The 60,948-nt window shown below is 44.6% G+C and overlaps 1 protein-coding gene across 3 annotated transcripts; it reads left to right on the top strand.

Annotated features, from left to right (window-relative positions):
* The first annotated feature begins 1,223 nt into the window (after positions 1-1,223).
* Positions 1,224-56,831, top strand: FBLN1 (fibulin 1). Of its 3 annotated transcripts, XR_014564191.1 has the most exons (18): positions 1,256-1,938; positions 8,865-8,964; positions 11,927-12,059; positions 14,026-14,194; positions 16,537-16,596; positions 17,779-17,880; positions 19,865-19,996; positions 20,531-20,668; positions 20,895-21,038; positions 22,493-22,621; positions 23,519-23,644; positions 24,483-24,602; positions 25,295-25,426; positions 26,327-26,450; positions 39,112-39,254; positions 40,299-40,430; positions 54,831-55,868; positions 56,205-56,831. XR_014564191.1 is itself a non-coding variant. In XM_083738749.1 (17 exons), the coding sequence occupies exons 1-17, from the start codon at positions 1,872-1,874 to the stop codon at positions 54,968-54,970; spliced, it is 2,091 nt and encodes a 696-aa protein (XP_083594875.1). In that variant the 5' UTR covers positions 1,224-1,871; the 3' UTR covers positions 54,971-56,831. The 3 variants fall into 3 exon arrangements, 2 of the variants coding, with proteins under 2 accessions (XP_083594875.1, XP_083594876.1); XM_083738749.1 differs by having other exon boundaries at positions 1,224-1,938; positions 54,831-56,831; XM_083738750.1 differs by lacking the exons at positions 39,112-39,254; positions 40,299-40,430; positions 54,831-55,868; positions 56,205-56,831 and adding an exon at positions 31,902-32,366 and having other exon boundaries at positions 1,242-1,938.
* The last annotated feature ends 4,117 nt before the right edge of the window (positions 56,832-60,948 follow it).

Genomic DNA, 60,948 nt, shown 5'->3' with positions numbered 1-60,948 from the left:
GAAGGAGGGCAGACAAGTGAAACAGCTAGCTCAGCACCTCCTTCTTGGTCCTCACTACTGCTACCAAGCGGGTATCTCTGTATTTCCTTTCTGCCTCCACTAAACAACCCTTTAACCAGGGGTAGGCAACCTAAGGCCTGTGGGCCAGATGCGGCCCAATTGCCTTCTAAATCTGGCCCACCGACGGTCTGGGAATCAGCATGTTTTTACATGAGTAGAATGTGTTCTTTTATTTAAAATACATCTCTGGGTTATTTGTGGGGCCTGCCTGGTGTTTTTACATGAGTAGAATGTGTGCTTTTATTTAAAATGCATCTCTGGGTTATTTGTGGGGCATAGGAATTTGTTCATCCCCCCCCCCCCAAATATAGTCTGGCCCACCACATGGTCTGAGGGACGGTGGACCGGCCCTTGGCTGAAAAAGGTTGCTGACCCCTGCTTTAACCTTTGGAACTAGATTTCCTGTACCAGGCAACTCTCTGCGCTGTGCAATGTGGTAAAGCAGTGCCAGATTTAGAAGGCACCAAGCTGAGGCGGCGCAATATTGAGAAGATCCATACTTGTGAAGATCTATTTGGGGGCACCTTGCGCAAGGTGTCATTTTACAAAAAATGTAATGAAATAACAATAGGGGGGAAACAATAGAAGGCAATTATCAGTTGTTAACAGCACCCATATTAATTGCATTGTCCATGGACCAGCAGAGGCAGATGGTCCCCTCCAGGCATTGCTTGGAATCAGCCCACAGCTGGACGAGAGGGGCATTGGTCTGATCAGATGGCAGTTCATAGAGCCTTCACAAACCATCCAGATATAAGTAATGATGATAATAATAATAACATCTTAGAGTTCCAAGTAAACCATTAAACGAGTTAACTACAATATTTTGGGGCTCACTGGTTGAAGATTAAATGTGGATGTAGAACAGTCCAGTTTTGTAAGTCATTGACTGCTGGTCACCTGGGATGATTACTAGAGTTCTGTGTAAATGGGAAGCCCAGAGCGCTCTTAGAGGAATGGGGTGGGGGTAACCTGCATGCCTGGGAAGCAGCTCCTCTCTTCAAATAGGACTCAGCACCATCTGCTCTTATTGAAATAACATTTGACCCTCAGTTAATCTAATCCCCACACAAACAGCGCAGCCGGAGGGAGGCTGACAGGCTCCGGCCAGATCCTCCTTTTGACCAAAGATCACTCTGCATCTTGTTTGGATAAGATAAAAATGAGATACCCTTTAAGCGAGTGTCCTTTAATTGGAGAATTTTTGCATCGCTTCCTTTGCCTCCTTTTTTCAGCTCCAGATTTTCTCTCAGCCATTAAGACATGTACATTCAGGACAATCTGTAGGAAGAACGGAGACTTTTAAACTTTCCACTGAGCGGCTGGGAAGCGGCCTTGACTTTTTCCGGCATCCCACTTTTTTGTTTATGTGGGATTTTGCTTGAGAGAGAGAGAGAGAGAGAGAGAGAGAGAGAGAGAGAGAGAGAGACTGAGACTCTGTAATAAGAAGAAAACCGGGGGGGGGGGGGAGAGAAGGACCACCCCGGGATCCAGCAGAGGACTTTTAAAAGGCCCCGCCTCCAGGCTATGTTTCGCCTTAAACGTCTGCAAGCGGGATAATTGAAAGGAAGGCAGGAAGGCGGCAAATTAACTCTTCACACAGTTACTTTGTAGCGGGTAATCCTCGCCGGCTCCTTCCTTCTCGACCCGCCCTGAGTGGCCAGGAGGACTTTAGCCGAGGTAGGAGCAAGAAAGTCAACTCACACTCAAACAGAGGGCCAGGGAGGGAGCGAGCCAGAGTGAAGCCCCTGCCTGCGGCTGCTGCGCTCTCCTTCCCGGGACCCTTCCTGCCGCTTCCGCGCCGCTCACTGATGGAGAATCTGCGCAGGATCCGGCTTCTCCTTTTTCTGGCTTCGGCGCCTTTGTGCGGCGCGCAAGGTAAGCAAACAGCTGCAATGCTGCAAAATGTTTGAATTGCGGGGCGAGGACGAGGAGAAGACCGGCTGCCTCCCCCCTCACCCGCCACGGGCTGGGAAAGCCAAGATTTGACCCGGGGCAAGAGAGTCTGCTCTCGTGGAAAGTGTGTGTGTGTGTGTGTTTTGGGGGGGGGGGGTGTCTTCTAATCATTGAGCCTGGCTGGGGACTGAAGCCCCTCGAGTTGGCGTGCAGGTTACTAGTTTCTTGCAACTAAACCAAAGCGCCCTAGTCTGCCCTATTCTGAGTGTAGTTGATTTCGACGAGACTGAAGTTATTTTTCCTTGAGGTTACTTTACGAGACCCAATACGTGGAAATTTCAGAAACATTTTCAGAAAGGAGAAAGGAGGAGACAAATTCATTTCAGAAGCCAGCTCTTGCTCACTTATGTGGTGCCGCTTACTTCCGAGTAAATATGCTAATTGATAAATCTGTAAGGTGTAACATTATTTATAACTTAAGCATAAGAGATGCTTTTGCCTTTCTGGTCATCCATGCTCCGAGTGTGGATGTGAGCAGGGCTTTTTTCAAGCTGCAACTCTCTGGAACTCAGGTCCTGCCCCCTCAGGTGGGCGCCATTGCCATTCTAAGAGAACCAGGGGAGCATTCAGGTTGAGTTCTGGCACCTCTTTTTCTTGCAAAATAGCACTGGGTGTGACCCTAGTGTAAACCAGGCATTCCTCCTAAATGCCCTGTTAAACAGATGCCCAGTTTACGCCATCAGGGCATGGTGCACATTCAGTGTTCTCTGTGTGGTGGAAGAAGGAAGAGTATGGCCCTGTTAAATGTACGAAGGTTTAGGTGCTGATCTGTATGTTCTGCCTTGGGGAAACCTGTGGCCCTCCAGATGCTCCTGTCACCCCAGTCATTTGCCCTGCTGGCTGACGAGAGTTGGAGTCCAGCAACGTCTGAGGAACCACAGGTTCTCAAGCCCTTCTGATGTGTAAGGGGGGAAGCATTTTTCTGGAGGAAACTGTGATTCTGTTAAGATTAAAAACACAAGTAGATTCTCAAGGGGGCTTGCAGCAGATTATAATAACTCAGAAAAAACCCTCCACATGTACATGTGTCACATATGTGGCTGATGTTTGTGGCTGGAGAATGTCTCCCTATGGATTCCCTCTGCATTCCCGGAGCTATGGGCAGGTGGAGCTGTGTGCTCTGTCTGACAGGGCTGGGGAGGCAAAGTTCCTCACAGCTGCTCTCCCCTGGTTGATGGTTGGGAACAGGCTGGTCTTCCCTTTGCCAGAATGTTCTTCCTGGGAGGCCTGGGCTGCCAGCCTCCCAGGGGCTCTTGAGCCACTGTTGGATCATTAGAATATTTTAATTTAATGAGATTAAAATGACCCTTTATTAGGACTAAAATTCTGGTGTGGGGTATAAGCTTCCAAGTTCACCAGGTCGATTTTAAAGTTAGATGTTGCCTTAGTGTCTGCACATAGGAGAGGAAATGTGAGTTGGCCACTTTGGCCAGGCGTACTACTGGTGTGCAATCCTCAGTGTGGACCCAAATGCCACCCCTGAGCCAGACTAGGATAATAGAACTGTAGAGTCGGAAGGGACCCTGAGGGTCATCTAGTCCAACCCCCTGCACTACACTGCAGTGTGTAGTGTAGTTGGGTATTAGAGTTGGCCTCTGGGAGGTCTACATTCACATTTGAAGCTAACTGGCTGGTCTTGGGCAATCAGTCTAATCCACAGAGGGGTTGTGAAGATAACCTAGGAAGGACCCAGGTAAGATTAATGCTACTTACTGTTTATGTTGTCATGCACCTGAAAGGTTCAAATAAGTTTCTTTCTCAGTAATCCTTACTCTTGTGAGGTGGGCCAGCGCTATTTCCCCCGTGTTTCCAGTGCAGTGGTTGAGAGACAGCAAAGTCACCTTGCAAGTTCATGACCGAGATGACATTTCAACTTAAGACTTTGAGGTCACAGAGCCACATTGCTAACTAATGACTACATATCTAGCAGTTCGAAAGCAGACCAGCGTGAGCAGAAAAATAAGTAGCACTGTGGCAGGAAGATAGATGGCATTTCCATGCGCTCTGGCTTCTGTCACGGTGTCCCATTGCACCAGAAGCAGTTTAGTCATGCTGGCCACATGACCCAGAAAGCTGTCTGCAGACAAATGCCTGCTCCCTCGACCTGAAAGCGGAGATGAGGGCCACACCCCATATTCAAAGCATTTACAAAGCACCTTTGTTGTTTGAGGAATTCCAAAGTTATCATCATCTTGTTCTGACAACCCTGGCAGATAGGTTAATAATTCCAACTTTACAAGCGGACCCCTGAGACTGATCATGAGGGTTTCAGTCAAGAGTGAATCATCCAGTGCACAATCCTGTAAACTGGTTCATCTGGGTACGTAAAACAGCCAGCTTAGTAATATAGCCAAGTAACCATCTGGAAATGTGTGCGATGGGGTTAATGGGTGAGCTTATGGTTTGTAACAGGAAAAAGATCACAGCAACCTTGTGCAGTTGTGTTTTTGGAGGCTATGATTTGTTCCTGCTTTGGGTTGGAGCTCATAAAGGCCTTTCCCATCCTGCCACTCTAAACATTCTTAGACCTTGTCTCTCTTCCAGCTCTACAAGTCTGTGATTCTCTAGATATAGATCTCCATGCATATAGTACTCTGCAGGAGAAAAGGAACGGTCTCAACAGGAATGTGCCCACTCACCCCTAACTTCTGTGCACTCAACACAACATTTGAAGGGGCAGCTGATGGGTAGACTCTCCATGCGATCGGGAACCCTGAGGGTTATAGGCGTACATTTGTACGAATGTAGGCTTTCATTTCAGGCATTGCGCTGAGTGCATAGCTGTTGAGGCTGGTCCAGTGGGTGATGTCCTGCTTCCCCTTCCATGCACCTGCTCCCTCTGTGTGCTGGTGAGGGAGGTGTGGGGACAGGATGAGTAAATGGCGCTACTGTAATCCCAGGTTTTCTTCTCCGCTGGTACTGTCAAATGGCAGAGTCCATTAGGGCGTATCATTTTAGGGGGGGGGGGAATTTATTTTTTGCAAATTTATTCAGTGAGGGGGTATTTAAAATATGTTTTGGGTGTGAGGAATTCAAATCCAATATTGTTTTTGTGATTGGACAGCATTTAGCTTGGTAAGTCTGAATTTGATGAAGAAACATATAAACTGCTTTTGGAAAACCAACTAATATTAATTTTACCTTCTGAAAATGTTAAAAGGTAAAGGGACCCCTGACTATTAGGTCCAGTCGTGGCCGACTTTGGGGTTGCGGCGCTCATCTCTCTTTATTGGCTGAGGGAGCCGGCATACAGCTTCCGGGTCATGTGGCCAGCCTGACTAAGCCGCTTCTGGAGAACCAGAGCAGCACACGGAAACACCGTTTACCTTCCCACCAGAGTGGTACCTATTTATCTACTTGCACTTTGACGTGCTTTCAAACTGCTAGGTTGGCAGGAGCAGGGACCGAGCAGTGGGAGTTCACCCCGTCACGGGGATTCAAACTTCTAACCTTCTGATTGGCAAGTCCTAGGCTCTGTGGTTTAACCCACAGCGCCACCTGCATCCCTCTGAAAATGTTAGGTGATGCTTAATAATAATAATAATAATAATAATAATAATATACAAATACTTGGCAATCATTTTAAATGATTTCTGTGCAATTTTATGTATATTTTACTTACAAAACAAAGTTATATTAATTTAACCAAAATATCTTTTGCATTCCCAAGTTGTGTTACAACTTTTTAGCATCCCTCAATTTTCAGAATATGAAAGTTGAAGAGTTCAACACACCATGTGACAGTTTGATTTGCAATTTTTAAATTGAAGGGACTAGTATTGAGGGATGTCATAGTAACTACCACATATAGGCCAATAACTTCATGGATCTAATAAAGGCATTACTTTCTCACTTGAAGATGGTTTAATAATGTGTGGGGTGTGTGGTAGGTCGGCAAACCACAGATTTGCTCATCTGATGGAGCATCACCTTCCTCATTTGCTACATTTACATTGTGCTTCTCAGGTGCTCAGGAAATGTCAACAGAGAAGCACAAGACTAGGGGTGAATTGCCCACCACTAAGCAGATTATGTTCTGAATGTTTTGGAAGTTCACTGTCGTGGACTGGCTGGATGCTGAGGAACCTCCAGGAGAATTCCCATGAGATGAAGGCTCAAGGACTGGGGATTGGTAGTAGTAGGATGATGAATGGTGAGAGGGAAAAGACTGGGAGGAGAAGGTATCAGAAGGTGAAATGTAACAGGGTTTAGTGAGCAGGAAGAGTCTGTGGCAGAGAGCAGTCCAGAATCAGAGGCAGAATCAGAGGCTCAAGAGGAGAGGGGCCAAGAGGCAGAGATGAGTCTGGCTGGTGAAGAAGCCAGGGGGTCTCCCCCTCCTGCTGTGACCTGATCTCCTCCCACCTGGTGTCTCAGAACCAGAAGGGGTATGAAGAGGGTGAAGCAAAAACAAACAAGGTGACAAAGTCTCAGGTTGCCTGGGAAGGACCCAGGGGAGGAGAAGACTTAAGGAACTGTGGGAAGGTGGCGACCTTCAGTCCCCACAATGGCTCATAGGGGCACAATCTACCGGGATGAGTTGCTGTGCTCACTAGGCCTGGCCTCCTGAGTTGACCATGTTTCTTTGAATAAAGAGTTAACTTGTGATTTATTGCCAACCTGCTCCTGACATTCAGCATGAAATAGATGTGTTATCTGCATGCTTGCTCTCTGTTCGGTGCACTCAATATGGCAGTAGATGCTTGGGTTGCTGTATTTTGAAGACACATTTGCCGACTTCTTTTAACTATGGATCACTATGATGACTCTCATTTTACATATCCATGAAAAAGAGGATGTGTCCTAGAAAAAGAGGACATATGGCAACCCTACTAGATGCAAGATTGTACCATCCACTATTGGGGGTCATTGCAACCACAAATTTTATCTGGCTACCCAGGCTGGCTCAAGTATGTGAACCTCGGTAGCATGAGAAAGGCCCCCAGTTTGTTTGATATATATTTATAATATATGTGGCTTTGTTGGATATGCATACCGTGGTACCTCGGTTTAAGAACAGTCCTGTTTACAAACGATTCAGTTTACGAACTCCTCAAAACTGGAAGTAGTGTCCTGGTTTGTGAACTTTACCTTGGTCTAAGAACGGAAGCTGAACGGTGGAAGGGCACCGGTGGCGGGAGGCCTCATTAGGGAAAGTGTGCCTTGGTTTAAGAACGGTTTCGGTTTAAGAACGGACTTCCGGGATGGATTAAGTTTGTAAACCGAGGTACCACTGTATATGATAAGGGGCTAATTCTTCTGCAGTATTAGTGTCTGCTTTTTTCTTAAGGCTAGACTTTTCTCTCAGCCAAGATTGTAAATTCAGGTCATCTGATCAGTTTCAACATTTTAGACACAACAAAAACTGTCAAGGGCAGTTTGACATAAGATTTGCACCAGAATATTCATAATTTTCGAATGGTATGAAAGAAGGAAGACTGCTGTTGTAATGCCTACTGACTGACACCTTGGTATTGCATATTGGAGTTAGTTGACGTTCTAATCTAGGCGTTGACGTTCTAATCCAGGCATTATTTGACGTTCTACTCCAGGCATGGACGTTCTAATCCAGGCATGGACGTTCTAATCCAGGCATGTCCAAAGTCTGTTTTGGGGGCCTAATCTGGCCCGCCAGTCCGTTTAATCTGGTAAAATCCTAAAAACAACTGTCAACAACTTTGGTTGGCCCTCATGGCCCTTCACTTCATCAAATCTGGCCCTCTTGTTTGGACGCCACTGTGTCTAATCCAGTGTCACTGAAATTCTTTCAGCTGGAGTTTTGGCCAGCCTAGACAGTGATTTGAACCAGTTGTAAGACTGCAATAATTTTTTAAAAATAACAATTAGAGTGACTCGTTTATTAGTTCTAATGTTCCTGCTGTGTAGTGAACTTTTGTGCATGAAATATTAAGTATGTCCTGTTGCTCATTAACTGTGTTTATTTTGCTAGACCTGGCCATTGTCCACAAATAATCTGAAGTCCAAATAACTAAGGTTGCAATGTGCGCACAGTTAGGCTGCTTAAATGTCAGTGTTCAGGATTGCAGTCTGTCCAGTTTAGTTCTTTTTGGTATTCTTTCCCCTTTTGATGTATTTGTCAGCTGTATAGTTAAATTCTTTTTCTTTGTAATTTTAAATTCCTTAATTTCTCACATGTGTTCTGTCTTTTCACTTCTGCATTTTTCATTTAAAAATAGTTTTTAATTCATCTTGAATTCATAAGATTTTACTGTTGTGTTAGGGTGCTTTTTCCACATTCTTACTCCAACTGGATTATTTCAATCTAAGAGCAGTAACAGCATTTTTATGATTATATCTCAGATATACAGTTGAAAGCAGTTTAAAAGAGGACCACTGAGACATTTTTCTTCATTCATTAGGTCACTCAAGAAAGCTGGTTGGCAATAGGTTCAGGTTTGGCTCCCTGGTATACTCCAGAGTTTAGGGCAAGGAAACAAGCTGGGAGACAACCTAAATGCAAGTGGGAGAAAGGTCCGGCTGAATGCAACTGAACACTGGCGAGGGCTCATCGTCGAACCTTCGTAGTGTCAGTGAAGGCAGCAAAGGTGGCATACTTTGCTGCCTCCATTGCACCCTCATTATGTCATCCGGCGGAGGAAGGGGGTGCGGTGGCTGTGGCCCGCCCTGGGCATCATCCCTGGGAGGGGGGGTGACATCGCAGCTCCGCCCCCCTGGGACGCTCGCCACTCGCCCCGCCCCTGGGTGCACAGCATGTTTGCCACTCTGGGTGCCAGAGCAGCTAGCTCCGCCTCTGCAGGGAGGGTGGACAGATGTTTCCTCAATGTCATTTTCTGAGTGCTTCTAAAACACACTTATTTTTCTTTCTGTAGAAACTTCAGTGGAGAGCTGCTGCTCACAGGGATATGAATGGGCAAGTCAGAAGAGAGACTGTAGTTCTCTGCCATCACATCCTGATTCCAAAGAATGCAGGTATTCTTCAAAGCAGCTTGCTTGCTTGTTGTTATAGCAACAGATAGACTACTCCTCTGGGATAAAGCATTGGCCTTGAAAGCCCAGTGTCCTAAGTTTTCTCTTCACTGCTACTGTAGGGTCCCATTTCGGACACTGACCTGGGACTTCTTCCCATGATAGTAGTCTTTAGTGGAAAGATAGGGGCCTCCTGCCCAATCTATAAACAGCACTCTGAAAAGAACCTTTTTGGGGAAAATATTTGTTGTCTTGCTTTTCACATTTGTAATTGTAGATGTCCTGGCTTGATTTCTTTTTAAGAATGGAAAGAATGTGTTTTGCAATCCTGTCTGCTAGTACTTGGTGAATTTTTGCATTTATATTGGCATTGAATACAGCCTCCTACACAACATGGTTGACAGATAAAACTTAACTTGATTTGAAGTTGCTTGAATAACAATAAAAATTTAAAAAGATGAAACATACACAGGGGTCAGGAAAAGGGGAAATCCTGTTGAGAAATCAAATTGAGGAACGCAGCCGAGCTCCTCTTGCTGCCTCAAGTCACATGGCCCTGGCACCATATGGATGGCATTGCAGTATTTTGTCCCCCGGTGGGTAGTCATACTTCATTAAATATTATTATTACTTGAACTGTGTTTTACATTTTAAAGATTTTTTTACTTTTTTAGGTCACTTTGTACATAGTCAACATGGTGTATAACTGTTTTAACTAAGAATGTGTGATCTTGGGGCTGCATGGACCCTCATTTGCAGGATCTTTTAGCCTAGAAATCACGCAAACCCAGTTGCTGTGCCTTCGGGCTCTGCATTCAGGGCTCCATGTCACTCATGTATTTTGATGTAATGTGGGGGGAGTTCACTCCTCCACTCCACATATGAGATTGCCACCAGCACACGGGTTTCGCCTGGGCCTAGGTTATTACAACTGCTACTCCGTTAACGTCACATAATGGGCACGTTTGTTGCTAGAGCAGTAGCTGAGTGATCTTGCGCCCCTGGCAGAACTGTCCCGATTGCGCCCCATAGCCATGGACAAATTAGCTCTTCTTTCCGCCTCTCCTCCAACCCCCCCATTCAATTCACCCTCTATTTAAAACCATTTCTTATGAGGCAATAATCAATATTTATGGACATATTTTTAAGCCAATTTTGCCCCCTCATTGCCTGTGCCCCTGGCAGGGGCCCACCTCACCACCCCCTAGCCGAGGTGGTATATTTGTGACTTGACTGTACCACTTGTACAAATTGAAGCTGAGGTCCACTAAGAATGAGTGTTCCTCTGTGTAACCCCCCCCCCCCCATTAAAATCCCTCTGGGGATGAAAAATTGGCACATCAGAGAGAAACCTGAGCTAGAATAGGTTTACTGCCTTACACAGAATTAGGCTGATATTGCTTACACGTACCCTGTAAACACCCTGTTCAAATTGATTTCCATAAATGAGTTTGTTGAAAAGAGCAGCAGGTCCCTCCTTTTGTATTTAATGTTGAAATGCTAAATACCAACTTAGCAAGTTCCTTATTTAACCACAATGTTCTCTGGAAAATGATGGAAATGAGAAGGTGAGGGACTCCCCTCCCAACCACTTGAAACTAGATTGGTGCTAGAGGAACTTCCCCGCTTAAGTTACAGCCTGCACTTTGAATGGTTTTTATGGAAATGAATGAAAGGGAAATAAGAGCAGTCCTGATGCAGTTAGGAAATTCATGCTGTTTTTAAGCATTCACCCTCTGGAGGGGATAGCAGAAAACATGAAAGGGTTCTGGAGCTACAGTTCATTTAATGAACAGGAATGCAGGCTTTCTCTGCTAATTGTAAATCTGATGAAGAGGTGAAGTAAAAGCCCACAATTCTGTTTCTTTAAAGATCTCTTGGTTGGCTTTAAAAAAAGACTTACTTTTTTAAAAAAGTATGCTGTTAGTATTGAGAGGGTTGGGAAAGAGAGGTATGCCCTGTCCAAGAATTGTACCCAACTAAGCTATACTCTGAGTAGACCAATGCACTTAGTTTGTCAAGTCATTGCTTTCAGTAGGTCTGCTCTACATGTGACTTAGCTGGATATAAAACATAACATTTAACTACAGATTATGTTGCTTGGTGTTATGTATGTATCTAAACCAGGAAGAGCCAGTGTGAAGTTCTTCAGGTGTTGTTGGACTACAATTCCCATCATCCATAGCTAACATAGCCAATGGTCATGGATGATGGAAGCTGTAGTCCAAGAACATTTGGAGGGTGTTACACCAGCTAACCTTAATTAAACTAAAACCAAACTTTATCGACAAATCAGGTTGTGTAGCTGGTTTGGTGCAGATGTATGGTTTCCTGAGCTCTTAACCAAGATTAAGAAATCAGGACACGACTCAGGCTCATGTATCCTTCTGCCCTGCTCTCTTGTGAACCCCCACTCCCCACTTCTCTTGCCCACACTAAGCTGCCCTAAGTGGAATACTAACCATACTTGGCTGAAAGCAGATGTCAAATTCTAATTTAGAACTATGGTTTTTTCTAACTCAGGGCAGGTGCGACACTAATCATCATCATCAACATCTTCAGGGCAGTTTCCCTACCTCTCCATACTTTGCTTTTAAACTCTCAGTAAAGCCTAACTAAATATAGATTTCACTGGCCCAGGTCACATGTAACACCAAGCCAAACCACAATTTAGCGACCTCTTCAAGCGGAAATCATGACCACTTTGCTCTTCCTCTGGTCTTGCTATTGTTGTGCTGCTGCAAGCTAAACTATGGTTTGGGCTTAGTGCCTTGTCTGAACTTCGACTCGTGGTTTGTCTCCTCCAGACAAACCACAAGCCATTAGAAAGAAGCCTTGGCTACAGCTTGTGGACTGTCTGAAGATGCTGAGATTTTGGCTTGAGGCAAATATTACCATACAAGCCTTTATGTGCTTGGCCTCAGACACACCCGCCTCCGCTCCCATTCTTTTTACTTATTTGTAGCATAGCTCAGGAACAATGCTGCCTCAATCAACTGGAAGAGCTGCGTTGCACAGCAGGAATAGCGATTGCCAGCAAGCATGAAGACTGTGATTCCAATGAAGGCAATACTACCTGTGAAGACAAAGTCATTAAGGTGAGATTTCAGAGTTGCCATTATTTGATATCAACCGTTTGCCTTGAATTAAGGCTCAGAATTTAACCTCTTTGTATTCAGCATTGTATTCAAACCTCCTGGAGTCTAGCTTTCCACAGTGTTTCTGGAACATGGCATTCTGGGAATCATATCAGCTCCTCAGTAAGAAGACTTGCCCTTTATTATATTATACCTATATTATATTATAAGGGACGCGGGTGGCGCTGTGGGTAAAACCTCAGTGCCTAGGACTTGCTGATCGTAAGGTCGGCGGTTCGAATCCCCACGGCAGGGTGAGCTCCCGTCGTTCGGTCCCAGCTCCTGCCCACCTAGCAGTTCAAAAGCACCCCTAAGTGCAAGTAGATCAATAGGTACCGCTTTATAGTGGGAAGGTAAACGGCGTTTCCGTGTGCGGCGCTGGTGCTGGCTCGCCAGCTGCAGCTTCGTCATGCTGGCCACGTGACCCGGAAGTGTCTTCGGACGGCGCTGGCTCATGGCCTCTTAAGCGAGATGAGCGCGCAACCCTAGAGTCAGACACGACTGGCCCGTACGGGCAGGAGTACCTTTACCTTTTGATATATGATGATATGATATGATATGATATGATATGATATGATATGATATGATATGATATGATATTTATTCCCCTATAGTGTGTAGCATCTAGGTTGGGTGTGCCCTAAGGTACCCGGCCAGTACCCTACATTAGATGAATGGTGTGTTCTAAAACATTGTAATTCGTAAGTTTTCCTATATACTTCCGCCTACAACATTGTTTAAGTCAACAAGCAAGAGCCCTCTTGTGGCAACTCCTTAATGTACCGTTAGCACAATGTTTGCTTCTCGATGAGCTGGTGTTTGCTAATTGGCAATATCACCCATTGTTGAGATTACAAAGCTTTATGCTGCTCTTTCTTATACTGGAACTAACTATTATGGCTAATGTGTGGCAGCTACCCAAAATAACCTTCCCTGTGTCCCAGAATTGGTTCTAGGGCGTGAAATAGATTAATGCACCAACCTGAGTGAAACTAAGCAGGTCTGAATCTGGTCAGGAGCCAGATGGGAGACTACTTTGGTGCCCATCACAGAACAAAGGCAAGATTTAAATGTAATAAATGAAAATAATTGGGATCCTCAGCACATCGAGAGTTTCCCCTGTAGTGACACGCAGCAGTTGGTGGTGAAGGTGGGGAAAATCTCGTTGCATTGACATCTCAGCATGAGTTGAGTATCCATGGATGTTGAGGAGGTTAGAGGAGTGGCAAAGGGCTGCTGTTATTTCAGTGCTTCGTCCGAGCCTAACCTACAACTTGTCCACCAGCCACAGCCATCTTTGGGGGTGGGGATAGCACAGTTGGATACAGCCGACATGCATACTAGTCATTTATATTATTTATCTCTACTGTCCATCAAAATGGGATTAGCCATTTCTCCCCTATTGTGTTTATATGAAGATTTATTTTTTTAAGTCATAGTTAAGATCTGTTCTTGTATATGTATTAAGTGGGCATCAAAGAAGCAAAAATAATGTATGGAGTATGAGAGAAAAAATATTCTGTAGGGAAGCACTGGACTGAGAGCAACATATGGGCCTTTGGTAATGTATGAAATATGCCACAGGCTGACTTTTGGTTGTTTGTGAAATATATGTTGGGAAATGTAATACAAATTATTCTTATTACATTACATTACATTACATTACATAACAGCTCCTTTCAATTTCCCCAGAGACCCCCCCAAAAATACATTATGAGAACTTATATCCATATAGAAATATTTTTAAAATAAATACATGATGTGATGAACACCAGGGGAGGGGAGGAGACTGAGGGAAAGAGGAGAGGACATGGTTTAGAGTAGCATCCAACCTGAGGGGCCACTGTTCTGCAAAAAGGAACCTGAATGTGGCTGCTACTACAATACTATAAAGCTCATTGATAATGTCTGTATTGCGTTTTGGCAGAAATGTTGTTATTGCTGCTTTATGGGGAAGGTGGCCCAAAAGCAAGGGAACAGCTGTGAGCAGAGCCTCCTGATGGGATACCAGTGTGGTTTGGTCTTCCGAGCTTGCTGTGTTGAGGGGCAAGAAAACTCTGACACGTTAATTGTTGATGATCCTAACAAAGAACTAGGTAAGTTACACCCCCCTGCAGAACTTTATGTTTGAAATACGTAGAGGGGAATTATTTCAGATGTAGTTCAGTTCAGAACTAATGAGATTTAATGAGATAGTGCTAGGAATTCACCATGTGCAGAAATGGTTGATGTCTCAGAGCTGGGGTTTTGAAGTTGTCTACCTTCAGGGAACACCTTCCAAATCAGCTTGTCTTGCTTGGGCATTTCCACATTGCATCTCTGTGCATTGCAAGGGTTTTAGGGGCAGATCCTGGCCTAGTTTACACACCTGAGTACATACTTAGCTCACCTGAAGGAGTGGCCAGGTATGAGGCTTCATCATTGCTTCACTTTCTGCTGATGCACACACCAAAGACAAGACGGTGTTGGGGGCTCCAGCATCACCCCTGAACAGTGCATTGAAAGCTACTGCCCTAGAGGAGCCATTCTTGTAAAACTCAGAGCAATGCGCAATGGACCTTGTGAGGGAGGTATGTATCCATGGCTGCCCAATGACATTGTGGATGGGTATATACCAAGACCACAGTCACCACTTCCTTCTTCATGGATAACCTCACCAAGGGAAGGGCTTTCACATGCATGCCAAGTAAGCACATCACCCTTGTGAACACATCTAGAATCAATTAGCTTGAAAGGAGAATGCTGAAAATGAGCATGAATGATTCTGGGTTAAGAAAAAAAACATTTTCTGCAAGCAGGTTCATGTCGACACAGCCTTAGTGGGCAGCAAACTGCCACTTCTGTGGTTGCTCTATGAGATATCTGTGTGTTCCTAAATAACACCTTCAAAAGTTGCTTGATCAGGTTGCTGCTGTTGGTGTGGTTCACAACTGCACAAGCCATCGGTCAGTGTTTTGTTTCTCTCTCTGCCAATAGCTGGAGTTTCAATGTGCTACAGCAATGCTGAAAGAAGTAAAAAAGCTTCTCTTTTATCTAAATAATAATAATAATAATAATAAATTTTATTTATATCCTGCCCTCCCCAGGTGAAGCTGAGCTCAGGGCGGCTAACAACAATCAAAATAGTCCAACATTCTAAAAACATTCATTATAAAATTAATTAAAATCAAATTAAGATCAAATTAATGGCAACCATCAAGCAAAATTCTGTGCAGATTGCCAGAGGAGGGGGTCAGGTTGCGCCCTGACCAAAGGCCTGGTGGAACAGCTCTGTCTTGCAGGCCCTGCGGAAAGATGTCAGGTCCCGCAGGGCCCTAGTCTCTTGTGACAGAGCGTTCCACCAGATTGGAGCCATGGCCGAGAAAGCCCTGGCTCTAGTTGAGGCCAGCCTAACTTCTCTGTGGCCTGGGATCTTTAGGATGTTTTTATTTGCAGACCGTAAATTTCTCTGTGGCGCATACTAGGAGAGGCGGTCCCGTAGGTACGAGGGTCCTAGGCCGTATAGGGCTTTAAAGGTTAAAACCAGCACCTTAAACCTGATCCTGTACTCCACCGGGAACTCCATGTTCTAGGTAATCCTTAACCATTATGAGGCTTGCATTGCCATGTGGCGTCCCAATCTCCCGCCCTTAAATCTCATGAGATGCCAGAGAAACAAAAAGAACATGGAAGTGCTAGTGGTCAAAGTGACCTCACAAAATGTTGTTTTTGTTACTGTTTTGTTGCTCTCCTTGCCTAGCCTACAGACACTTAATTCAGAACCATTCAGTCCATTTGTGAGAAAGGAGCATACAGAGTGGAAAAAACAAAACAAAACAAATCTATTTTTAAAACATTATAACTCAAATAACTCTGTTACTAAATAACTCTGTTGATGTTCAACAATACTTACTGAGTCTGCTTTTGGAGTCATTTTAACTTCAGTTGCATCTGCAAATATTTAGAAGCAACCCGTGTGGCTGAGGTTCATGGCAATTCTCAGTCAAGGACCTGTTTGATGACCCCTTGTCCTTGTTTAATTCTCAGTCAAAGACATTTAGACAATGCCTTTCCTGAGACAGCATGTAATGAGTTAGCCTCAGCAACTAAAAATCTAGGCCAGACAGCAGTTGAGGAACTAACAACCACATTTACAAAACTCTGGATGGAATAGGACTACAGATAACATTTTCACTCTGAGGCAGATTTGACCTAAATCCAACTATCTTGGGAGGTACCCTTAAAAAGCATCTCTACGAGAAAATGTCTGGCAGGAGTCACTGTGTGGTAATTGACCTGTTACAAATGGTCATATAAACCTCAGATTTAAAACAGAGTCATAAACAAGACTTCGTACATCAAGATCCATTCCAAATAACAGGACAAAGGGCCATTTTATTTTAGCAGGCTTGACCTTTCTGACTCACTCTCCTGATGTTTGGCTTTTTTCTCCCTTGAGATGCAGCATCACCAGTGGAAGTTGATAATGAGGATCATTACCTTAATGACCGCTGCAGAGGTAATTTACTAATTTGGGGGGAGGGCTGAGAGAGAGAAGCTGTTTGTCAGACCAGCTTGTGAGTTTGTGACTGAATCTGTTCAGAGGCCTCCTAGCTCAATGAGAAACCACTACAATCATAGAATTGTAGAGTTGAAGGGACCACAAGGGTCATCTAGTCTAACCCCTGCAATGCAGAAATATTTTGCCCAACATGGGGCCCGAACCCATGAGCCTGAGATTAGGGGTGTCTTGCTTTATTGACTGAGCCACCCCAGCTCTACTGCATTTGTCCATATTGCATAAGGTAAAGGTAAAGGTACCCCTGCCCATACGGGCCAGTCTTGCCAGACTCTGGGGTTGGTGCGCCCATCTCACTCAAGAGGCCGGGGGCCAGCGCTGTCCGGAGACACTTCCGGGTCACATGGCCAGCGTGACATTGCTGCTCTGGCGAGCCAGAGCCGCACACGGAAACGCCGTTTACCTTCCCGCTGGTAAGCGGTCCCTGTTTATCTACTTGCACCCGGAGGTGCTTTCGAACTGCTAGGTTGGCAGGCGCTGGGACCGAGCAGCGGGAGCGCACCCCGCCGCAGGGATTCGAACCGCCAACCTTTCGATCGGCAAGTCCTAGGCGCTGAGGCTTTAACCCACAGCGCCACCTGCGTCCCATAGTTTGCTCCTAATACTAATGTCACTCTCAAGCCTTTAGTCAGGCACCCTGTAAAATTAATATTGTCTACCATTTTTTGGTTGAGTGGGCTGTGTAGAAGGCACAAGGCACAAGTCCTCCACAGCAGCTTAGCTCTATTTTGTTGGCAATGCATGCAGACTGCTAGCTATAGTCAGTGTTGCCATTTCATGTGCACTGCATTGCAGGGGGTTGGACTAGATGATCCTTGGTGTCCCAACTCTACAATTCGATGAATTCATGAATGATGGCAACCATCCCATTCACAGATCCCTCTTTCCATTTTGGGCTTACCTTGACTGAACAATGCAAGTTCAGGATACACATAATAGTGGAAACACAGAGTATTCTGTTCTGGTTTTGAACCACTAATTTGTAGTTAATTGTTTGCTTTCTCCAAAAGAAATTAAGGAAGATACAATACTGTTAAAGGGCAAATGCTTGATGCTGGTCTTTGGGTTTCTCAATGATGAACTTTAAAAGAACTAGCTATCTTCTGCTGTTGTCCTTCTCAGGAGGCGGCCCTTGCACCCAGCAATGCAGGGACTCCGGCTCAAGTGTTCTCTGCTCTTGCTTCATGGGCTACCAGCTTCAGCCTGATGGCTTCACTTGCGAAGGTAAAGAAAGGTTGCCGTTTGCTTTTCTTTTATAGTTTTGTCCTTTATTTAGAGAAATAACTCTGGCTATGTGTGTCCAGCTGTTCAAGTACTCAAAGTAAGCTTGCGGAGTAAATCAAGAGAGGAACAGAACATAAGAGTGAGTTTGTGCACACATCGTATCGCTGTGTTTAGGGCAGCACTAAAGTCTTGTTCTTGGTGAAGCAGAAAGCCTGTATATCTCAGCAATACCACTTCAGTATGCAGGTGTGAACTTGCTGCACTGAGTGCTCCTTCATAAAAGAGCAATCGTGCACAGAGAAAACTCACTTGGAAAGTGATGCTGCAACACTTCTTGCTGCCATTTAGTTTTCTATATGCAGCAGTGTGTGTGTGTGTGTGTGTGTGTGTGTGTCTGATGAAAAATACTCTCCTACTGCCTGGGGTGGTTCATCCTAGCTACAGGTTATTAGATCAGTAAGAGTACGGCCCATGAGGGGCTTTAGATGTTGCAGGGAAGAACAGACAGTGCAGGTGCCTTATACTTCCTCTCTCTCCCTAAAGCCATTAGGTTTGAAGTCATGGCTTTAGAGAGAGACTGTGGAGCTGTGCAGGGGCAACCTATTACCTCAAGGGGGATTCTTTCCATGCTTCATTTCTTGCAGCCCACCTTCCTTCAAGGAACTTGGTTTTTTGAAAATAGGGAACCAGTGACTGGTCCAAGGTAGCTCAGTAATAGTTGTAGCTGAGTAAGGATTTGAACCCAGGTCTCCTAAATTTCCACCTATTACACTAAGAAATGGAGAATACTGCCCAGGATAGAAATGACGTGCACACACACACAACACATACAGTGAAGGATCAGCTACTGGCCCCTTTTCTTCATCCCTTATTTGTCTCACCTTATATCTCTGTGTAGAAGCTAATTTTCCCTGCTCCTTCCGGTGTTGTGTAGCTTTCTCTGGCTGCTACAGGAGCTTTCAGAATTTCTCATGGCTTGCCTGCTCTCACGTGGCAAATGTAACATGTGACCAAGATAGGCAGACCCAAATCCCTGAAAGCTAACTTGGCATAGGATTTGGCTGAATAGGAGGCTAATATATGCACTGGGGGTGCAGGGTGTCAGGACTGCAGCAAACATGAATTGAAATTGATCAGAAAAATCTTTGGCACTAGGGACAGAAGGAATATTACATCATCATCATCATCACCCCATCTTTTCCCTAGAACCGGGACTCAAGGCATCTTACAAAAACTGAATCAACATGGATAAAACACCGAAAGCTAAAAACATATATAAGATAATTGTTTAAAAGCTAATTAAACTATTATTACATACTGGGTGTAACTGAGTTCCGTTATATGCACTGGGTCTTTTGCAGTTGAATAATGAGATGCAGATTTTCAACTGAATAGGAGGAAATAGGCAACTTGCACATTTATGAAAGGACAAGAGGGATAAAAGAATAAACTTTTAGTTAAGATTGAGTTCAGACAAACTGTGGCTCAGTTATTTTGGTTAGCTTTCTTAGCTCTGGGAAAGCAGAAATCATTATGTTGTGCATTTTCTTGCTCCGACCAGCGCCACCAGCGCCACCAGCATCAGCCAGGGCTGTGCAGCGCATGCAGGCAGTAGGGAATCCACAGGATGGGATGTTGTGGCATGAGGTGTATTTTGCTGAGGATTAGTAGCAGTGTGTGGAATTTGATTCTTTTCCTCTGAAGAAACTGCCATGAGATTGGCAGGAGGTCAGCAGAGCTGGGGAAACTGGAGGGACATAAAGTGTATCTAACCAAAAAGGAGAAGAATGACTCTCTTCGTCAAGTTTAGTTTTGCCTCTTTCTTTTGTGAATATTACATGAGAAACAAGTTTTTGTTACTTTGAGAGTCTAATCATACACACTGCCTACTTCCTGAACACCAGCGAGCATTCTCTGACTTCCTGATGGTCGTATGGTATGACAAAGTTGCCGTTTCACATATTTCCCCCTTGATTATTTCTAGATATGAATGAATGCCTTACCAACCCTTGTGCCATTGGACAAATTTGTATCAATACAGCAGGATCTTTCCGCTGTCAGCGGGAGACCAGCTGTGGGACTGGTTATGAACTGACGGAGAACAACCTTTGCAAAGGTATGTTTCAGACTTCTCACAAGAGAGATAGATGGTTGCTGTAGTTCTTAGCCACTACTAATGTATCCTGTTCTCTTGAAATTTGCTGTGTTAGGCCCAGTTCACACATAATGCAGGAAGCTTGTTTGCCACATGTACACTAGTGTTTGCTGTAGTGTATGCTACAAAGCGGGACACCGTTTCTCATGCTGGGCTCTGAAATTAGAAGCCCACCCAGCTGAGGTGAAAATGAATTTGGGGAGCATTTTCAGAGTAGCGTAGGCAGGATAAGTCCTCTTAACTGTTAGTCCTTAAAAGTGTAGCCCTTTGCCAGCTTGATTCCTGTTATAGTGACTAATGTGGCTTTGGCACCACATGTTTGCTGCTATAACACCTAGTTCTACCTTAATCCTGCAGTGTGGTTATACCTTTAGAATAATAATTAAAAAACCCACATTTGGTCTGATTTGCTTAAATGTTTCTTGTGTCTGAAGCATGACAAGATGGCTCTGCAAGACCTTACGCTAACAAATTCTTTCTTTTGTGATGTACCAGATATTGACGAGTGTGAGACTGATACTCATAACTGCCTCCCCGATTTTATCTGTCAGAATACTCCAGGATCCTTCCGTTGCCGACCCAAGCAACAGTGCAGGAGCGGCTTTATACAAGATGCACTGGGCAACTGTATTGGTAAGGCATGTTGCGCCTGAAAGCCAGTACCATTGAACTGCATGTCATTCCTGAGAGGCTAGCTGCTGTTACAGCTGCCCCACTATTGCCACTGGGATATTTCCTCTGTTTATGCTGTCCCTGCCTATGCTTTGTCTTTTCAAGGGAGCATGCTCAGTTAAGATTTTAAGGTTGGTGTTCTGCTCTTAAAAGTTTCCCTTTTAATTTAATGTTTGTACTGTTGTAGATATCAATGAATGCTTGAGTGCGAACGCACCTTGTCCTGCTGGACAGACTTGCATCAACACGGATGGATCTTACGCTTGCCAGAGGAATGTGCCAAACTGTGGGCGAGGCTACCATCTAAATGAAGAAGGCACAAGATGTGTAGGTTGGTACAAAAGGTCCATTTAACCCTGCATCCTTCCTCCTGGAGAGATGCCCCTGGAGAGGTCAGGCATGGTGACAGCCACCCTGCCGTTGGTGCTCCCTGGTATATTGCCTCTGGACACAGAAGCTCAGTTCCGCTGTTGATGTACCTGTTCACAAACAGCCACCTAAGCCGGAAGCCACTACTGCAACCTGTGGGTGTTGCATGAAAAAGTACTTAAATGTCCATTACATAAAGAAATGATGCTCACACCCTCCTTTTTGTTTTGTTTCCTTTTAAAAATTGCCATATTTTAGAATAGAGCTGAGCCACAACAGTCTTTTTAATGTCATTTTCACTTCTGCTATTTTCCAAGAGATTTTTTTGCTAAAAAATCTTGAGTGCTATATAACATTCCTAAATAAATATTTAGGACCCCAAAGGCTGTTTTATAAAACTCTAAGGAGCTGTGTAATACCTACCCAAGTGATTGCCCCACAGGGCAGAGGTCAAAGAAGCTTCGGAACCGTGGGAGCAAAAGTGCTGTGAAACACAGGGCCACCCAGACAGAGCAGGGTTCCATGGTATGTGCTGTCTCTCTCAGCCCAAGAGTTATTAGTGGCTGTGCACTGATCCCCAGCCCTGCCTACAATTATTAGGCTGGAATCTATGCCTAAGCTTTGGTTCTGTTTTCTTGGAGAGTTTCCAGCCCAAGGATTGCATAGTCCCCCTTGTTCCTCAGGTTTCTCTGAGCAGTACTCAGTGGACCCATGGATCAGGTATTAGACAGATCTTTGGAGTCTTGAAAACCTGGCATCTTAAGAATAAGCTTTTTGCATTGCAATTTGCATGGCCTTGTCCACCTGTAGTGCGCAGGACTTGGACAAAATGCAGAGAAAGGCTTTGAATTTTTTTACAGGTTTGCTTGACTGTTCAACAAAAGCTTCTTCAACGTACTCACTTCAACATAAATGGAAATTTTGCTGGAGTCTGCTGCATTATAGAATGTTTCCTTGGGTGTGTAATCAACATTAATATTTGCAAAGGAATCAACACAGTCAAGCAATAAAATGCCAAGTTACAATAGCTCACAAAAGGTCAAGAACAGTCCCAAAATCTAAAAGTTATTTCTAGCAGCCACTTAACATTCCAAAGACCAAAAGACCTCCAAGTGTTTTTGCAGATCACTTTAAAACGGATAGTGAACTGGCCAAGGCAGCATTTGTCAGCAAAGGTTCCCCTAGGTGGCATGGCAGCATCAAGAATGCCCTAGACCACATAAACACCCACTGTGCTCCAAGGACACTCTTGGCATGACTGGACTATGTACAGTTTTGAGATGAGTTGGGAAACCCATGCACTCCGTGCGCAAACCTGTGTGTAGATTCTCTGAACCAGAGCCCTCTTGTTTTTTCTTACTTTGTCATGTTATGCTTTCACCTCAAATTGTTTTTCTAACCCTTCTGTATTACAAGATGTGGACGAGTGTTTGCCCCCGAATCAGCCTTGCGGAGAGGGCCACACTTGCGCCAATTCCCCTGGAAGCTACCGCTGCGAATGCCGAGCTGGCTACTATTTTGAGGGAATCAGTAGAACCTGCGCTGGTAAGTGACAGGACATGCATTGGCTCATGCCCTTCCTTTAGTTCAGCCATCTAACCCTTAAAAAAAAAGATAAACCAGTAGTATTTTGCTTTATTTGGGTATTCCTATGCCACACTTCACCACAAAGTCACAGAAAGGCATACACCACATTAAAACACACCACTACATGTTTCTAAGAACAGTTGAAATAGCATTACAAAGTAAACAACAGCATAAACAAAAATAACAGAAATAACATAGAATAGCAATGGAGACAACGCCATCACCATCACCATCAACAATACATTTTATTATTTATACCCCACCCATCTGACTGGCTTTCCTCAGCCACTCTGGGCAGCTTACAGCACATATAAATTATAGTAAAACATCAAACATTAAAAACCTCCTGATGCAGGGCTGCCTTCAGATGTCTTCTAATAGTTGTGTAGCTCTTTATGTCCTTGACATCTGATGGGAGGGTGTTCCACAGGGAGGACGCCACACTGCCGAGAAGGCCCTCTGCCTGTTTCCTTGTAACTTCACTTCTCGCAGTGAGGGAACCAGCAGAAGACGCTTGGAGCTAGATCTCTGTGTTCAGTGGGGGTGGAGACGCTCCTCAGGTATACTGGGCTGAGGCCATTTAGGGCTTCAAAGGTCAGCACCAATGCTTTGAAATGTGCTCAGAAACATACTGGGAGCCAGTGAAGATCCTGGCTCTGATATTAGAATACAACTTTTCAGCAGCTACCACACTGACTTGCTACAATATGAATTAGGTCTAAGATAGAATAATGTGCTCAAGCCAAAGTTATACTGAAGTGTGAATCATTCAGAAATTGACTAAAATGTTTTTGTGAACTCTCTGATTTATATGCTTTTCTTGAAATCTTCAGAATGACATGTTTATTTCCGTAGATATTAATGAATGCCGACGATACCCTGGTCACCTATGTGCTCACAAATGTGAAAACACGGCCGGCTCTTATTACTGCAGCTGTACGATGGGCTTCAAACTTTCAACTGACGGGCGGTCATGTGAAGGTAACATTGACAGTGCAATCGTATCCTTGCCTACCCCAAAGTACATTCCATTGGGTTCAGTAGAGCTTGCTCCTGGGCATGTGTTCAGCAGGGTTTTCCAAATGTCTGAGTTTATTGGTCTCTTCATGAGGTTATCAGCAACCCCAAACCAAATTCATAGGAGTGTAGATAAAGTCAAGTCAAGAAATATTGATATATAATCAGCATTTATTATTAGTCAGTCACCATTACTAGGAATCATAAAATACAAAATGTAAGGAATACTGTTGGATTGTGGAATAACCTTATTAAATACAGAAGTTCCTCACCGTTAAAGGATGCACACTCTGTACATGCCCACGCCCTTTATTTCTGAGGCTCATAGTTTCTAATTAATTTTATCACACTGTATCTTGTAAGCTACTTTTCCCACCTTTTCCCCCCTTTTGACCCCTAACTCTTTATTCACTCCCCTGCACAGCCTCATTGACCTCAGGGGATTAATACTGACCACCTTGGGAAATTCTGGTGTGGTGTATAGAATTGCAGCCCTATAGTGTGAAGGAATGGTTAGACTATCAGGCCAGGACTGGAGGGACCTAGATTCAAGCAATGAATCTTGCTTAGCCATGAAGCTCACTGGATGACCTTGGGCCAATCACTGGATCTCAGACTAGCCCACCTCCCAGGTTTGTTGTGAGGGTAAAAATGGATGAGCCATTTTGTGGTGTCTTTAACTCCTTGGATGAAAGCCAGGATATGAAAGGAATGGACTTAAATTAATTCAGCTCCTCAACAATTCATATGGTTGCTGACAAATAAGGTAAAAAATATTGCTTTGCATTTTTGTTGGTTTCAGACTTGAATGAATGTGAAAGTAATCCCTGCAGCCAGGAGTGTGCTAATGTATATGGTTCTTATCAGTGCTACTGTCGTCGGGGCTACCAGCTGAGTGACATAGATGGCATCACCTGTGAAGGTGGGTAGCAATCATTATGCACACGGCTCATATTAACTTATGTAAGCTGCACTGTTCTAATGAAGACCATTGGTCCATCTATCCCAATGAGACTGGCAGCAGCTCCCCAAGGGTTCAGGCAGGGGAGTCTTCTGTGGAGGCCTCACTCCCGCACGTGGGCACTTGAAGAACATAGGAAGAGTCACGCTGGATCAGGCCATAGGCCCCTCTAGTCCAACATCCTGCTGTCATAGTGACCAGCCAGATGCCATGGGCAGCCTGCAAGCAGGTCTACAAGACCAGAACATCCCTCTCCCGAATTTGGGATACTCAGCAGCTGGTACTGACAGGCATACTGCCTCTGACACGGGAGAGAGAACCTATCTGCCAGGGCCAGTAGTCATTGATTTGTCTGATGCTCTTTTAAAGCCATCCAGTAATGGGAGTGAATTCCAGTTTCTGCTGTTCTTCCAGAAGTGTTCTCCTAGAAACTGCTGAAGCTAGCTGAATTGATTACCTTGGAATTTTGAGGGGAGCGGGGAGCAGGACTGTTTCCATGGAAGTCTAAGATCCAATTTACCCATCGTTTAGTTAGGTAAAATGTAATGTGTACTCAAGCGTTATATCATCCATTCTGTAGAGGCGTAAGAGTTGAGCAACAAGGCAGTAAACAGTCTCTCGTGTACTTGCTAATTGGTGAATATGCTTTTCAGATATTGATGAATGTGCCTTGCCCACTGGAGGACATATCTGTGCCTATCGATGCATTAATGTTCCGGGGAGTTTTCAGTGTACTTGCCCCTCCTCCGGTTACAAAGTGGCCCCCAATGCACGAAACTGTCAAGGTATGTTTAAAGCATAATGATGTGCAAGTGTGACATTCATAAGAAAGAAGCTTGTGGTCTAGAGAAGGCAGAATTCTTTTGTCATGTTCTGTTACAAAGAAAGAACTTCTTGATCAAATGCATTTGACAACGCATTTGACAAATCATTCCCAAAGTTCATTCTCTAAATGCTTCTTCACTGGCCTTCTGAATTCAGAAATTTCTTGTCTTCTTCTTAAGGGTATATCAAAACTGGCAGGGTTTTTTTTGTGTATGACTAATGCACAATGTTGTTATAATGATGAGAAGCTTGGTGCAGTTCAGCTTGAGATCTGTCCCTCTTTGGAGGGAGTGGGTTACAGATGTTAAATAGCACAACAAATCTAAGATGTTTGTATTATCCCTGTTGTGTAGGGTTTCCATATCCAGACAGAAAAGTTGTTGAGGGGGGAAATGCTGTTTTTGAGCTATTTTTAAGCTATTTTTAAGGAAAAGCGGCACTGTTGACATAGGCTGTCATACGTTCAGATTTCACCCAACATTTCCCCAATTTCCTCCTGGACACTGCTACTGGCTGTAGTATTCCACATATGTCTGGGGAAATCTGTATGATGTAGGGCAACCCTACCATTGTGGATGATCACTGCGGAATAATCTCAGACTGCTTGACCACCCTGCTTGTATTTCTTTTTCTTTCCGCCTCCACTCTCACCTATATTTAAACTGGCAACTAAAGAGAGCCTTTCTTGCATCTAGTCTATGGAAGTTTATGCCCTCTCTCTCTGAAAGGCTAGCTTTCTAGGTGGAGGGTTGTTCAATCTTGTGTGAAGTAGTCCAGCTGAGGCACAGAGCAAACTTCATCATTGCCAAATCTACACCCTCACAATAAGCATCCTCTGTCCTCCTCTCCTGCTTTTACAGATATTGATGAGTGTGTTACAGAAACACATAGTTGCTCATACAATGAGACCTGCTTTAATATTCAGGGTGGTTTTCGCTGCCTTTCATTGGAATGCCCAGAAAATTATCGCAAATCTGGAGATACGTAAGTATATTTCTTTCTTTCATTAGGCAGCCTGTACTAGTCCCTCTCCTCAAAGTGAGGAAAGAAAGAAAAGAAAAAAATGCAAATAAAGCTAAAAATACAATAAGAAAAAAATATAATGTGATACACTGAATATAAACAAGTACACTTCCATACATAGATACATAAGTAATGTTATTGTCCTAACATATATATGATTATTAATCATCTACTATATTCTGTATAAACTCATTCCAAATATCAATATATTCATCCCAACAAAGTCTGCATCTAAAAGCAATCTGTTCATATGTTGTGAGTGTTGTCATGTTTTCAGTCCTTTGGGATAAGGGGATCATATCGCTATTCTTCCAGGCACTTCTACATGGCAGTTTATCTGCTCATACATGGCTAATTTTGCACGACATCCACATGGCACAGTCCACATCAAAATGATGTACCATATTATTGGCCATAGTTAGGGCACGTAGAATCCATTTTCATCATCTGATTGTTACAATACAATAGGGCATACAATTCAGAAAAATACACGAGGAGGCTGAATTCTATATGTTTACTGCTTTAAGAACTAAATTACATGTATCAGATGCAGCCCGGCAGCAATATCTGCAGCTGCAATGTCTTGTAATAGCTGTGTTTGGACCGGTGGCTTTCTCAGCTTCTGAGACACCAGAGATATTTGAACAATTGAACAAACTTTTTGAAACTAAAAAACAGTGATCACTGGTACAGACATTTGTTACTAACAAATAAGTTTGATATGAAGATTTTAAAAAATGATTAGAATAAAGAATTGGGTTTTCCAATATTACCTAGACAATGTGAAAGTGTTTTAGCTTCTGTAGCAAAGGTATTGGTGGATCTTAAATTATGACTTATACAACAGTGCTAGTACCAAACCTGACCAACTAAGCCACACAATGAGCAGCCTCCCTTTATGTTCCCACTGATGAATGACACTCTGTCGTGGTAGTGAATTCTGTAGCTTAACAGCATGCTTCTTAAAATGAGATAAAATTGCAATCCTGGGTCATAGACTGGCATGAGAAACAATGGATATGAAGATGACTTATGTAGTCCAAAGTAAGCTTTTGCCAGTATAATATACTTATCTGATTGTAGCTGCCTGCTTCTAAACATTTAATTCAAAAGCTGTTTGCTAAGAAAAGGTTAACAATGATGGGTATTGAGAGAGTTTAAAGTAAGCAAGGCATGAGAGTGATACACAAACTCTTCATTTCTTGCCCGCTAGGAAAACCCTGGGACTGGCTATGTATAGAATGCGCTCAGATTTATTCCTTGAGCTCTGCCAGTTGTGTGGTGCAGTTCATTGAGTGAAGGTGTGCAGCACCCTGGCTGCATGGAAGAGACAACGAGTTGAGGTGGAATGCCCAATGTCAAGCAAATAACTAGAAAGTTACTGCACTGCACAAAGCCCTAAACCACTGGACCCAAAGTCCCCGTGGATCCCCTGAGGGGCCTGATCCATGTGCCTGATCCATGTGCCTTTCACCTAAGCCAGCCCGGAGCTGGCATAGTGAAAGCAATGCAAACTAAGGTTACCAGACGTCCCCGTTTCCTGGGGACAGTCCCTGGATTTACAAATCAGTCCCCTGACAATATCCATGGATTTAGTAGGAAGTAAAGTGTCCCCGGATTCATTGAAAAAAAATCTGGTAACCTTAATGCAAACGCATGTTCTAATCTTCCACCCTGGCTAATGCAAGCCTGCAGGCTTTCAGGGGGGCTCTGTATTCACCCCTCTCTCACCTGAATTTCATAGGCTTTGCCTAGGCTCTCAGTGCAGAGACGCCAGCTGGCGAGGACAACTGGGGGCAAGGCCTGAGGCGGAGCTGAATGGAGAGGCTGCGCAGCTTCAATGGCCAGCAGCAGCTCCTCCTCTGCCTCCTGGAGCCCCCACTGGGGGGAGGCTGCTTTGACCCTCCTGCCCCTCCACAGTAGGGGGGGAGGAGCTGGCCACTGGAGCCGCACTGTGCTTCGCCTCTGCATTTTTGGACATAGGGCCCCCCGCCCCCACCTCCAAAATATTTGGGGGACCCAAAAGGGCTCTGCCCCCAGGAGCTAGCGCCCCTGCTCCAGTGACCTACTCACACACCTCAGTCTGAATGGCCACGTCATGTCATGGTTGAGGGGAAGAAGGCATTCAGTTTGAGACAAGAAAGACGCTGAGAGCGGCAGCTGTCAGGGATGCTGAGAGGCCAATTACGAAATGCTGTAGGAATGCCTGACCCAAAGGAGGACAGCCCTTGATGTCTGCGTGTGACTGGAGCAGGGGGCAGCAGCTTCCTTCTGCACCACCTAAAATGTCAGGAGAAGCATGTGGGGGTTTGGGGGTGTGTTGTGGAACTTGTCTGCCATTTCTGATTACTATGGTTGTAGGGAGACAAATGAGGTAAGTTTATCTAAAGGTGACATTGGCACTGTGGTCTAAACCACTGAGCCTCTTGGGCTTGCCGATCAGAAGGTCGGCGGTTTGAATCCTCGCTAAGGGGTGGGTGAGCTCCCATTGCTCGGTCCCAGCTCCTGCCCACCTAGCAATTCGAAAGCACGTCAAAGTGCAAGCAGATAAATAGGTACTGCTCTGGTGGGAAGGTAAATGGTGTTTCCGTGTGCTGCTCTGGTTTCTGTCACGGTGTCCCGCTGCACCAGAAGCAGTTTAGTCTTGCTGGCCACACAACCTGGAAAGCTGTCTGTGGACAAACGCCGTCTCCCTTGGCCTGAAAGTGAGATGAGCACTGCAACCCCATAGTCGCCTTTGACTGGACTTAACCATCCAGGGGTCTTTTATCTTTACCTTACCTTTTATACTATTTTCTGTTCCTCATAAGACTTCAAGGTACTTAATACACCAGGCTTTCAGTGGTCTGCCATTCAAACACTGATACAGCTCACAAACAATAAACTTCAACAGTGCTAAATTTGTGCTCTCTCTAAAGAACAAGGAATTTTGCATTTTTGGTTAATTTTTGTTCTTTATAAATGACCCAATATTTAACATTTAAAAAAACAACAACATTCATGCTCTGTGGCTTGGAATCAAGTCAAGTATAGTCATTGATTGTGCGGTGGGGGGGAGGGAGTGTTTTTTAAACCAACCCCAAATGGTAAGCTAAATGATCAGAAATGAAACCCAAGAGTTTTTTTTTTGCACTAACATTTATTTTTCAGGTTTCTGTGACTAACACTACAACACAAGGCTGACGAGGTTGCAAAGAGCTCTTTAGAATTATTCATAGCTGTCAACGTTTCCCTTTTTTAAAGGAAAATTCCCTTATTCTGAATAGGATTCCTCGCAAGGAAAGGGAAAAGTTGACAGCTATGGAACTACAGTGGTACCCCGTGTTACATATGCTTCAGGTTACAGACTCTGCTAACCCAGAAATATTACCTCGGGTTAAGAACTTTGCTTCAGGATGAGAACAGAAATTGTGCTCCGGCGGTGTGGCAGGTGCTTCAGGTTAAGAACAGTTTCAGGTTAAGAATGGACCTCCAGAATGAATTAAGTACTTAACCGGAGGTACCACTGTATTGTGATGCATGAAATCCTATCCTGCCTTTTTAGCTCAGCATTTGTTTCCCGCTCTTGGAAAACATCTAGTGACACCTACAGACAACCCATGGAATAGCAGCATGTTGGAGAATGTTGTGGGTTTGGACTCACCTCAGGCGCTTTAGTGTGCTGGGCCCCAGTATTGAGGTTACATATCCCCACGGCACACTTTACCTCTGCCCATGCAAACCAGAGGCCAGATTGGTCTTTCAGTGCTAGCGGCTTATAGTCATTATGGTGGACGACCTAGGCCTGAACTTTGGTCTTTGAAACCAGCAGTATCTGCCAGATCTCTTTGTGGCTACAGGATGGAATCATTAGCACACATTTAAGTAAACCCACAATGAAGTGTGTGGTGAATATATGGGGAACCAAACAATAAGATAAGGAGATTGATGATTTCTAAACAATTCTAATTCGCCACAGGCAAATCTGCTTCCAACAATATATTTCAGAATCAGCAGAATTTCATTCTACATTTCCCACTATTTTTGCTTTCCAGCATTATTCTAAATCACAGGAAAAGGACAGCATGGGGCGTATTCAGAAATATGGTATGGGGATTCCCAGAAGCATCTGCATTGCATGGTCCCATCACCAAAGATTGACTACACGGGCAAAGGAAGAGAGGAGATTTGTTTAAAAGCAGAATTATTTGAGCTATTTCACAGTTGCAGTGAGGATTACTGCCCATTACTATATACGGGGGATGGGGGTGGGGAGAGGTGGACAGAAACTGCCCCATAATCTATACATTTTATAGCTGTGTTGTATAGTTGTGTTTTTAAAAATTGTATCATGTTCTCGCAATGCTGTCAAGGCAGTTTTATTTCCCCAAAAATATTGCCCAATCTTAGGCCTCCATAAGCCGTACACCGTTTGACCTGGAAGAAAGCCCTCTTTTTCATTTTATGGCCTGATTCTCATTGGAGTGGCAAACAGGATTTGTGGCCATACAGCTTCAGAATGCACGACTGAATGTTCCTGTATGCAGAAAAAAAGAGAAATTCCTTCACATACAAATCTAGCATGTGAGGGGGGGGGGATGATAGATAGCCTGTAACACTAAGCTTTGCTGTCTAGCTTTATATGCAGATTGATTTGTTATTTTTTTATTGGGAAGCTGAGATTCAAGTATGTCTGACATGGTACAGCCCAAACCCAGGTTGATTCCCGCAAGTAGAATTAAGTGTGTAGGGCTAGTCAGCAGTTGCTCTGTGGTGAGGAAAAGACATCAGTCTTCCAGGTAATTCACTATGTAATATAATATTTGTATCTGTTTCCTGAAAGTGAGAGTGTGGCTGCAGATGTGGGGACACCTGCACCCATGCTTCATCCTTGGGGGCATGGGCATAGCCAAGGGGGGGGGGACAGGAAGGGGCAGCTGCCCCCCAAATCAATTAAAATATATAGCTAACTGTAGTTCTGCCCCCCTAACAAAAGGTCTGCTCCCCCCAACAAAAATCCTGGCTACGCCCATGCTTGGGGGTTTCCCGGATTGAAGGCTCTTTTGCTTTTCTCCAAATACCTGATAAGACATACTCTCGATTTACCTGTGGAATGAAGGAAAGGGGGCTGCAGTCAAGGAAAATGGAACACCCCGCTTCAGAACACATTGAGATGGGAGGGGCTCTGCATACCCGAATGAGGGATTTTCAAAGTTAGCCTGGAGCCAATGGACTTTGGCTCGCTCTGCCCTGCTTATTAGGCTGTGCCAGCTCTGTTGCGTAAAACTCTGCCGCTGAGCTATGATTCCTCCTTCGTTTCATGGGCCAGCAGGTTACAAGTCAAGATACGCTTGGCTTCTCTGCTTTCCTTTCCTTTCCTCCTTATGGAATGGTTGCTAATCCTCCTCCCTTGTCTTTTCACTTTTCTTGCAGTCGTTGCGACCGCTTGCCTTGTCACGAAAATATGGAATGCCAGAGCCTGCCCTTGAGAATAACTTCTTATCACCTCTCTTTTCCTACCAACATTCAAGTTCCCATTGACATTTTCCGCATGGGCCCCACCAGTGCTGTCCCCGGGGATAAAATTCAGCTCTCCATCATCAGCGGGAATGAGGAGGGCTTTTTCACCACAAAAAAAGTCAGCAGCCACAGCCACGTAGTGTCCATGCAGCAGCCGATCACAGAGCCCAGAGATCTTCTTCTGACGATTCAGATGCAGCTCTTCCGCCACGGAACTGTCACCACCTTCATAGCCAAGCTGTTTGTCTTTGTCTCTGCGCAGCTTTGATTCCTTGCATGCTGGCACCCCTTGCAGTTTCTCCCCCGCTCCCTTTCTCTCTCTTTTGACACTGGTTCCCTTCTTACCATTTAAAAAAATAAAGTTTGAGTGGTAAATCACTTCCTGCATGCTGTGCATTTGCATTTTATTTGCCACCACTCATTTTGCCATAGCATTTTTAACATTCCAGTTTTCCTGTTTACTTCTCATTTTGATGAGCTCTGCCTATACGTCAGCTTTTGCTGATAGATGCTGAAGACAGGGATAGGCGTCAGGGGTGGGGGGCTCAGATCCTGCGTGCCGAACTCCCTGCACATCCCCTTTTAGTGGGGCACTTTAGCTGCTTTCTGCTGTAACAGCCAAGCCACAAGCAAATGGCTATTTCATTCTCCACCAGCAGCGTAGTCTGGTTTTCTGGCACATGTGTGCCAGGGGGGTGGGGCAGGGTGTGTGTGTGGGTGAACGGAGTCCACCATGGTGGACAAAGCAAAGCGAGGGTGAGACTAGGACTGAAGGGTGCATGAGTTGCATCCTTCTCACACTGTGCTGCCAGCCCTGCACCGCTTTGGGAGGCTGGGATCGCAGTCATTCGGATCAGATTCCAGCCTTGCAAAGCGCTGCAGGGCTGGCAGGATGGCAAGAGGAGCCAAATGCGCAGTGCCCCTTAAAAAAGTGCCTGGGTCCATTGCCCTGGCAGCCCCCCCCCCACTTTGCCCCTGTTCTCCATGCCCCCATGGGAAAAGCAACTATTCTCTCTTGTATTAAACCACTTCAGCACCAACGAAGACATAGGCAAAGAGCTCTTAGCCACACTGTTCCTCAGCCAGTTTCCCAAGCGACAGGGAAAGGAGATTGAGTAGCTAGGGCATGGGGCTTGCGCGCTCTCTTTCTCTCTCTGTGTGTGTGTAAACTGTACCAGGGTCTCATCCTGGGTGGGAGGATGCCAGTTGGCAAATCCAGCATTGCTGACCTTTCAGTCTTTACTAAGCTGAAAATGCGTTGTTGACTTTGACTGTAAGTCAGGACTGGAGAAGTTCAGAAGTGTGTGTCATTTCTAGATTGAGTGGACTTGTTAAGTGCACCCCATAAATAACAATTAGGGATCTATTTTCACAGAAAGAATCAGGTGTGGGAACTGTAGTTAAAATGCCATAGGGCAATCCAGAGTTCATCATGGCACATACAGGAGTGTTAAACAGTGGCGTAGCGTGGGGGGTGCAGGGGGGGCCGGCCGCACCGGGCGCAACATCTGGGGGTTAGGGTTAGGGGGCGCAAATCCACGGGTTAGGGGGCGCAAATCCACGGGTTAGGGGGCGCAAATTACTTGCCTTGCCCCGGGTGCTGACAACCCACACTACGCCACTGGTGTTAAAGGCTTCCATGGACTTTTGTCCTGTATGAAGTAACTGGACTTTCTCTGCTGCCCCAGTTACACTCTTGGGGGCAGCCGATGAGCCTGATCTTGACAGAGACTATTAGGGTGCTGGGTGAACTCTCCCAAAGTAGTCAAAATCTGTTCCTGAATTATTTTAAGTCCCCTTTAAATCCTATGGCTGACATTGCCTAAGGTGAAATGCTAAAGTCTGATTGGAATCCACCTTCAAACAGAACATATCGTTTCCTATTTATAATTACCACAACATAAGGAAAAAAACTATGCAGAAGCTTTGTTGGAATCAAAGTGATTCATGCAGGGCACAGGTGTGATGGAAAACTTTCCTGAATATTCTGCACATTTCTTAAGAAGAAAACTTTTTTGCCAGGCATAACACACCCAGCTTTTATCATTTATGCATAATATTTAACTTACTGGCAATTCTTGGACCTTTTGCACACCTGGCTATGCCCCATCAAATGTAACCATTCATCTAGCAAGTGCTTCAAAGCATGTCCAATGGGTTGGCACTGTTCGATTTATGTCTGCACACATCCAAATCCACTAATGTTTTAGGACTTGTAGTAGTATTTGCATGGCATTCTGTTAAGGAGGTCTGATGTACAGAGCACAAGTTCTTGGCACATCCTTAAAGGGGGATGTTTTCAATATTTCCACAGGCTAGATCCTACAAAATTATGTGCACTATGGTCAGGATATCCCATGTGCCAAAGAACTCAAAGCTATATAGTGAGAGAGAACATCATGTAGTTCAATGACATATACTCTTTGAATGATGTTAACTGGACTGCAGTTTTTGAGTTTTCACCATACTGCCCTGAAAACCTTTCAGTTATAAATGCTAAACAATTGTTAAACAATTCCCATTAACTTTACGTACATCCTGTATGTATCTCCAGGCTGCTTTGACAGAGCCATGTAGATGTCTCAGCTAAATTCAAACACTTCTGTTCCTTGGGCCAAATCAGGACCGTGCATTAAACTGGACATCTTCAGTGTGGACCAAGAGGACTACTTTGGCCAAAGTTCGGCAGCAAAGCTCTATCAAAGTGTCCTAAAAAGTATTGAAAAGCATAAGAGAATGAAGTTGGGTGTACATCTCTGTGAAGTGCCTCCACAATTCAGAGGAGAGCAGACTATACTATAGGCACTCAGCTGCTTGTGTCTGCAGAAATGACCACTTTGCAAATGCTACATAATGTTTATTCTCCACTTAATCCTTCAGTGTGGCGGCACCTGCACTGTGAAACTCTCTGCTAATTGATCTTAAGCAGGTGCCTTCACTGTATTCCCCCCCCCCCCCAGCAAGTTTAGGCAAGTCTACCCAGACATGCAAATTTGGCATGTATTTTAATGTGTAGTTTTATTTCATAATTTTATTTTTTACTTCTATATTTTGAAATATTTTAGGTCAGCTTGTTTTCAACATATGAGTTGACTGATAATTTTTAAGCATATTTCATATAAACTGCTTAGAGGTTTTGATGATTAAGTAGCATATAAATCCTGTTAAATAAATATTACATATCTATGTGCATCACAGAGACTCTGCCCTCTGATCCCGTGAGCAGCCAGAAACATGCCAGGGAGGCAAACTGCTGCCTCAGCACCAGCCTGGCTGCTTCTGTTTCTCTTCTGTTCCAGCTCCCACCTTGCTGGCAACGGTCCAGAGAGAGGCTGCGAATCATAGACAGGATTGCAAGCCAAAGAGTTTGGGTGGAAGAAAAAAGTGGGGGGCTTGCCTGGCCTCTCCCCAGTCCTTCTTGTGTTGCTTCTGCTTCACTGTTGCTGCCGGCTGCCCTTTGCTTCCCACCATATTTATGGGATTTCATGGGATGCATATGTTGTATGAGGCCAGATAATCCTCAGGCACATGGCACCACATCTCACAAACTCTCAATATTCTCTCCCTCCTTCCCTTCCCCCCTCTCTCTCACACACCCTAAATAATTCCTCTCCGCCTACTTTTTTAGCTGTATGCATAAACATTTTAGCCATTGCAACAGATGCATCTGCAAACATGTCTAGCATACTTGTCAGGTAGCCAGAGCTGCCCAAAGCTCATTGTTGACTGCACAGTCCTTTGCAAATACAGGCCCTTTAGCTCCAAGGACAATGTGCATCCATGGATATGTGGTCACAGGTTCATTGCATGGTCAACTGTACATGATGCCTCAGCAAGCCAGTAGCAAAAACTAAAGCTTAGATTGGCTTCAAAGTCTTTAAACGAAGCCTTATTTGAGCTACAAAATAAGGAATGCAAGACTTTGGCCCAGTGCCTTGCAAAATACTGCTGCATTCTAGTATATTACTGAATGCATATATTAATCTAGTTGCCTTTAAAAACATACTGCAGTCCAGATTAAATCATATTAGATGGATAATTCTATGTTGCATCTAACTGGAACATTTAAATAGACATAATTATATGGCACCATTGGGGGGCCTGTCTGGATGAGAATGATAACATGATTCCTTGCTTGAAAGATTTAACAAATTAAATGGAAAAGATACCCCCCCCCAAAAAAAGGTAGCAAGCAGAAGTTCAAAACAGGAAAGAAAAATATTGGAATGTGCCATGTTCCAAAATAGAAAATGTTAAAATCAAGACTGGACCATCCTTTAGAGGAAGAAGGAGAAGGTCCACTTGTACGCTACTGGAGTAGAAGAGGAAGCCTGTCTGCATAACTGGATCTCACCTGTAAGGAGGTGCCAAGTGGCTGAGGTGTGTGAAGTGGTTCCTTATTATTTTAATTGTAATTTTGCAGTTTGTTTTAAAATGCTTTCATGCCGTATTCCACTTGGGGAAGGCAGCTTAGAACTTTTTCTCCTCCTCTAAAAATAGCAGGTAATCCAAAGAAGCTGAATATATAAGAAAAATCAAGGCAAACAAAGGGAGGCTCCCGCCCCCCCCCCCCAAGTGCATGGACTGGAAGGTGCTGCCACAGGTTTAAAAAGGAGGGAGACAGAACCATGGAGGAAAAGCCTATCCGTGGCTGCTTCCCATGGCAGCTGCGCTGGAGGCAGGGGGCCTCCAATTGGTGTGGAATATGTGAGGACATTCATGTACAGTGGTACCTCTAGTTATGAACTTAATTCGTTCTGGAGGTCCATTGTTAACCTGAAACTGTTCTTAACCAGAGGTGTGCTTTTGCTAATGGGGCCTCTTGCTGCTGCTGCGCTACTGGCACACGATTTCCGTTCTCATCCTGGGGCAAAGTTCTCAACTCAAGGTAACTCTTCCAGATTAGCGGAGTTTGTAACCTGAAGCGTTTGTAACCTGAGGCGTTTGTAACTCGAGGTACCACTGTATTGCAAATGGGCTTTGCAGAGGCATCTGGCTTGGCCACTGTGAGACCAGGATGCTGGACTAAAGGGGCCATTGCCTGATCCAGCAGCCAGGCTCCTATGTTCTTACGTGTTTACACCAGGCCTGGTCAGCGCAGAGGCTGAAGATCGCCTGCTATACAGGGGCTGATGTGGCATATCCTTTTTCCTTTCTGGTCCAAAAGGAAGGGCTAAAGTTAGCAGCCTCATACGCTGCACCATTTCACTAGGTTGGGCTCTGGCTTCTCCACACGAGGCCCCCTCAACCCTTGTTTCTTCCACTTACTGATGCTGCATACCCTCCAACACTCCTCAGATGAAAATAGGGACATTTCTCCCTCCCTCCCACTGACCCTCCTCACCCCCCATTGTTTGTGCCCCCCTGCAGAGCATTTCCACCACCACTACGTCAACGGCAGGGCAAATGTATCCTCCACCACCCTGAGAAAACCCCTTAATCCCGGTTTTATTTTATTCTTTGGTAAATTTACAAAAAGAAAAACACACACTAAATGCATTTTAGAAAGGGGCAAGATTAGGTGCAGATGCACAAAGCATTTTTTTTAAGCAAGACTCCTTGTGCTCGGCTCCCCCTTACTCCCTGCCCTCTGCCTGCCCCTCAGAGCTGGCCTTGGTGGCAGCAGCTTCTCCCGTCCTCCTCTCCCGCTTTCCAGCAGTCACTTTGAGAAGCCCAAGGGAGGGGAAACAGTCACATCCTGGGATTAAATCAGAAGCCAGGATGGCTTTTGCAATTCCAGAACATTTGGAGGGTATGCTACTGCCACCTTCTATTTGTTTCTTGCAAACCCAGTTCAAGATATACTGGATTTATTTACTTTTGGCTGCCAACTGGATTTGGCTTGTTCAGATCTGAGCAAGTGTTGATCAGTTGACTGCAAAACTTGTTCAATATATCATAAAACCATTGGTGGTTTGGGGGGTTGGGAGTGGATGTGCCTTGAATTCAGTTAAAAAATTGTTCATGAGAATCCACCCTAAGTAGTTTTTTAGACAAATTCGCTTTAGGTTATGGATGAATAATGCTGGCAACATTTTAAAAAAGATCTGTTCTGATGGTGCTGGTGTGGGAATGGAAATTTAAATGAAATGGTTGCATATTAGTCATGCAGCCAATCCATTCTTCTTGGCTCCCTGCTAACACCTGCTCAGTTGTAATATTCTTATGCTACCCACAACATTACCTGGAAAGAGTTCAACTTGTACACAAAGGAGTTAGATAAAATCTGCAACTAAAACCCCAGAGCAACCTCAGAAGCCCCCCCCCTTCCCGGTAAAAGCACAATTTCATTTCACATCTTCAGCTTGGTTCCAGCTCCAACCTTTCCCCCAAACTTTAGTTATGGATCCTTTGAAGAAATGATTGCTTCCTGCTGGTATTCAGCCATGACCATTTTTTTCAGCTTCAATAAATAACAAGATGCTATCTTACTCTCATCTTGCCACTGGTCCAAGGATGACTGTTGCCAAGTCCAAAACACTGAAACCGTTCTGAGCAGAAAAAGTAGGGAAATTGTTACAGTCGATTTTTGTTTTTGTTCCATAATTAGGCAGTTCTATGCTTTATTCTATTTATATTTCACCTTCTCCCAAGGGATCAGGGACTTATGATAGCATAAAGTATCAAAAGAGTTCCCAGTCCAAAAACTCATTACTTGAACATAGCAAAGCCGATCACTTCTCCCTTGGTCTTCACCAAACCGCAGATCTTCATAAACCGTCCAGTCCTACTGGTGGAAGGTGCCAACTTCAGATTTCAAAAATTCTGCAGGACAAAGGTGGGGCCCACATCAGGTCAAAGCCAGAAGCTGTCCAGGTGGTCATTGGACTTGACTGTCCAGGGCAATTTCTTTAAACAATTTTTGTGACTTGTAGCTTTTCTGACCCAGTGGTAGTTGGCTCTACCCAAGTTGCCTTTAGAATTAGTCCAGTGTAAGATGGATGTCCAAAACATAGATCAGACCCCAGAGGCTAAGAAAAATATACATATGCACAGTGTTTCACACTGAGATCAGGATCTAAAATAAGAATTTCCATCTTTACTGCACCTTGCTTGTTTGACCCTTGCAATGCGACACAACTGAATTAATGTTCCATATTTGTCTTTCCCTTCTCTCCCTCAGAGTCAGACATGAGAAGACAGACACTGTTCGCTGCATTAAGTCCTGCCGACCGAATGACGTCAACTGCATGTTAGATCCAGTTCACACCATTTCCCACACGGTCATTTCATTGCCCACATTCAGGGATTTCACGAGGCCTGAAGGTAAACGCTTTCCCTCACTCTGTAGAAGTAGCCTATGAGATAAACATCCCAGAAGCTCCACCTACAGAAAGAATTGCTAAGAGCCGAATGCATAGCAAGGCTGAGAAGGTCTGGTCATCTGGGCAGCCCAGACCTCCAGACCCATTGCTGGGTTTGCGCCCCAGAGTCCCCCCCCCAATGCCCCTGCTGCTGGAACGTAGCACAGCAGTCATATAGCAGGGGACCTATGCCTAAATTGCTTCCTTTTATGGTTTTATTTTATTTCAGGTATTAATATACTGTACTCCTTTTCAGGCTGACTTCAAAAAGTGATTTACATAATATTATTACAACAATAAGTATCAATGAAATGGAAAAAAATGTTGTAGAAGTTGTTGTTTTACAAAAAACACAATAAAATTGAAAAACCATGAAGAGGCTGTAATGGCTGTCATGGCTTTTTTTCTCCTCCCCTCAGGGCAAGATGGTTCTGCAGAGTTGCAGATGATGGGGGGAGGGAATTAATTAACACACCTGTGCAGGTTCTAGGCCAGGGGGAGGCAACCTAAGGCCCGGGGGCCGGATGCGGCCCAATCACCTTCTCAATCCAGCCCACGGATGGTCTGGGAATCAGCATGTTTTTACATGAGTAGAATGTGTGCTTTTATTTAAAATGCATCTCTGGGTTATTTGTGGGGCATAGGAATTCATTCACCCCCCCCCCAATATAGTCCAGCCCAACACATGGCCTGAGGGACGGTGGAGCGGCCCAGGGCTGAAAAAGGTTGCTGAGCCCTGTTCTAGGCTGCAGGATGAGGGTCTGCCATTCCAGGGTCTTAGTACTCCTCTTGCAGTATTAAGTCACTGGCCAATGCAGCTCCTGCCCTTCCACCCCAGCAAGACTTTTCTGTAAGTCTCATGAAGGATAAGACAACCTTCAATCTTGCTTTTTTATTTCTCTGCTTTAACTTTTCTGACTTGCAATTGCTGAATAGGTTGCACTGCACTGATTTAAATGTTTTATTGTTGCCATTTTTAGTTTACTTCCGGTATCTTTCCCCTCAGAGATTATTTTCCTTCGAGCCATCACGCCAGCATACCCAGGCAACCAGGCAGACATCATATTTGACATCACTGAAGGAAATCTGCGGGATTCCTTTGACATCATCAAGCGCTACATGGATGGCATCACTGTGGGTGAGGAAAAAGTTCTCCTATTATTATTGAATTCAAGGAAATAATCAATAAACATTGGCTTATTGCATCCTTTATTAATTTTTATTTATTTATACATTATATACACCTAGCCTTTAGGGTTACAAATCCTACAAGGCATCTTTCAAGCAAATTAAAGAAATAAAAATGAAATCACAATATCAAATCAAATGATACTTTTTGCCTCCCCTGTTTGAAAAACAACGATATTTTTCTGTTCAGTGCCACCAAGTGAATGTATGGAGTACACAGGCAAAGCTGAAGAAGCTCAAGCATGTGTATCTCTTTCCTAAATTGTCGTAATATTGTTACTGAACAAAAACAACACAAGAAGCTGCATGGTGATCTGCAATTATCTAGAGAAGGAAAACCTGTGGCTGTCTAGATGTTGCCGCAATAAACCTCCAATCACTTCCGTTCATTGGTCATCCAGCCTGAGGATGATGGTGGGGTTAGCTATTGAGAAGCAATTGTATTTTAAATTGGATTTTTATGCTGTATATGTGTATTCTTAATTAATTGTGTATGCCACACTTCATCCATAGATCTCAGGGCGGTCCACAGCATAAAAATACAAGATAAAAACACAAAACACACAATAAAGACAAGAACGAGAATGAAACAGTAACCCTCCCTAAGAGGCTTCAGTGTAAGCGATGCAGATATCTACTGAATGTGACTATTCCTACTAACGTTGTCGCTGCTGCTGCTGCTGCTGCTGGTGGTATCTGGGCAGACCAGGCTGCTATTTTGTGCACATTGCAAGAGTTGGAGTAGTTATCTCGATGATGGTCACATAACAAGAGTCCTTCTGTATTTTTGCTTTGAACTTATATGAATATTAGTTTCTTGAATAAATATTGCTAGAAGCTGCACTGGGGTGAAATAGCTGCCACACACAACATAGAGAGGACCCTTTTGTAGCTCAGCCTGAAGGTGGCGCTGTTGGCTTTCCTGTCTTGTAGCAACCCAAATCCTTGTAACATAAATCTAGGTTTATTTCATAATTTATCGAGCAGAAATGTGAGGCTGCATGCCAAGAGGCAACATGTTAATGCAGGCTTATAAGCTCCCACGTCTTAAACAGAGTTTGTTGATGAAAACGACAGTTAAATAACTGGAGGGTTGTTTTGTGTTTATGATAAAGATTATGTAAAAATGGTGGACGGGGTTGTTTACTTTCCTTATTCATATGCTTCTGGCCTGCTTTTTGCTGTGATGGGTGGGGCTCTTTATTGTATTGTGGTCAATGGAAGGACTTGAGAGTGCTTCCGGAGAAGAAGGTATTTCTCTCTGTGACCTGAACCTTGTCTCTCCTCGCAGCGTCTCTTGTCAGGCTTCCCTCCCTGCACCAAGAGCACCCACAAGTCCAGGGCCTTAGCTTTCCCCACAGAAGTGAATGGCAACAATTCGCTTAAACAGGATAAAAAAGGGCTCCACTCAGGATGCCAATCCCTACGCTTTGCCATCCCAAACCTTTGAAAACCAGGCCTGCTGTTATCTGCATGGCTTTGCAGAGCAGCCGGTGGCCCTCCAGGCTCAGGAACTGGAGCCCAACATCTGGAGGGGCACCAGGTTGGGCAATGCTGAGCTACGGCTTGAAATTTTAGTTACTGTTTAAAAATTGCCCCACATTTCTGTCCAAAATTTGATATCCACAAGTAGCTGATAACAAACGGAACAAAGCAGACAGAAAAACTATAGTAAGGATCAAAGGACCAATTTCTCCAAAACTCTCCTGAGCTGCCAGCCAGGAAAAGAAGCAAAGATGTCAGTAGCTGTCCCCCTTCCCTGGGAGGTACAATAGAGGTGCAGCTAGAGACTGAAAAAGCACTTTCACGCATGGCTGTCTGGCAAATTCAGTCAGCAGCAGGAGAAGATGATGATCAGATCTCTGATGCTGAGGGCAAGAGAAGCACATGGCATGGGAAGAGGCAGTTCTTACATCTTGAGTAGTTCTTTTTATCTGCATTAACCACTATAAATGGCACCCAAGGCACCTGCACAAGTTGAAAATAAACAGCTCCTTCAGGTGACCCGTTTACTGAGCCTTTATCCTGATTTTATGCAGCAGTTATACAATGCCTGCTCTTTATTGAACATCCATTCCAATTGGTTTGTTGGGAGATTATACATTTTCCCATCAACCAATCATTTCCCCACAATACATTTTAATGCATTTCCTCCTCCCTTTTCTAACTGTGGAAGGTGGTGGTGTACCCTCCCCCAGTGGATTGCTGCACTAGAGTGCTTTAATCCACTTTAATTGCACAAACTGATATTGTCCAGAATGCAACTGAATCCTTCCTGAAAACCAGTAACAACCTCCAGGGGAACCTTGTACTTAAGAGTTACTAAAAGCCAACAATAAAAAGCAGCAGCCTGTTGAGTGAAAAATGCCCCACAAGCCAGATCAGTCCACAGGAAACATCCTTAGAACACAAATGTCTTCGCCTGATGGCAAAATACTGTTCAAGGGCAGGGGAGCAGGAGAGATTGGTTTCCTTGGGGAGTGCATTCCACGATGCGGATGCCACTTTGAAGAATGGCCACTCTGTGCCCTCCTCACTGAGCTCCCCTGGTTGAAAGAGGGGAACAAAGAGGAGCTTTGTAAGCCCAGATGACTATCATACCATTGGTTTACAATATATACCAATATGTAAACAGACATTTCAGGTTCTGTCTCATTGCTTTCTGCTGTATGAGGATCACTCTTTCGTATTTTTGCTTAAATGGCTCAATCTCTTCGCCTGACAAGCTCCCCTTCCAGCTGGGGTTGCCAGGTCTCCCAAGCTCCGATGGTTAAAGTTCTGGAGCCTAACTAGGGAAGAAGGGGTGCAACACAGCAAATGGCCAGAGATATTGTCTTTGGGATCAGTGGGCAAAACCCCACCACATTTGGGGGCTCAGGGCAGAGCCTGATGGAAATGGGGTAGTAGATAGGGAACACCTATACAACTATGGTTGGCAAAATTATCTGTCTGGGTCCCGCCCCGCCCCCCCATATTCTAAGCTTCGGCACAGAAAACAGTTTCTGGGGCTAAGCCCTGGTGAATTTTGGCTGTGATTTATCTGTGCATTTATGATAATATGAAAGGCAAGGCCTTAAAGCCAAGCCCTCAAAATTTAGCTCCCTTTAGCCTAGGCTGGTGATGGTCACAATATACATGCTGTACCAGGCTGGGAAAGAACTAGACGTGCCGGATTCTCCTACTGATTTCTAAGCTTGGGTTCTGAGACCTGGCTGGCCCCTTTGCAAGGAGCCCCAAAGTTTAGCAGTTCATTCTGCAAGATATTCCTTGTAGCCTTAAATCACGGCTGAACTAGGGGAAAGGGTAAACAGAAGTAAAGCCTCAGCTTGTTCTCCTTAAGCCTTTTTACAGACTTTCTGCTACATACCTTTTTGTTTTGTTTAGGTCCGCCCCCCCTTGTACCTTTTAACCAGCTGTCAGTGAAGAATTCGTTTTCAGCTTGTACAAAAAGGTCCTATTAAAGCCTGGGGTATTAGAGAGCACTATGCAGCTTTTCCCCTCTGCTCTGTGTTGGGGTTCTGTAATACCACCTGTGTTCAGGCAGGGCATTCAACTGCAGGATGTTTTCTCTCCTCTCCCCCCCCCCCCCGGCCCCAACCAGGCACTTACACTTACGTTTGGTTAATGGAAAATGAAATTTTGCCCTTGAACATTGCTGTTAGTAGGAAACTTTTTCTGAAACCAGCACCGTCAGGATATTATGATGGGGCTCACATTTGGAGAATGGCCCTATAGCAGGCATATGGCATTCTAGAAAAAGGAGATGTCAAGTGTGTTTTGGAACCCCTTTTCCCCAGTGTTGCCGCAGCAATCAAACCCCAGGGCTCTTCCAGCTTCCTATGATCCTGCCTCTTTTCACTGGGAAAACCTGCTTTTTATCACTGAATTGGATCAACGCTTGCTCCGATTCAGCGGTCAAGTGTGGCTATTCCCAGGGAAAAGAGGTGGGGCAAAAGGAAAACCACTCTGACCCATGCCTAGAAAGCAGGGGACATAGTGGTAAACCTCTCAAACTTGTGCTTTTTAGTGTAGACAGACAAATCCAAAATTGTATTAGGAGAGCATTTATCGAAAGCAAGAGGAGACAGTGGCGAGTCAATGGTCCTCTACATCCACGGCCATCTGGTTTTGTGCCTTACTGTTCCAGGGTTCAGTTTAGGCACTAAAAACAGATACTGGCACTGTGCTCTGATGTGCTCTGGCATAAATTAAGCCCTGCAATTAGCCTTATGAAAGCACAGCAAAATAATTATTCCTCTCTTCATCTGCATAGCCAGAACTGTGCATAGGTATTAATTCTGCAGAGAAGGCACAGAATAGAGAGCGGGATGCTGAACTGAAGCTGAGTTAAAGGGCTTCTTCACACTTAGCAGGCTTTGTGTCCAAGTGCTTTTTTCCCTTGCCCTGAGCTTTCCCCACAATGCACCACTTTTTACCACCGAATTGGAGCAAATGTCAGCTGAGGATTTCCACGGATTCCTGTTTGCTCTGATTCAGCTTTAAAGACTGGGAAACTCTGGAACAGAAAAGGGGTGCTTGGAAGTGGAGCTTTAACTAGCAGAACATGCCTGGAAAGAGCAGATCAAAGCTAAGTGTGACTAAGACCAAACTGGGGGCAAGACTTGCTTTGTTCTGTGGCATCGCCATTCCTAACGCGACCCCAAATTAGCTGGAATGCTTAAAAGATTGTGCTGCCAAAGCAGCTGATCATGGAGTATAGTAAGGAATATGTATGAAAAATAGCACAAAGTAGGTGAAATCCCCAAATATATTTGAACTGCGTAATCTTGGAACAAAGGAAACTGTTATGTACTAAGCTTGGATCCTAGAACAATAGGCAGGTAGGATCCTAGAATGCAACAACTGATTGGCTTGCAGGAGAAGACCAATCAGGCTCCAGGAGGAAGTTAATCAGCCAATCAGACGGGACTAATTGTGTAAATAATGTATATAAAAGCCTGAGGGTTTTTTTTTGGGGGGGGGGGAATTCAATCACTCTTTTACAAGCTGCAATAAAGAGCATGAAATCACTGCACGACTCCGAGTATATTTCAGCAACATAAGCATTACTTTCAGTGCCTAAGATGCTGCTCATCTGAGCTTTTTAAAATGTAATGCTAAGTAGTGGGGACCCATGATTTTCAACAGAACCACAGTTTGTGGAGGTTAAATAGGGTTAAATACTAACATTCTCTGCAATGTATCTTGGTCTATTCACCTCCCCCCCCCCAACCTACATTTAAAGGGTTTAAAGATGATGTAGAAGCCCCCTTCCCCAGTCTTATTCTTGGAATTTGGTCAGGGATTAGAATGCACAGCAGCTGAAAAGGATTCGTTCTTCAGAAATTCTGGGCTCTCATCTCTAGGTAATGATGGAGGGATTGTGCAATGGCTTCCAGGCCCAATCCTCTGGATTAGCCCTTTATTTTCCTTGGTAAATTGAACCACACAGACGTGGCCTGGTGTGCGCCATGGTGCGGCTTACAGCCAAGAAATGGTCAAGGAGTGGTGCTTGCCACAGCCTTGGTGACATGACTATGCTATTCAGTTATGAACAGGATCCTGCTCTCCCTCACCCTCCGCTCCCTCTCTTTGTGTCTCCCCTGAAACTAGAATTTGGGGCTACCCAGCTATATTGATTGGCAGTGGAATCAGGTAAAAATAAGCACTTCTTTACACAACGTGTGATTAGTTTGGATGGTCCACAGCTGTGAGATATGGCAGTGGTGATGAGGTTCTTTAAAAAGGATAGGTCTATCAATGGATATTAGCTATGACAGATGGGACCTCCACGTTCAGAGGTAGTAGAGCTGAATACACTGTCAAAAAGACGTGGGTGTTGCCTTTATGCCTTTCCTGTAAACTTCCGAAATAGTCAACCTGACCACCGTTCGAAAAATAACACTGGACTAGATGGGCCTTTGGCCAATCCAGCAGTTTTTATGTTCCCATGTACTGTGCCAAAGCTGAAATGACACTAAATAATGTGCAGCAAGGCTGTGTCTTTAAGGTGCCACAAGATTCTTTGCAATACGTGCAGTGTGGTTTGAACTCTCCAAATTCCATATTCAGCTTAAGGCTAATGTTCCATCAGCACAAGGATTTTTCTTGTGTTGTGTAATTTTCTCCCTCTCTCCTCTCCCCACGTGCCCCCTTAATCTGTTCTTGGGGTTCCCCCCACCCTCCAGAGCAGATTTAGAGATGGCGTGGGGGGCAGGAGGAGGGGAAGTCCTGTTGCACTAGTGGGAATCCTTGCACTGGCTTCCACTAGCGGTATGATTCAGTTGAATATGGCCCAACACATTTTTATTAATTATGTCCCAATTAGTGCAACCAAACTAACCAAAGCAAAATATTTCACGGTATGGTGAAGAAAATTAGTAAATCCAGAAAGTTGAGTGAGACATGAATGCAAACACAAATGCTGCATTAAGAGCGTTGTCCCATCTAATTGACATGGACTGTGTGTGCTAAGATGTCAGAGTCCACTTTTGGCACAAGAAGGAAACAGGGGTCTGCAACATCAACTGATGCAATTGGCAGCTAACATTTAGCCTTTTGGTTGGCCAGTCTTTCCAGAATAGGTCCCTGGCTCCTGCTTTTGTATAGTTCAAGTGATCTGCTTGCTTCACTTCAGATCTAGTGGCCTCAGGGATCCTGTGCTGGATTCCAGGTCTAGATTCTGGGACGATGCTCTGCAGCTCCGCATATTGCCAGCTCAGGAGTATTTGCGAGGAATGAGTTAAACAACAGAATGGCTCTTTTAAGTTTAAGATGCAAGGTTATTAGCAAACTGGCTAAGTGATACAAAATACAAGCAGAAACCAGACATGAAGGTGAACTGCCTGAGGGGCTGACATATTTTGAAGGCGGGCAAGAGGGAGGGAAATGTAATTATATCTTACAGCAACATAAATGAGCCACAAGAATACCTTCAGCATCTGTCTGCAGTACCAGAAATCCCGATGAGGAGAAGAGTGAGAAGACAAACAATGCTAAGTTTAAAACCAGCGCCCTCCTGGCACTTGCAGCAAGTAATGTTAGATAATCTCTATATTTTCCCCATTCTTTTTGGAATTTTTGTTTAGATCATCCCCTAATTGTATCTGTCATTTTGGCCAATTCAAGGTAATCAAATAATTTATCTTGCCTCTCTTTTTTTGTTGGTACTATCTCTTTTTTCCAATTAAGATTCTCGCTACTGATGTTGCATACAGGAATATTCTCTTATTTTCATTTGCAATATTGGAGTCTAATATGCCCAGCGGAAAAGCTTCTGTCTCTTTTTTTATAAAGGTTTGTTTAAATATTTTCTTCAGGTTATCATATACCATATCCCAGAAGCTCTTAATTTTATTACAGGTCCACCACATGTGTAGCAGCGTCCCCTCTGCTTGATTACACCTCCAACACATTTTGGATTTTGTTTTATACATCTTGAATATTTTGCTAGGTGTTATGTACCATCTATAAAACATCTTTAGAAAAATTTCCTTTATGGCTGCTGCTTCCTTTCTTTGCCACCTCCTGCAAGGCCAAATTTTATTTTCCCTTTTTGTGCAAGAGCAGTTCTGTGCAAAAGAGCTGCTTTAAAAATAGAAACATCATGGATGTGCCTCCAGCAACAGCCAGTGAGAAAAGGAAGGCTGTATCCTTTCCCTTTGGCTAATGAAAACCAAATGGAAGTAGTGGGTTTGGTAGCAGGCTGTGTGGCAGGAAAGCATCACCACACATGTAAGAAAACCCCACACCTACACCACATGCAGCGTGCAATTTTGTATTGACTTTTCTGCCCTTATGCAATTATTCACGGATTGGGATAATTCAGATTTATCAGAGCGGAATTGTGGCTGTCACTTGAATGAGGAGGATTTCATGAGAAGGATATTTAAGAATAAGAATAGAAGAGACACAGGAAGCTTCAGCTCCACATTAAACTTCAGTGTGGATGAGCCGAAAGTTATTAGTCAAGAAAACCAACAACCTTTATATCAAGCTCAGCAGAAAATGCCCATTTCTCTCTCTCTCTCTCTCTCTCTCTCTCTCTCTCTCTCTCTCTCTCTCCCCCCTCCCACTTTTGGTTCTGGCCCCTCACTGTGAGACCTGACACATGTGTGCCTCACTCCCACAGTCTAGTCCAATCTTTGGGAGAAGTGGGTTTGTTGCATGAGACCTGCCAATCACCAATTTGTCGGTGTGTGAATGCCTTCACGCAAAGAGAGTGATGGTTTGGAAGTGCCTTGTGACTGACCTCAGACCAGAAGTGTGGCAGAGTGAGCCTTCAAACTCTGAGCCCTGGTCTCCCCTCTTTATCCAGTATTTTTGCCAGGGTTGGTTCTTCAAGACCAGGCACTAGGATGATGGTGTTTGTCATGCTTGCCTTGAAGGGAGCCTTACAAGCCCTTGAGATTCACATGACTGTATCAGGAAATATGCATCTTGGCACCTTCACGAAGCAAGAGTTACTCACTGAGCTTTGTAACATTTGTATACCAGAGTTCCAGTGCAGTTTTGTCAAGTTCCACTGATGTGCGTCCTCAGATGAGGCTGCATGCTGGGCCCAAGGGCCCTTGCCTTGCCCTGTTGCAGGTAGAGTGGCAGGCTGTGTCTGAATAAAGGCAGGTCTGATCCTGCTGCTCTGTCAGCATGGTTGACAGATGCAGCATCCCAGCCTGGAATGTCCCTGTTGACAGGAGAGCGATGTTGTCCCGCTTGCTTTGACACAGCAACTGACATAGCACAGAAAGTGAAACTTCAGTGCATGTAACTGTATCAGCAGGGTTGTGCCCAAGCACTGGACCTTTGGCACTGGACCTTTGCCAAGTGTCAGAGTGCTGGAATGAAAAGCGTTCTGGCGCTCATCAGTAGGATGCCCCGGAGCTCTGGTGAGACCCTGCTGGCTTGCACCACAACAAAAAATGGGAAATCTCAGGATGCAAACAGAAGCTGGGATTGGCTTCTGTGATTCCTGGATGTCCCCCTTAAAACAGGACAGTTGAGGGGTATGTAATACAGTCCCACATAACACAGTAATCAAAGGCATAAAGTAATCAGTGCTGCAATTGACTCAGTAGGACAGGGGTGTGGAAGCAGATTGTCTCCCCTATCGCTGTGGGTCAAAACTGACAGAAGAGTGGGGTTATCCAACTATCAGTCACCTGATGGTGATGTCCAGTGACCCTTTTTCAGCTCTATGGTTTGAAATCAAACTATGTGGGGAAATGTGCAGCTTGCAAAGTGCTCTGAAAGAACCAAGTGCCAGCTGATACTTGGGTCTTGTGGAGCACTTTGCAAGAGGCTTTGCAAGACCCAGTGATCAGGTGAAGATCAGCTGGGCTGTGGTATGGGCCAAAAATGGCCTTATGGGCCAGGTGAGGAGGCCTGAGGGGCTCCATTAGACCAGAGGACCCCCGCCCTTCAGTAAGGACACTCTATGATCTGAAGGCCTGTGCAAATAAATAGGTTTTTCGCTGTCACTTGAATGAAAATCAGTTTGGGGCCACCAGATCTGTACAGGGAGGGAATTCTGCAGACAGGGTGCTGCCCCTGAGAATGTCCTACAGGGCTCCCCATCAGATCTGAGAACCTGGGTTGACAGGTGTGAGAGACGCCACCAGATAAAGTACTTTGGGTCTAAGCTCTTTAGGTCATTATGCACCTTGAATTGGGCCTTGATAAAGAGACCCACCTTGTCACTGGAAGTCCATGTGGCCTCACTGGGAGGAGAGCCTATGCCCAGTTTCAGATTTAGATGGAGGTAACTTGGCTACAGTAATCCAGCCTCTGAGAACTTCCCGGTTGTATTTCTGAGATGCCCTCTACATTGGACTTCCCTTGAAGACCAGTCGCTACAAGGACACTGCCCATTTGCTGCTTGGGGCAGCAAGGTGGCATTGCACGACCCCAATTGGCAGAGTATTGCACTGGCTGCCAATGGGCTACCAGGACTCTTTAACCTCTTTAGCTTGTCCCCAGTGTTGATGCTATAACAGAGGTTCACATCTTCAAAACCTCTGCTGAGCTGAACATTTTGGTACAGAGTTGCTTCTTTCAGTTATTGGAATCCAACAGTGGTGTTTAAGGAAAGATTATTTGATATATATTCCATTTCCCAGTTCACACTAGTGGTGGTTTTTTCGGAGGGGGGGGGGGTGATCTGATTTTTGCTGACCTTTCAGCCTTTGTGTAGTTTCAAACAAAGCCCTGATGAAAAATGAGTTGCTATTCTACTAGGACTCCAAATCTGCCTCCAAAATATATGCTAGGCAGCCATGTCTCTTCCAGCTTGACCCGCCTCCACTCCAGTATCCTGAATATTGCAATAAGCAAGATGTCAGGCAGGAGAGGATAACAGGATAACAAGAACAGAGGAGGAATAGACAGGAGAAGCCATGGCTGCTTCATCTCTGACTGGATCAAGGAGGGGCCCAATCTTGCCTACTGACCAGGGTATATGCAGAGTGGGAAAGAAATTGTCTGAATTAAATGATTGCATCCTATGGATTCATGTGTTATAGGATAGAAGATAATGCCAAAGAGAGAACACGCTTCCATAGCCAGGGCTGTATTCCAGGGAGATTCCCTAACCCTCCACCCCCCGTCTCAGTTCCTGCCAATACAAGTCCATTTTATAAGGGAGGGGAATCCGTCCAAGGAAATGAATCTTATCTGTAACATTTTAGGGACTGGGGGGAAAGGATGCTTAAAAAGAGAGGTGTGTTTATGGAATATGGCAAGCAAAATGAATGTGGTGAAAAGTCTGCTATTTCTCAGCATGCTGAAGATATTAGTCAGTATTTAAGTAGGACAAAACTCTAAGGTCATCACGGCATTCAGAAAAAAGGGTGCTGACAGCTGGCATAAGCAAACGTTTATCTCTCCCATCAGATCCTAAGCCAATGTGTTCTTAGGGAATTGGTAGGAGACTGCTTCTGGAATGCCATACACGCTGCCGAGCTCTCCACTTTTGAAACATGACCTCAACTAAGATCTAAATGGGACACATATCAAATAATCCTTCCTTAAACTGTACGTTTCCTTCCAAATTAAATGGCACTGTTGGATTCTAATAACTGAAAGAAGCAATTCTATACCAAAATGTTCAGCTCAGCAGAGGTTTTGAATATGTGACCCTTCCTTATTCTGTATTTTGCACTTTCAGAAACTGACAGTGTAGGAGACAGTCAGCCATGTGTTCTGTTCATGTCGGAGGGCAGCAAACTGCAGGGAGAGAAGCAGAAGATGCTGTCAGGCAACCACAGGCCAGAGCCCAGAATATTGGGGGTTTCATAGCAGAAAGCAGTTTGAAAGGCAGATTATATGCAACTATATATAAAATAGTCACCCAACAATATATATGACCAGCCAGCAATAAATATCCACTGGGCAGCTTACAAATAACATTTAAATTTCTTTTTATTATTAAACTCAATAATCAATAAGACAGCACCTGCAACCCCCTGTTGCAGCTTCTGGTAAATGGATTTTGTGGGGTTTTTTCTTCTTAAATTATTTCAAAAATCTGCTTATCCCAACTTAACAATGAAAGGAAAGGAACATTGGTGTTCATTGTGGCAATCAAAGCTTCTCTAAAGCTACAGTCTTTTTCCAAGTTTAGTTGCTTGTTTCCATTGTGCACAGTATATTTTATACAGAGGAAAGTACCAGGGGTGGCCTATCCTATTTTGGCACCTGAGATTCAAATGGTAAGGTGCCCCCCACCCTGGCTTGCTTACCAGGATGGTGCAGAGGTGGCTTCCAGGTTCTGGAAGTAGGGCTCTCCCCTTGTGGGGGTGCGGGTGGGAAGAGGCACCCATGCCACTGCCAGAAAAGTGAGATGTGAGAAAAGACAGCAGCAGCAAGATCTTGAGCAGAGTCCTGTGAGATCTCGCAAGAGCTCTTTAGGATCTCATGAGATTTTGCGGGGCTCTTGCAAGATCTTGCCACAACCTACTGCTGCTTCTCCATTGATGGCGGATGGGGGCCTGTGGGGGTGTGTGCTCTACTGAGATTCTGCTGCCTGAGGCAGATGCTTCAGTCTGCCTCATGGGAGGGCTGGCCTTGAAAAACACAAACCTTGAAATGTGCAACAAGTGGGTGGGTTAAGAGCTTTCCCAGTCCAATATCTCTCTATGAATAAATGGTGGAAACTTCTTTTAAAGGGCTGCCTAATTAGGCAGATGTTAGAGTTGAGTAGGGACGCAGGAGGCGCTGTGGTCTAAACCACTGAGCCTCTTGGGCTTGCCGGTCAGAAGGTCGGCGGTTCAAATCCCCACGACGGGGTGAGCTCCCATTGTTCGGTCCCTGCTCCTGCCAACCTAGCAGTTGAAAAGCACGTCAAAGTGCAAGTAGATCAATAGGTACCGCTCCGGTGGGAAGGTAAACGGCGTTTCTGTGTGCTGCTCTGATTCGCCACAAGCGGCTTAGTCCTGCTGGCCACATGACCCGGAAGCTGTACGCCAGCTCCCTCAGCCAATAAAGCGAGATGAGCGCCGCAACCCCAGAGTCGGTCACGACTGGATCTAATGGTCGGGGGTCCCTTTACCTTTAAGAGTTGAGTACCATTAATGCATCTTTCACATTCACTACAGTTTTCATAATAAATGTTTAAAAATTTATTGCTAGCTAAAATGCCACCCAAGTTTGAGAAAGTGACATACTCTGGAGCCAAGAGGGAAATGGTTTGGGGGCATTCTCCCTTCCCCAGTATGGCCTGAGAAAAAGAAAAAAGAGGCTGTGCCGTGCCGTGAGCTGGCTGGCTGCTGGAGCTGCAGCATCCTTGCCTGGTTCTGCTTTCTTTAGGAAGCTGTGAAAGGGATCATTAGGGGCTACACTATCTGCTCAAAGGAAGGTCAGCTCCTCTACCGTGTTGTGCTTTTGCACTGTAAATAAAGCACATATTACAAGCAAACAAAAATCTTCTGCTACACGGTCCGTGGAACTTTTCATCACTTGTGGTAGTGGAGAGCAAACTTGAACTTTTTCTTTTTGTATAAGGAAGAAAACAAAGCCCATTAACATCCCTATGTGCTTAAGAAAAAGAAAAAAAACAGTGACTTTAATACTTTCTCAACCTCTGAGCCGCTCACTTTGTGTACAGCCTCCATGAGGTAGACACGTTTCTGGATTTGGTTAATTTGGTTATTCTACATCTAAGGTAAAGGTAAAGGTACCCCTGCCCGTATGGGCCAGTCTTGACAGACTCTGGGGTTGTGCGCCCATCTCACTTAAGAGGCCAGGGGCCAGCGCTGTCCGGAGACACTTCCGGGTCACGTGGCCAGCGTGACAAAGCTGCATCTGGCGAGCCAGAGCCACACACGGAAACGCCGTTTACCTTCCCGCTGGTAAGCGGTCCCTATTTATCTACTTGCACCCGGAGGTGCTTTCGAACTGCTAGGTTGGCAGGCGCTGGGACCGAGCAGCGGGAGCGCACCCCGCCGCAGGGATTTGAACCGCCGACCTTTCGATCGGCAAGTCCTAGGCGCTGAGGCTTTAACCCACAGCGCCACCTGCGTCCCTACATTCTACATCTACTTAGGCCTTATTATGCTGGAGATGAGGACCAGCAAAACTCGCCCAAAGAAACCATGGAAGACGAAGGTTTTAGCCTGGGGTGCGAAGGGCGAGAAGCCACCTCACAGGTGCTCTCAGAGGCATTGTGAACACATCTGCAAATGCCTCTTTGTTTGCAGCATATTCAGCCGACCCTTCTCTTTAGAAACTACATTCATAGTGGCATTTTTCTCCATGGTGTCTTCTAAACTTCCTTGCTGCCACAGCTTCTCGTCTTCACCACCTGGAGCAGGGCATCAATGAATTGATCTTCATGACCGTGTCATTTCATGTGGTTGGGAGCAGTTCTTAAGATCCTCTGGCCCCAAATTGCTTTAAAATAAAAACCAGTCCTCTGAAACAGACTGCTAAAACAGCAGAACACCTCTCCTAAAGGCCCCATTCTTCCTGTCAACACCCTGGTAGTCGCATTGTAGGCAAACTGAAGTTTTCAAACTTGCCTCCAAAGGTAGGTTTTCCTACAGAATATTACAGGTATCTAACCTGAAGGGGTTCCTGAACTGCAGGGGATTGGACTAGATGACCCTTGGTGGTCCCTCCCAACACGACTCTTCTATAATTCTGCGACCAGGACATGCATGATGACTATGGCCTGTTGCACAGCCTGGGAGATAGGCTGGAAGCTTGTGACACTCCATAACCCAAAGGCCACAGAATGGAATAGCCACATCCCTTGTGGGAAATGACCTGACCGGAAGGACTAAGGGCATTAGTATGGCAGAGCTGAGCCCAGTTATATTTGTGGCACTAATTCTTCTTCCTCCTCCTCAACCCACAGGTGTGGTTCGCCAGGTGAAACCCATCATTGGCCCCTTCCATGCTACCTTGAAGCTGGAGATGAACTACGTCATTGGAGGGGTTGTCTCACACCGCAACGTTGTCAACGTGCACATCTTTGTTTCGGAGTACTGGTTCTGATCCACCTCGCCACCTGGGTGGAAGCAGGAGAGCTTCCAAGTGAAACTCTACCACAAACTCATAGAAACGTTATGCAGACCTTTTGGGTCAGGGAGGGGTGAGATGGGGGTTGGGGTTGGGAGTGAGACCAAATAGCTTTCTTTTCAAGTAACATTTCTGGTTTATAGTTTAATTAAAGGACCAATAGCAAACTATCTAAAATAGAAGTAGGATGGAGCAATAACCTTTGAGTCTGATCTAGCTGGATTGTATATACAAATAAGTAGTGTGTCCAGCTCCCTGTCCTTCTATGGGGTTTTAAATTCGGTTTTGTTGAGGTCTTTTAGGCAGGGTGCTGCGTGCAAGATTTTGCAGGATCAGAGCCTTGCCTGCCCTCACCCTCCCTACTTCCACCTTTTGAATACCTTGCCTGGCTATCAAATTAATTTTTTCATTGTAAAAATCCAGAAATCACCTCTGATGAATTTGGGGCACAACCAGGGCTTTTGTTCAGCTCAGTTCCGGCACCTCTCAGGTCGGCACCAATGCCGTTATAAGAGAACAAGGGAGGCGGTTTTTGTGAGTTCTGGCACCTCTTCTTTTAGGAAAATAGCACTGGGCATAACTGACCTCGAAAATGACCCCTCCGCCACACATATTCCACATATATTCTCTTGCAATGAGTGGGGCGGGTGGGTGGAGTTCTCTGGTGCTTCAAAATAAGTGTGTATTTTGGGGTTTTTTAATCTGAAAGTTTCATTAAAAGGCATTAGCATCAGGTAGGCCCCAACTAAAGTAAATGGTAGAAAAATAAACACTGTATATGCCAAGGTATGGAGGGGCTAAATGACCCCAGTATTGGGGAAAATGTCACTTAACATGTGGTACCTGATGTGAAATCAGCCGCTAAGAGAAGGATGTGCTCATGATTCATTGTCTTGGATCCAAAGTCCAAATGGCACTTTGGGTTTTCCCCCAAACAGCAACCCCTCATGTCACAATGCAGTCTGCTTTTAAAACAGAGGAGAGTTTCAAAAGCAGTCTGTGATATGGCAGGAGAGCCTCCTGCTTAAAGCAAAAAAAAAAAAAAGTGCAACAGGAACAAGCAATAATCTTTTTTGAGCTTGCCTAAGGTAGGGCTGCAGGCCCTTTCTCCATCTTCTTTTAGCTGTGCATCCTGAAGGTTTAGAACTGAAGAGGGAAATGCGTGAATTTGGTACTCCTTAATCTGCAAGATCCCCAAAGGCGTTAACAGCTCAAGGCATTGTAGATCCCAGATATGCCTCTTAGGCTAGAAAAGGAGGGGGCCCTTCCAGAGTGCGGTGCCCCTGACAGCTGTCCAGCGATGGCAGGTTCTGACTCCCATCCTGTAGACTATACTACTTTTAGTGGCTTTTGAGATCCCCATTTCTTTGGTGACAAACTAGAATGAAATCAACAGTGCAGTGGAACCAAGTAATTCGAAACCTTTATGCCATGATCCAGCAGCAGAGATATGTACATAGAAACAGTATGTCCCTATTGTGGATACATACTAGATTGGGATTGGTGTTTTAGAAGCTAAAATTATTTTTAAAATTAGTCATGGTGAAGGACCCAATCCAGTTGCAGTGATAGGCTGCAGATGTGGGTGGACATCACACTGAGGCACATCCCAAGGAGTCCTCCCACCAGGGCTCAGGTGAGCATGGATTTAGGCCACCATTATGCACACAGGAAGGCTTCTTGCTGGGTTGGAGCAATTGTGTATGAGGCTTCTTATGTATCATACTGAAGTATGACCCAATAATCTAATGAAACTCAATAAATGAGTGTTGTTTGTATCTACAGTTTCTCTCAACCATGTATCGTTTTTAGGAAAATAAACTTTTTCTTTTTTTAACAGTTGTTCATCCAAGTTCCCTTAATTTTAACAATATAACTGAATATTCACAATGTGCATCATAAGGAATAAGCAGTCAAGAGTTAAGGGGTGTGTGTGTGTGTGTGTGTGTGAGAGAGAGAGAGAGAGAGAGAGAGAGAGAGAGAGAAGTGAGGGAGAGAATTAAAACAGAAGTTAACATTAAGAATCATTAGTGGAACCTCTGAAGATTGCCATCCATCCATGGTCTATTGGTCTGACCAGGCAGATGTGGAGCAGTAGGTGCAGAGCAGTGTTTCTCAAACTTGGGCCCTCAGCTGTTGTTAGACTACAAATCCCATCATCCCTAGCTAGCAAGTCCAGTAGTCAAGGATGATGGGAGTTGTAGTTCAACAGCAGCTGAGAACCCAAGTTTGAAAAACACTGGTGCAGAGAATGTCCTTGGCAGGGAGCAGCCTGAGAGGGAGGATGGGGACCCTACCTCTTTTCTTGTAGATACTAGAGAAGGGGAGGCAGTTCCACTGTTCCCCGTTCTGCCCATTTTGTGGAGTGGAAATATTTCCTAGCAACAGGGGAGGCTGGACATCTAGAGTAGGAGGAGCCAGCTGGGCTGACTTCCATTCCGTCACCAAGAAGATGGTACCACCTCTGGTCGTTGGAAACAAACACCCCCCCCCTCCAAGCAAACCAATCTTGTGAGGAGAGTCTTGCAAGTGAGCAAGCTGCATCTTTCTTTTAAAAGCTTTAGAGGACACTGAAGCTAGAAGTATATCTTATGACCATGCTGGGACAGTGAGGGTGTACATACAGAGCATTGCTTGCTAGATTGAAGTGTACAGAGCATTATCTGCTTGCATGGAATTTCTGGGGTCCCTGAAGCTCATGTTCACACGTGCCAGAATTTCAAGGCAATACTTGCTCCTATAGTAGCCAGCTTTTTTTATATATAAAAAAGAAAATACATCCTATGCTCAGGTCACCGGTGAACCAAATGAAGATAATTCCCAGCTACTTGAGATACGTAGTAACCTAGATCTACTATTTCTTTAGATTTTTTTAAATTAAAAAATATTCAAAAGCAAATGAACAGTTTAATGTATAGCAGAAGGGCTGTGCTTATTTTTAATTAACAGGACTTGGAAAACCTTATTCCTGAGACCCTAGAGAGGTCTCCCCCCCCCCCCCAGTATCTTGTTCCATTTGCATTTCTTAATTGCGGTTTACATGCTGACTTATTTATTTTAATATGTGTATTTACTTAATTAGGATAGAGATTTGTAACATTTTGGGATCACTCCCAATCAATTACTGTAATGTACATCATTCTCCCCCCCACCCTTCTTCTTTTCTAACCAAATAATACATAATGGAAAAGGGCCTTGAAAACAGCATGTTCCTGGGAAGTAACATACTTTTAAAAATATTATTTTACAATTGCAAGCAGTTTTATTCTGATGTCCTAAGTAGATAGGCTGATCAAAATTTTTAAACGTTTACTGTACTTGTTTGTGCCCATGTATTGTGCCAGAAAGTAAATTAGATTATTTAAAAATGCTTAGAAGGGCAAAATATTCATCTGTTTTAAGTCCATCTTTGATTTAAAGTACAGTAATGGCAAATTCCACAAAGATATAATAAGATTATTTGTATTTGTTGTTATTTATAAATGCCAGTAATTTGAGTGGGTCTAATGGGAAAACACGTATCCATGAATTTGTCCATGGCATTTAACCCACTATTTTGGTCACTGCAATTTCAGCTTGTTTTTCTGTTAACATGATGCTCTATATTGTTCTGTAAAAATTCTCTGTTGGTCAGGCCCCCTTTAAATGAAGGCACTACAGTAGCACAACCTGAACTACTGGATGCCACAACATAAGGCAGAAATAGGCAATGCACTAATGCACCTAGTGAAAGATATAAACCGTAAAATAAAATTTTATTTTTTGAAATAAAACAAAACCTTCAGTAAGATGGAAAATAATGTTTATTTTTGTATACTTCCACTTTATTTGTATTTGGATAACAAAAATAAAACAAAGCTAGTATCTAAAAAGAGGAAAAAGGGGGGAAAGGAAAAGAAAAGAGGGAGGAGAGAAACAGCCCCCCAAACCCAAAATTTTATATTCTATCAACCTTCCATCTTAATCTTCAATTCACAAACAGTGATCCACATCTTCCCAGCTCCTACCTGGGACAGCTCCCATCTTTCTCAGCCTGAGAAAAAGCACTCTATTCTGTCTCTCACACAGATTTCTCTTATCAATCTTGGCTCTATATGAATCTTCATATCACATCATTCATATCATACTTATAAGTAATATTCTTTATTATTAATCTATATTTATTTATATCCTGCTTTTTAAACTGCAAAATCTTTCATCAGATCCTCAAAACTAATCTTACATAACACATTTGTTTCTATATTTAGTAGAGATGAGGCATTCAGCCTGCCTGGTGGCATGGTTGTTCTGTTGGGATTTTTAATATACAGTTGTACCCTGGATCCCAAATGTCTTGGCTCCCAAACAAATCGGCTCCTGAATGATTGAAACCCAGAAGTGATTTTCGATCGATTTTTGGAAACCGAATGTCCGGCACAGCTTCCTGCAGCTAATTGGGAGCCGTACTTTGGTTTCTGAACGTTTTGGAAGTCAAACAGACTTTCAGAACGGATTCCGTTTGACTTCCAAAGTATGACTGTACTTCAATTGAGAAAATGAACACTCAGCTGAGCAATTTGTGACAATTAATGTTAAAAATCTGGCAATTAAACTTTTTTGTGGCACCTCCCCCTCCCTTATTTTGCTTAGTGGTTAACCCAGCTCTGTTGGAACCCCTCTTCTGGATTCCTCTTTCTTTTGTACTTCTGAAGGCCCCAAGAGCTACAAACAACACAGGGTATACCTAATCTTAGTCTATCTGAGATTGTGGCCTTCAGATTTGAATCCAGCTCTGTGAAGCCCCCCCCCCCCCCCGGTTTGGCCTCCAAAGATTAAGGGTGTCACGGTCCGGTCTACGGGCGATCAAAGTCCCAGCTGAGGACGTCAGGACCGGGGGCAAGATGACGGGGTGGGCGCAGGAACAAGAGTCCAGAAGCCAGGGATCAAAGGGTCAGGAAGCAGGGAGTAATGAAGTCAAGGGTCCGAGGGTCGAGAAGCAAGGAGTCACAAAGCCGAGGTCCAAGGATCAGGAAGCAAGAAGCCAAACACAGCAAGGTAGGAAATGTGTTGCTGTGGTGAAGAGCCACAGAGAAATGCTCTTGCCACCAGGTGCTGTGAATTACCAATCAGCCTCACCTGTGTGGCCGTGCCTTGCCTCTCCAGAACAAACTCAGGAAGGCCCCAGTCCTGCAAAGCCCTACTGGTCACAGGGCCTGGCTCCTGCACACACTCCTGACAAAGAGTATTAACTTATCATGGCTGTGTTCCTTCATCTACCAGAAAAGGTCTTTCACAAAAGCACAATATTTAAAGACGTCCAACAGCTCTTTATCCCATCGAAAGACACCAGTGCAACTCCCTGTTCCCTTTTCAAACGACACCAAATTAGATGAGGAATTTGGCGCCTCCGACATTTCTATGGCAACAACACATAAATAACTCTATGTTGCTGACAATCTGGAGATATCCAGCACCAAATCTACATCTGGACCTTTGCCTAATGTTCCAAAAACTTACCAGAATGATCAGCCTTCTCTACTGTACTCCTGGCGAGACAGGATGGACAGATCTTCTGAATTCGAATCTGGCTCTTTGTTGGCCAGTGATCCACATTTTATAACACATACCTCATTAATACTTCCACAGCCACAGATAGAACCAACAATCCTCCAATTAACCCAGGAGGGAGAGGGGGATTGACAGTTAATGAAACACCATGGGACTGTCCCCCCCGCTTGGGGTGCGGTTGGTTGGGTTTTATCTTCTAGGGATACTTACCCTATCAGACCTCCACCTCTTTCCCATACCACTTTGACCCATGAGTCCTGGCCCAAGGATGACTTGTTATTGAGGGGATGTTACCCATCTATTGGGGAGGCTAGTATGGGATCTGGGATTTCCACAATTGAAGGGCTAGGGAGGAATGGCGGTGGGGCTAGATATCTCTATCGGCGAAGGGTTTCGAGATGCAGTGA

This window comes from Podarcis gaigeae (assembly GCF_964106915.1).
Source record: "Podarcis gaigeae genome assembly, chromosome: 5".
NCBI lineage: Eukaryota > Metazoa > Chordata > Lepidosauria > Squamata > Lacertidae > Podarcis > Podarcis gaigeae.
Note: the sequence above shows the minus strand (reverse complement) of the source record. Positions and strands in the feature narration are given on the sequence as shown.

What these genes read in the sequence shown, in the direction of transcription:
- FBLN1 (XM_083738749.1), top strand. Translation starts at nt 1,872, where the DNA reads ATGGAGAATCTGCGCAGGATCCGGCTTCTCCTTTTTCTGGCTTCGGCG. An exon ending in TGATGGCTTCACTTGCGAAG is followed by an intron (nt 17,881 to 19,864) that starts GTAAAGAAAGGT and finishes GATTATTTCTAG; the next exon opens with ATATGAATGAATGCCTTACC. An exon ending in AATCAGTAGAACCTGCGCTG is followed by an intron (nt 22,622 to 23,518) that starts GTAAGTGACAGG and finishes TTATTTCCGTAG; the next exon opens with ATATTAATGAATGCCGACGA.